Genomic DNA, 72,089 nt, shown 5'->3' on the forward strand with positions numbered 1-72,089 from the left:
TATCAAAAAGTACCGAGATCAAGGGCAAAGGGTACGAGTTTTTGATGGTGATTTCGCTCAATGCCCTAAAGTCAATGCAAGGACGTAATGACCCATCCTTCTGGACGAAGAAGAAACCAGCCCCAACCGGGGATTTAGAAGGACGGATGAATCCTTTAGCCAAGGCATCCGCAATATACTCCTCCATGGCCATATTCTCAGAAATAGAAAGAGAATAGAGATGACCCTTGGGTAACTTGGCTGCTGGTAACAGCTGTATGGTGCAATCATACGGACGATGAGGTGGTAGAGAATTGGCCTTTGATTTAGAAAAAACATCTGCAAAAAGATGGTATTGAGCTGGAAGTCCTGGAAGAGACTCTGAGACAGCAGAGATAGCCGTCCGGATGGGTGTAGATGAACAGCAATTTAGACACGCTGGACTCCATTTGACAATATCCCCCGTAATCCAATCAATGATGGGATTATGGGTAACTAACCATGGAAACCCCAAAATGACAGGAGCAAAAGGACACTGGAGTAGCATAAAAGAAATCATCTCCGAATGCAAAATTCCAACTGAGTGACGAAGAGGTGGTGTCTTGAATTTGATAAGACCATTAGCCACCAGACCACCATCTAACCCACAAATGGGAACCTCTTGAGGTAAAGGAACTGCAGCTAAACCTAAGGAATGAAAAAATGATAAGTCCATGAAGTTCCCAGCAGCACTGCTGTCCACAAACGCCGATACGGAATGGACGGATTGCGACATTTGTACCACCGCAGGAACTAGCAACTAATTTTTTGAGGAAACAGATGCCAGGCCTAAATGTAACTCCTCCTTTACATTCAGACCTGATCTTTTACTGGCCTATGTGGGCAAGATTTCAGCGGATGACCTCTAGCTCCACAATATAGGCAGAGGCCTTGAGATCGTCGTCTTTGTCTCTCCCTGGGCGATAGCCGGAAAGCTCCCAGTTGCATGGGTTCCTCAGAGTCCTTCGCCGGCAGCCAGGAAGGTGACTGAGGCGACTGTACAGAAGACTGCGTTCTCAGAGACGACGGTCAATACGGATGGCTGAAGAGATTAAGGCCCTCATTCAGAGCCGTACGCTCTGAGCAGAGCGCACGCTCTGAATGAGGGCCGTCCTCCATAATTATGGAGCATCCTCCTGGACGCTCGTATAGCTGTGGGTCACCACCCACAGCCTGTACGAGCGTGCAGGTTGATGGCCGCGATGGTCTTGACCATCGCGACCATCGCCACTGCGAGCCGGAGCCTGCGGTTAAGTTTTTCAACCGCAAGGCCCGGAGTGATTTTGGCTCTATCAGAGCCAAAATCACTCCCACTGACATCACTAGTGATGTCAGTGGGCAGGCTTCTGACGGTAGGCGTTCCCTTGGGAACGCCCCCGTCTGGGAGGCACGCCCCCGGCACGCCCACCAAAGGGGGCGTGCTGTCAATCAACATCGACAGCACGCCCCCTTTGATCAGACACAACGAGTGAAGGAAAGTCCTTCGCTCGTCGCGTCTGGCGCATGCGCACGACGGAGCTCCCTCCGTCGTGCGCATGCTCAGTGCAGACCATCGACCCACTTGCGAGCGGACAGCCGCTCGCGAGTGGGTCTGAATCAGGCCCTAAGTCATCAAGGGACTCAGGTGATGGATGTTGAACCAAAATGTCCTTGACGGCATCTGAAAGACCCAAGCAGAATTGGCTACGGGTCGTTCCATCCTGAATCCACCGCCCATCTCCCCGAAACTCTGAGGAATAATCCTCTGCGGGATTCTTTCCCTGCCAAAAGGCCTGCAGCTTGGATTCGGCCAAAGAACTACGGTCAGGATCTGCATACAATAATCCAAGAGCATTAAAAAAGGCATCTACTGAAAAAAGTGCAGAATGTGTTGAAACGAGACCAAATGCCCATGTCTGTGGATCTCCTTGTAAGAGCGAGATCACTAATCCTACCCGCTGAGTCTTGGATCCAGAAGATAAAGGTCGGAGACGAAAATAGAGTTTACAACTCTCACAGAAGTTCAGGAACTGAGTACGGTCTCCAGAAAGCCTATCGGGGAGATTCATTTTAGGTTCCATGGGAACGGCTCCAGGAGTGGATGCCCGAACATCCTCAAATCTTATAGAGAGCTCCTGAAATTTTTGTGTATGCACTTGGATCTGTGTGGCAAGGATTTGTGCAGGGTTTTCAGCCTGCTCCATAATGAAGGACACGGAACGCACAGACTTAAATACAAAGTTGGCCGGTTATAATGTTATAAGAGGTGGCTTAATGAATGGAAAGTGTCTCACCAGAAAGGCAGGAAAGCTTGGCTAGATGAGTTGCCTGCCAGGAGAGCAGGATAACTTGGCTAGATGAGTTGCCTGCCAGGAGGGCAGGATAACTTGGCTAGATGAGTTGCCTGCCAGGAAGGCAGGAAAACTTGGCTAGATTAGGTGCCTGTTAGAAGAGCAGGATAACTTGGCTAGATGAGTTGCCTGCCGGGAGGGCAGGATAACTTGGCTAGATGAATTGCCTGCCAGGAGGGCAGGATAACTTTGCTAGATGAGTTGCCTGCCATGAGGGCAGGATAACTTGGCTAGATGAGTTGCCTGCCGGGAGGGCAGGATAACTTGGCTAGATAAGTTGCCTGCCAGGAGGGCAGGATAACTTGGCTAGATGAGTCGCCTGCCAGGAGGGCAGGATAACTTGGATAGATGAGTTGCCTGCCAGGAGGGCAGGATAACACAGGCTGAAAATAGTACAGGTGTAAATGTACAGTTTGATTACACACAGTAGGGCTGAGAAAGCTGTAACTGCTGATTACACAGAGGAAGCATGGACCCAAAGGCTGCAGCCTGCAAACACTGAGCACAGCATGTGGATGGTGAAAACAGACAGCAAGCTAACGGCAATCAGAGCAGAGTTGAACAACAGTCTGAATAATTGAGCTACCTGCTGAAGCCTGGAAGGCAGCGTGGAGGGAGACAGAGAGTGGTAAACAGAATCAGCGGCTGAAGTGTAGACAATCACGGAGGATAGCTGGAGCAACCAGACCGAGCTGTAGGGGGAAACTCTATAACCGGCGAGGGGGAATGAATCTGGAAGCTACAAATAGGAGGGGCAGCCAATGAGCAGCATATGGAAGTATGAGTCACTCTCTGCAGCATCCCCGGTGCTTGGTAATCAGCGGAACCGGATTCTGAATATTGTGAGTCAGTGTAGGTCCCAAGCCGGGGGGAAACAAGCCGCTGCTACGGCTTGTGACAGTGACATGTGAATAATGGATACTACTGTGCGGCATAATGTGGCACTACTGTGTGGCATCATTTGAATTGAAGGTACTATTGTGTGGTCCCTTCCCAGCAAGACCACACCGTTTTTTTAAATGTTTTTTTGTTGGTACGCACTATCCCTACTGCATTTGTCGAGGGTGGCACCAATGCTCAAGAAAATGTGAAGAACTACGCAATGTTGTATACCCGGGACTGGTGGAAGGTTTATGGGCACTCTAGGCAACATTTCACCAACCACCCTTGCTCTTTCCAATTCATAATATGCCACGCATTAGTGTCCCCAGTTTATAATATGCCACATAGCAGTGTCCCAAATTCATAATATACTTTATAGCATATGCCAAAGAGCGCCAAAATCATAATGTACCTCATAATACTGCTGCAAATTCTTAAGATGTCACACAAATTATATCATTATATGCAGCTCAGCCGTAAATTCTGCCATTTTTTTGTGGACTCTGCAGCGCCCTCCAGTGGCCGGCACCCTTAGGCGGCTGCCTAATGGTAGCACTGGCCCTGTGTATACCCTTATGTTCTAGTGCATAGGTCTTCAAACTTGGCCCTCCAGCTGCTGTGGAACTACACATCCCAGCATGCACTACCACCTTCTTGATATAACAGCATGCTAAAACTATGGCAGTGCATGCTGGGATGTGTAGTTCCACAGCAGCTGGAGGGCCAAGTTTGAAGACCCCTGTTCTAGTGTATATAACCACTTAAATTTCTCACTCAAACACACATTATTGTATAAATAAAATCAATCTCTATTTATTCTGATTAATCTAAAACACGCTTACATAGATATATAAAAAATGGTGTCATATACAACACTTAAATATACAATTAAAGAATCACTGTGATATAAGCGTATAATCAATTTTCTCTGTATAAGTTCAATAGCATGTGGAAATATACGTTATTTGTGTCCTTAATAATGTATCTCCAAAGGCCCCCATACATCAGCAATCTGAAAACCACAATTGAACAATTTGAAGATTTATTGCCCGATTTTAGGATTTCCCAATCTAGTAATCTGCGCCCATACATTACAGATCTTTTTTAGATCAACATAGACAGTCGCCCCGTTTGTAGCGAGCCCTGGAGCAAGTGAATTGCAATGCCCCACCATCGACCCGCTTGCGAGCGCATAGCGCTTGTGAGTGGGTCTGAATCAGGCCCAGAGTCCGAATCTCAGTGCAGCCCTACCTCCAGCTGTCAGGATGATCGCCGCCCCGTCTATTGGTGTGCATGCGGTTTAGTTTAGCTGGGCGGCCTGCTCCCTGTTTAGGTGGCTGTAGCAGTATGATGTGTCGCTGATGTCTGCCAGGTATTAGCAGGCTGTCATTTCCTTAGGGCACCTCTCGCCAGCACAGGCGAATGGTAGAGTCCAGCGGACCAGGTATATTAGCCGCTGTTAAGCCAAAAAATTCTCCCAGGCAGCGAGTGATTGGAGCCGTCATCTATTTCTGGAGGACACAGGATACCATCCACCACAGTAATGTCGGCGGGCAGTGACTTGTTTTGGTTAAAGCTGTAACCTTTTTCAAGATGGCGCCAATGCTCTTCATGTACGTGTCCTTCAGGAACGCCTCCGTTTGTGTAGCCACCCCCCCAACATCGACAACCGCCCCTTTTGCAGTGAGTCCCGGAGCGAGAGAATCTCTCTCTCGCTCCGGGGCTCGCAAATGCGCACACAGTAGCCGGCTCCGGCGTGCGCATGCAGAGTGGGGGACCATCGACCCGCTTGCGAGCGCTCGTGAGCTGGTCTGAATCAGGCCCTATAGTTCTTAGCCATCAATGAACGAGGGGGAGACAATGTGCTGTTTTTTTTCCGGATGGGACGGAGCTATGCCCCGCCCCTGTATTTGTTTGGCCTGCTGTTCTCCCCCGCAGCAGTGGCCATGGAGGGGTGCATTGATGGTAACCATCGATTGACACCCCATCGATGGCCAGCCCTAGCCCATAATGAGTAGAATAGTTAAGGTGCCCATCCACTTAAAGATCTGAAAACAACTGCATGATTACGACATTGTAATCGTGCAGTCGTTTGTCAGTCTGTGATGAGCCTGCACTGAACGAGCAGGGTCATCAATCATCTGCAAACATGCTGAACCTGAAGATATCGTCAGGTTGTCCAGCATGTTTGCAAGACGATAGACATCTAAACGACCAATGGGCACGCGCATCGCTGGTTGTTTTAGACATTTTTGCAGATGATTTATGAACAATTACGATATCGTTATCGTTCAATCGCTCACATAAATTGTCTAGTGGACGGGCACCTTTACACTACACTCACTTGAAGGCTCTCTGGTCTTGCAGACATCACAGGGTTCGCAAAATATGCGCTATAGCGCATTTTTACGCGATATATGGAGCTGCATGCCCGATTTTAAAAACTCAGTGTGTCCTGCAGGACGCACTGTTTGGGGCTATGCTGGGTGCAGCAGCCTATCACCACCGGCGGCATCTTTTCAACCAATAGCCGCCGGCGTCCCCTCTCCTAATTTCTGGCTACAGCAACTATCAGACACCGGCTGGCCCACCACACTCCGACCTCGGACAGTCTGGCCACGCCCACCGCCCGGGAGCAGCAGCAGTACTGCAGCGTCTTCTTCCCGCATTCCTGCTGTTCCCAGGTCAGACTCGGAGTGATGTCTGCATGTGGTCAGCAGAGCGGCTGCACAAAAGTGCAATAGTGGGCGCTGCGCGTCAGCGGCCGCCGGAAGACGCACCCAGAGCCGCCAGGTGTGTTTGAGGGGCCAAGTGTATTTGGGGGGCCTGCACCTGGGGAGGGGGAGTTGCCTGGCGGCTGTCTATACACACCGGCCCGGCAGCATGGAGTGACTTCTGTGACAGGCAGCCTAGCAGACCATCAGATTGGCTGCCTGTCACTACAGTGCACCGGCCGTGCGGAGCTCAGTGTTGGGAGCAGGGAATGTCCAGAGACTGCTCACCACACCGATGTACAAAGTGCTGCAAAGCCGACTGAAAACTCCCCACAGCCAGTACACTGTAATGACAGGCAGCCGATCCGATGTTACTGCTGCCAGGCCCTGGGGAGTATGAAATGCTGCCCCCAACACACTCACGTGGGGGGGGAGGGTTAGGCTTAGGGCTCCCGGGGGGGACTTATGGTTAGGCACCCCCTCGGGAGGTTAGGGTTAGGCTAGTGTTAGGGAGGGTTAGGCACCCCTGGAGGGAGGCTAGGGTTAGGCAACCACCCAGGGGGACTTAAGTTTAGGCAGCGGGGAAGGGAGGGTTAGGTTTAGGCACTTAGAGGGAGGATTAGGGATAGGCACTTGGGGGGGAGGTTAGGGTTAGGCACCCCTAAGGGAGGGTTAGGGTTAGGGGGGTGGGTTCGGTTAGTTAGCACTTACCAGGGGACGATCGGGATTTCCAGCGCTGTCGGCCTGACGCTGCCGGGATTCGAACTGCCGGCCATGCGGCCAACGGTATTACATATCGATTCCATCAGGGCGATCGCCCCCCCGTACACACAGCCCCGATTTCCAAAAGCCCCAACTTATTTACAATGACACACACACTGGGCTTAGCCAGGCAGCGCAGCACAAGCGCGATGTGCATATGACAGACTCTGCAGAGAGAATTTTTCACGTGCACACTGCGCTGGTGCTGGGCGGCAGGCTTTCTGGGTTACCGGCTGGTAGTAGGGTAGATAGCATCTTCCGGCTGTCGCTGTCCGCAGTACCTATGTCCTCTGCTCCGCCCCCTTCCTGACGTTGAGGGACACACTGCCTGAGATATATTATATATCAATATAATGATATACTGTCAAGGTTTGAATAAAGAAAATGGACCCAGGCGCTTTATGAGTTAAATTACACACTCTGGTTCAACACAGCTGAATGGGATAGTCAGTCCCAATGTAAGGAAGAAAACCAATATATATATAAAAGCAGCAAGTGAATCGGGGTGAATACAATTGACAATTCAATGTAGGCTAGCTTCATATCAGAAAAAGGTTATTTATTTATTAAAGATAAAATAACATTTCATTTCATTAAAAGACACTTATGTCATAAAAGTGTACAATGTCATTTAAATGATACTCTAACTGCAGCGTATTGACCTGCACACTAGATATCTAAAGTACTAATGTGTAGAATATAATTTGGTTGGGGTAATCTGTACATGTGGGGCTGGAGGAGCCTGCTTGTGAAGCATATTATTATTGTGGTGGGGTCCGGGAAGGTCTGGTGCACTTTTGGGTGGGCGGAGCCGGCTGGTAGAGCACATTACTAATGTAGTGGTCCGGTGCACATGTGGGCTGGGGCAGCCTCCTATTAAAGCATATTATTAATGTGGGGGGGATGGTCTGATGCACATGTGGGCTGCAGGATACTGCTTGTGGAGCATATTATTATTGTGGGGGTGTTCGGGGGGTCTTGTTCACTTTTGGGTGGGGGAGCCAGCTTGTGGAGCATATTATTACTGTGGGGAGTCCGGTGGAGTTTGGTGCACATGTGGGTCAGCATTATTCTTAAATCGCCCCCCCTAAAAGTAAAGTGTAGATCCGCCACTGCCCCAATGTGTATCTCTGTCCAGTACCCCAGCCCCCAATGTGTGTGCCGATCAGCCCCCAATGTTTGCGCCTGCATCAGCCCCAATGTGTGCCTCTGTTCAGTGCCCCAGTCCCCAATGTGTGTCTCTGTCCAGTGCCCAAGTCCCCATGTGTGCCTCTGCCCCAGCCCCCAATGTGTGTCTCTGTCCAGTGCCCCAGCCCCCAATGTGTGCCTCTGTCCAGTGCCCCAGCCCCCAATGCGTGCCTCTGTCCAGTGCCCCAGCCCCCAATGTGTGTCTCTGTCCAGTGCCCCAGTCCCCAATGTGTGCCTCTGCCCCAGCCCCCAATGTGTGTCTCTGTCCAGTGCCCAAGTCCCCATGTGTGCCTCTGCCCCAGCCCCCATGAGTGCTTCTACATCATCCCCCATTGTGTGCCTCTGTCCAGTGCACCAGCCCCCAATGTGTGCCTCTGTCCAGTGCCCCAGCCCCCAATGTGTGTCTCTGTCCAGTGCCCCAGCCCCCAATGTGTGCCTCTGTCCAGTGCCCCAGCCCCCAATGTGTGTCTCTGTCCAGTGCCCCAGCCCCCAATGTGTGCCTCTGTCCAGTGCCCCAGCCCCCAATGTGTGCCTCTGTCCAGTGCCCCAGCCCCCAATGTGTGCCTCTGTCCAGTGCCCCAGCCCCCAATGTGTGTCTCTGTCCAGTGCCCCAGTCCCATGTGTGCCTCTGCTCCAGTCCCCATGTGTGCCTCTGCCCCAGTCCCCATGTGTACCTCTGCCCCAGCCCCCATGTGTGCCTCTGTCCCAGCCCCCATGTGTGTCTCTGCCCACCCTCCCCATATGACCCAGAGACGGTGATGCGGTGACATGACGTCACGTACCTGCATTCCGCCTCCAGCTACAGTGATGCAGTGACACAGCACTGCAGGTGGCAGTGCAATGAAGTTGAATCAATGTGTTTGTATTTTTTCCTGTGGGGGCCATGTGTGCCTCTGCCCACCCTCCCCATATGACCCAGAGACGGTGATGCGGTGACATGATGTCACATACCTGCATTCCGCCTCCAGCTACAGTGATGCAGTGACACAGCACTGCAGGCGGCAGTGCGATGAAGTTGAATCAATGTGTTTGTATTTTTTCCTGTGGGGGCCATGTGTGCCTCTGCCCACCCTCCCCATATGATCCAGAGATGGTGATGCGGTGACATGACGTAAAAGTAAAGTGTAGATCCGCCACTGCCCCAATGTGTATCTCTGTCCAGTACCCCAGCCCCCAATGTGTGCGCCTGCATCAGCCCCCAATGTGTGACTCTGTTCAGTGCCCCAGTCCCCAATGTGTGTCTCTGTCCAGTGCCCAAGTCCCCATGTGTGCCTCTGCCCCAGCCCCCAATGTGTGTCTCTGTCCAGTGCCCCAGCCCCCAATGTGTGCCTCTGTCCAGTGCCCCAGCCCCCAATGCGTGCCTCTGTCCAGTGCCCCAGCCCCCATTGTGTCTCTGTCCAGTGCCCCAGTCCCCAATGTGTGCCTCTGCCCCAGCCCCCAATGTGTGTCTCTGTCCAGTGCCCAAGTCCCCATGTGTGCCTCTGCCCCAGCCCCCATGTGTGCTTCTACATCATCCCCCATTGTGTGCCTCTGTCCAGTGCACCAGCCCCCAATGCGTGCCTCTGTCCAGTGCCCCAGCCCCCAATGCGTGTCTCTGTCCAGTGCCCCAGCCCCTAATGTGTGTCTCTGTCCAGTGCCCCAGTCCCATGTGTGCCCCTGTCCAGTGCCCCAGCCCCCAATGTGTGCCTCTGTCCAGTGCCCCAGCCCCCAATGTGTGCCTCTGTCCAGTGCCCCAGCCCCCAATGTGTGCCTCTGTCCAGTGCCCCAGCCCCCAATGTGTGCCTCTGTCCAGTGCCCCAGCCCCCAATGTGTGCCTCTGTCCAGTGCCCCAGCCCCCAATGTGTGTCTCTGTCCAGTGCCCCAGTCCCATGTGTGCCTCTGCTCCAGTCCCCATGTGTGCCTCTGCCCCAGTCCCCATGTGTACCTCTGCCCCAGCCCCCATGTGTGCCTCTGTCCCAGCCCCCATGTGTGCCTCTGTCCCAGCCTCCCCATATGACCCAGAGACGGTGATGCGGTGACATGTCACGTACCTGCATTCCGCCTCCAGCTACAGTGATGCAGTGACACAGCACTGCAGGCGGCAGTGCAATGAAGTTGAATCAATGTGTTTGTATTTTTTCCTGTGGGGGCCATGTGTGCCTCTGCCCACCCTCCCCATATGATCCAGAGACGGTGATGCGGTGACATGACGTAAAAGTAAAGTGTAGATCCGCCACTGCCCCAATGTGTATCTCTGTCCAATACCCCAGCCCCCAATGTGTGCGCCTGCATCAGCCCCCAATGTTTGCGCCTGCATCAGCCCTAATGTGTGACTCTGTTCAGTGCCCCAGTCCCCAATGTGTGTCTCTGTCCAGTGCCCAAGTCCCCATGTGTGCCTCTGCCCCAGCCCCCAATGTGTGTCTCTGTCCAGTGCCCCAGCCCCCAATGTGTGCCTCTGTCCAGTGCCCCAGCCCCCAATGCGCGCCTCTGTCCAGTGCCCCAGCCCCCAATGTGTGTCTCTGTCCAGTGCCCCAGTCCCATGTGTACCCCTGTCCAGTGCCCCAGCCCCCAATGTGTGCCTCTGCAGGCGGCAGTGCAATGAAGTTGAATCAATGTGTTTGTATTTTTTCCTGTGGGGGCCATGTGTGCCTCTGCCCATCCTCCCCATATGATCCAGAGACGGTGATGCGGTGACATGACATCACGTACCTGCATTCCGCCTCCAGCTACAGTGATGCAGTGACACAGCACTGCAGGCGGCAGTGCAATGAAGTTGAATCAATGTGTTTGTATTTTTTCCTGTGGGGGCCAATGTGTTTGTATTTTTTTTATCCTATTGGGGCCAATGTGTTGGTGGGGTTTTTTTGGTATCCTATCGGGTCCAATGGTTTTATCTTTTTATCCCATCTGGACCAATGTGTGTGTTTTTCTTCATGTGGGGCAAATGTGTGTGTTTTTTTCCCACCAGGGCCAATGTCATCTGCTACATGCTTCATGGAATTTAGCTGGGACCAAGAAAATGTCAGATAGGACCCCGATTTTTTAAAGTGAGGGGTCCCTGGGACCCACATTTTTTTTGACTCACCGCGATCACTGCATCATACATAGGGCCTGATTCAGAGCCGGACGCTCTGACAAGAGCGCTCGCTCTGAATCAGGGCCGTCCTAGCTGAAATTGGAGCGGCCTCCTGGCTGCTCGCATAGCTGTGGGTGACCACCCACAGCTTATGCGAGCATCCAAAAAGATGGTCGCGATGGTCAAGACCATCGCGACCATCGGGCTTGCGATGAGACCCTTGTGGTAGGGTCTCGTCTGCCGCAAGCCCTGGAGTGCTTTTGGCTCTATCAGAGCCAAAAACACTCCCACTGACATCACTAGTGATGTCAGTGGGGCCGGACCCAGACGGTAGGCGTTCCCATGGGAACGCCTCCGTCTGGGCAGCCACGCCCCCGGCACGCCCACCAAAGGGAGCGTGCTGTCACTCACCATAGACAGCACGCCCACTTTGGTGCGAGACCCATAGCGACGGCTTGGCCGTCGTTATTCTGGTCTTGCGCATGCGCACGATGGATCTCCCTCCATCGTGTGCATGCGCACTTGGGCACCATCGACCCGCTTGCGAGCGCTCTGCGCTCGCGAGTGGATCTGAATTAGGCCCATAGTTACAAGAAATAATAAGTTCAGAAGTGTTACTTAAGAAGAGACAAGAAAGGCATCTGAACAGAGTAGAACTGACTCTGGAGCATAAAATCTACTACTTCCCATATACAGTACTGTAATGGAAAATAGTGGGGGAGCAGGTTATTCATATGTACAGCTCCAGAGGATTGCAAATACTGAACTAGACATTTCTTATTGCTTTAGCTATTTAGCAAATTAACTACCTGGATAGAGTTATTTCAGTAATTCGTTAATTGGAGGAAATACAATGTTAACTAGTGAAACTTTTGACTTGAATGCTGGAGCCATAGGTTTTTCAGCAGCCAAACTAAAGACACTTGGGGGCATATTAAATTAGCCGTGGGAGTTCACCCTGCGGCTAATTGTCGTGTTGATCCGATTCAATTAGGGGGGATTCCGTGCGCGGGAGTCCCCATGGTCGGACTATACCACGCACTTCATGGAGGTGCAAGGTAAAATTTGCGTAAAAACGGCCAGTTCGGCCCCGTGTCATTAAATCGGGACTTGTGCGTGTAAACACACTGATTCTGCGAAAACTGCGGAATCAGTGTGTTTACACGCGCGAGTCCCGATTTAACGGAGCGGGGAAAAAGCTATTTAATTGACTAGCTATTCCCCGCGCCACGGGACTTTGGGCCGGCATTTAGTCGCAGGTGAACTCCCGAGGCTAATTGAATATGCCCCTTGTTCTGCTAATTAAAAGAGATACTTCTTATGCGAGGAAAAGAATGAACAATAACTCATTGCACTTTTACATCGGTGGTATAACCACTTTAATACTTATATACTGTGGGGGGGGGGGTGTATATCCATTATAACTTCAGCGAAGTTATTCATCTAAAATATAGAGTTACAACATTTATTGAGACTATAATTTCCATTGGAAATCATATAATTGCAGAGAGGGGAAAGCACCTAGGGAAGTGACATTGTTAATCTATAAACTGGAAAATAATATTCAAGTAAATGCAATTAATGAACCCTTCTGGAGGATGACTCTTCTGAAGCTAGGTACACACTACACGATGTGCGTACCCAGCGACCCCCCCAGCAACGAACCCGGTGGGGGTGCCGGCATCGGTAAGTGCGTACACACTTGCTGATGCCGGCAACAATGGCGGAGGGGTGGGGGGGAACGGGGGATGTTGGATTCGGCAGCATAGCAACGCTAACGACATCCCTAGATTGAGCAGCAAAAACAGACGACTGTGGATGTCTTTAGCGACCCATGGGAGCGCGCATCGCTAGCGATCTAGTGATAAAATTAATTTGTCGTAACTATATGTCTCTTCTGCAAAATCGATTAAAATGTCGTCTAGTGTGTACGCACCATAAGTGTCTGAGGTCCTTATTTATCAATGAGTTTTATCACACAAAACGAGTGATAAAACTCGCTGTCTATGATAAATGGGGCTCAGCCAATCGGCTCCCGTGTCTTTTTTCAAACGGATGACAGGGGAGCTGATTGGCTGGAGCACCATTATCATACACAGCGAGTTCTATCACTCGTTTTGAGTGATAAAACTCGTTGATAAATAAGGCCCTGAGACCACTTAATTTGATAGCAGTACGTATAAGACATCTGGACTTTATAATAATATAATATTTAAAAGTGAGGATTGCACTTTGATGTGAAGCACTGTTATTGTATATGTTGTGGAGGGTGAATAAGAACTAACATGGTAATATCCATATAGTTTTCATCACTAAGAGAATTACACTTGTCTCATTCATCCCATTTGTACATAAACATAGCAAATGTTATGGTCATTGGTGTAGTCTTGGAATAATGCACTGTTATTTAGCATTTGCCATCACTTTAATATATGTAACTTTAGAAGGGTATCCAGCTACTGTGTTCTAGTTATGCATACTTTGTTGTATTGCTATGTACTGGAGCTTATGCATGTGTGCCACATATGCCCCTATGTTGTATGGCGAGTTTAAATGAAAACTACAATGAATAATATGGAGTCGGGACTGTAACACATTGGGCAGGGGCGCTGAGAGGGCGGGGGACCGGGTACTAATTACCCAGGCATGGACTTATTGGAGGGGTGGGAGAGGGCCTGGATCTGACGCCACCCCCCCTCCCTTACCTGTCAGCAGCCCAGCACACGCTGTTGTGTGCTCGGCTGCAGTGGGAGACCGCTCGCTGCCGCTGAGCAGCAGTCTCCTCTCCTTTGCCTGTGGGGGGAGCGATCACACTGATCGCAGCCATCCAGGATTTGCGCTGGGCTGAGGGACTCAGAGCGTCCCCCTCCCCAGCGCGCATGACAGTGGGAAGAAGTCCCCTGGCAGGTGAGGTGGTAGTGGAGGAGGGTCATGTTCCCTGCACTGCCACCGCCATACTTCCATATTGTACAGGCCAAAGTATTTTGGTTTTCCCACAATCCACTCTGCTCTGTTCTTAGACAAAGCACAAATCGGAGCAGTAGAACAGGGAGGAGCAGGCAGCAAGCGCTATGCTCATTGACTTAGTAATAGCAAGGAAATTTGAGCATGGGGTGGTCCTCAAAATTGGGAACCCTTCCCACCTGAGTGTTCATCTGATGGGGCCTCCTACTTGTGCCCTATTTTACCCATATATGCCATGATCAAGGGGAATGCGGATTCCTAATGTCAGATTTATCACTTGGTTGATAACTCATTATCAGATCTAGGCAATATGTAACCTACTGTATGTGCTATTAACCAGATAATGTGTATGCTGCAGATAGTGAGGCCCAAGGTCTAGCCCCTGAAAGACAGATAAGGCAAGATATACATCTTGGCTCTGCAAATAAGTCATTACATGGTGAACTGCAGACTATAGATCATTTACATTTTGCTTGTGCTGCCAAAACACATTTTTGCCTCACTAGATTATTATTATTATTATTATTACCAGTTATTTATATAGCGCACACATATTCCGCAGCGCTTTACAGAGAATATCTTACCATTCACATCTGTCCCTGCCCCAGTGAAGCTTACAATCTATATTCCCTATCTCATGCGCACACATACACACACTAGGGTTAATTTGTGTTGGGAGCCAATTAACCTACCAGTATATTTTTGGAGTGTGGGAGGAAACCGGAGCACCCGGAGGAAACCCACGCAAGCACAGGGAGAATATACAAACTCCACACAGTTAGGGCCATAGTGGGAATCGAACCCATGACCTTAGTGCTGTGAGGCAGTAACGCTAACCATTACACCATCTGTGCTGCCCATAAGGAGTTTGTTCAGTATATAACCGCCTGCAATAGCTCCTGAAAATATTCTGTATATATTACAAGCATAAAAGGAATACATATTATTTGGGCACCAGGTCATTCTGACAACAGTTTATTAGGACACTGGGGTCAATTTACTAAGCCGTGGATGGAAATAAAGTACCAGCCAACCAGGAACACAGCCTGTGTCATGGTTAGGAGCTGATTTGCTGGCAGGGCCGACTTCAGGGTTAATAGCGCCCTGTGATGGCTGACTGCACTGCACCCCTTGTCACACGAAACCGAAATTGGTGGCGTGGCCTAATTAACATAGCCCACGCCTCTTATGCGACGTTATTTGGTGAAATTGGCTGGCCTGCCGCACTTACCGAGCGGCGGTTGGTCTCCTCAGCACGGCCGCCCTCATCGGTCGACGTCTCCTCTCCAGGCCTCCGCGTCCACCTAATGCTCACCGCAGGGTGCAGACTGCAGACACGCTGAGCGCGGCCCCCACGCGCTAGTCCCGTGGCCGGCCGCCCGCTACTACTGAAGCAGCAGCCAGTGCCCACTGCCCATCCACGTGACGTCGTCCACCACCGCTGGAGTCAGAGGCTTCGTGGGCAGGGATGGCGTGTGACGTCACACCCGGCCCGTCCAGCCCAATCTTGGAAGAGGGACTGGCTGGTGGTGTTTTATTATAGGGAGGCCGCAGCACCATGTCCAAAGTGAAAGTGCAGCTGCGGGGTGGATGGGCAGCCCGGGATGACAACACACAGCCAGACAGTGGGCCGTCCAGGGAAAATGGCGGCAGAAAATCGGCACCCACTGTTGGTGGCGCCCTTGTGCGGCCGCTCAGGTGGAACATGCCTAGAGCTGGCTATGTTGGCTGGTACTTTATCTCCGTTCACTTTATCTCCATCTAAGGCTTAGTACATACACCCATGTATCATATAGGCTGTGTTTGACTTTGGAACTTAGGACCAGAGATGTACAGTACACTAATGCCGTCTATGATGCGTTTCTGTCCGCAGCTGCTGTGCAAAAATGTCGCAGACGCCCAGGAATGTACTGACACCCACCTGCAGCTTTGCAAATTCAAGCACCTACGTACAAAGATGCAGCAGCGGTCGCAGATCCTTTGATTATCGGTCTCACAAGTAACCCTATGGTCACGCAGAATGGCTGCGGGAATTCAGACGCTGGAGACATCATTCTCGCGTACAGGATCGCAGATACAGTGTGTGACACGTCCCCGGAATGGCCACAACATACCTGCATTCTTTACCTCCAACTCCCCATTGCCTCCCACAAACGCTCACTGACTGTCATTCACATTACGGGTAAATAGTCACTGTGAGCGCCTATGGTAATGTACCTTGACGCATGTGCAGATTGCCGATTATCGCTGATCTGCGAAAGTATCAGCATAGGATACAGCTCGGAGTCAGGCCTTTAGATGTCCTGGTGCTGACAATAAATGTAGCTCAATAATCTGGTGGCCAACTGGTGGATTCATATTTCCTGACCACCAAATAGGCTGTGTCCCAATTAACAGGAGCCCAAATAACCTGCTGCCCAAATTGTGGACCCAAATGGCCAGGTGCGCAAATCAGGTGATGCAATTTAAATGGCAACAGTTTATTTTAATTTCTTAATAATATTTGGAAACTGAGATTCGTTTTTCACCCATTTGTATATGTATCTGTCTTCGGGAGAATGCAATAAGCCACTGGGTTTTTTTTCTGAGTGTTGAAAATAGAACATACATATTTAATGTTTTAGATATTTGTCTATGGGATAAGAAAGTTGCATCTCTCCATTTTTAATTTTCCTTAAGAAAGATTTGGGCACAAGACTTGCCAAGTTATAAGTAATGCATTTGATGACAAGCACACCTGTATAAAGATACACGTAGAATTAATTCTTATTTTATAAATACAATAAATTATTTTTGATTGTCTTAATGGTGGTTGTTGATACATCTTATAATTACAGTATAATGCCATTGGTCTAAGAGACTAATACAGTCGTTGCAATTCTACAATCTTACCCCAATGGGTCCCAAAATCTTGAATATAAATAAGCTACTAAATTATTTGTCCAATGTAAGGCATCTGTCAAATTTGTTCAATATTGTGAAGGCTTTCCCAATCCGTAAATCAGGAGATATGTTTGATTTTGCCTGCATAAAAGTTAATAAATGCAGGAAAAAGTACAAAGCCTGATATATGGGATGGGTACGGGATGCCGGCACTCGGGATCTTGGCGGTCAGAATCTCGACCCCAGCATCCCGATATAGTGCAAATCGTCCGCAAAACACACAAAAAGACCCCAAATAGAAAACTCAAATTAGAACACCTTTTTTCTATTCGAGTTTCACATCTGAACCTACACAGATGCATGCATGGATCAAGGAGATTCATGATACATGCATCTGTGTGTAAATAAACAAACACAGAAGCACGGACGGGATCAGTCAGATCTGTCTGTGCTTCTGTGTTAAAAAAAATTAAAACCAGTGTAAAATTAAACAAAAAAACGGCGTGGCCCCCTCTCCAAAAGAACAACCAGCACCGGGCTTTGGAGACCCAGTACTGGCTGTGCCAAATACAGGGGACTGGCACTAAAAAAACTTCTTTACGTTCACCACCTTTACAGACAACAATACTATAAATCAGAGGTTCCCAAACGCAGTCCTCAAGGCTCCCCAGCAGTTCAGGTTTTAGAGATATCCATGGTTGAGCATAGGTGACTTAATTAGTGCCTCAGTCAATTTGATTTAACCACCTGTGCTCAACCATGGATACCTCTAAAACCTGAACTGTTGGAGAGCCTTGAGAACTACGTTTGGGAACCTCTGCTATAAATCAACTGATTTATTTCTAAAAGTCATAGTATAGCTCAGTGGTTCTCAAACGTGGCCCTCAAGGCACCCTAATAGTCCATGTTTTAAGTATATCCATGATTAAGCACAGTTGACTTAATTAGTACCTCAGTCACTTTTATTATACCATCTGTGCACAAACATGGATATCCTCAAAACCTGGACTGTTAGGGTGGCTTGAGGACCCAGTTTGGGAAACCATGGTATAAGGGAAGGTGAAGTTGAAATATAGATTGAATTATATAAATTGTTTTGTTCAACTATCTTTCAAATTGTTCCGGACACATAAATCCTTGTAGTGTTCGAGCACCATTTTAGCTTGTTCAGTTTGAGTTAAACAATTGTAACATAGCATCAAGTAATGTAATACAGTGTTGTTTGGGGATGTAGTTAACATACATACAACCGGCATCCTGGCTGATGAAATCTGGCGTTGGAATGCCGCTACCCGGCCAGAACACCGGCGCCGGAATAACGACAGTAGTCAACATCCCAATCACGACAGCCAGGATGCAGATGTCGTAAGTATAGCGGGTCTTGTTAGGTCTTAGCCGCGGGGGGAAGGTTAGATTTAGGCATCGGGGGGGGGGGTTAGGGCTAGGCTAGGGGAGGCTAGTTACCCCCAGGGGCGGGTTAGGTACCACTGGGGGGAGGGAGGGTTAGGTTTAGGCACCAAGGTGAGAGGGAACGGTTTAGGCACTAACGGGGTGGGTTAGGGTGGGGAGGGTTACCGTTAGGATGTAGCAGTGGCGTAACTCACACACAAAAAAACCCACTTGCCTGAATCCCCGTTCCTGCTGCCCCTGCTCATCGGTCCTCCCGATCCGTTCTGCACTATGGGAGAGACGTCATGACATTTCTCCCATCACCCACCGCGGGAGCCGGAAAGGCGGAGCTCATGAATGAGCTCCAGCCAGGCTCTAGTAGTGGGCGCAGCAGCCAATGAGAGTCTGTCTGACTCTCATTGGCTGCCAAAACAAATACCACCGCCAGGTAGTACCACCCACTGGCGGTTTGTTACTGTGTAACCCTCCCCCCCCCTACGTTACGCCACTGGAATGTAGGTTCAGAGGGTTAGGGGGAGAAGGGTTGGCGGTTAACATACTTTCCCTTGTTGGGATAATGAGCATTGGGATTCTGCTATATTGACAACAGGCATCCCGTGTGCCAGGATTTCATAACGATTCCATTGTTGGAATACCTACCTTTGCAAAGCAGCCGGATTTGTGTTTCCAGGGCTGGGTCAATTCGACTGATGGTAATTGGAGGAATCTACAGATCTTGCTGAGTTCCAGTAAAATAAATGGTTATACCTTTGTGCACATGTAAATTATTTGGAAATGGTCATTGATGTATTAATATGTTAAACTGATACTGTTTATATATTGAGATATTGAAATTCCTAAAAAATTGTTTGAAGTAATAGACCTTGTAATAAATAGGAACTTCTTTGACAACAATCGGCATAACTGATTGGGGGCGGGATACAGCAATGCGAGAAATGCGGTCAAACCCAGAAAATGCGGGTCTGAGCACATGTCTCATATGCACCAAGCCTCGGAATGGAATGCATCCCGCCACTCTTTGCATGCACGTTGGCGTTGATTACGTCGGTATGCATAAAGGAAAGCGAAATCTAAGGACCGTTTGAGAATGAGGGACTTCTTGACTACGACCCAGAAGTTCCTCTAGTGTCAATTTTCGCATGCGCAGAATGACACACGCACTGCAAGGGGTGCTGGGAGGGATCCAATTCCCTGTCACAGCACTTTGCGGAGAGAAATCCATAGGCTTCTATAGGGACCCCATCAGTAAATGGCGCTACCCACCGCATCCAAGCCCCTGAGAGCATCGCAGTCGGAGGTTTGGTGCATATCTGGATATATACATATATATATACCTATATATATACACAATGTTTTTATGAGAACCCCCCCCCCGTTTGCCCTTGATAAGGGGGCCACTTTTGTGATTTAAAATAATAGCTTCTAAAGCTGGCCACACACATGGCGATCTGCACACGATCAGCTGATGTGTGCGATTTGTGTACATTTTCCCTTGAAGCTCTCCCCGGCAGCTCTGCACACAGGCCCTGATTCAGAGCCGGACGCTCTGACAGAGCGCTCGCTCTGAATCAGGGCGTCTTTTTTTTTTTTTATGGAGCGGCCTCCTGGCCACTTGCATTGCTGTGGGTTGCCACCCACAGCTAATGCGAGCGGCCAGGATGATGGTCGCGATGGTCAAGACCATCGCGACCATCGGGCTTGCCACGAGACCCTTGTGGTAGGGTATCGTGGCCGAAAGCCCCAGAGAGCTTTCGGCTCAAACAGAGCCGAGAGCTCTCCCACTGACATCACTTGTGATGTCAGTGGGGCCGCTCCCATGGGAACACCTCCGTCTGAGCAGCCACGCCCCCAGCCCGCCTACCAAAGGGGACGAGCTGTCACGCACTCGACAGCTCGCCCCCTTTTTTGCGAGACCCGGAGCGACGTAGTGCCCGCCGCTATCCGGGTCTCGCGCATGCGCACGACGGAGCCGGCTCCGTCGTGCGCATGCACTCTGGGCCACCATCGACCCGGTTGCGAGCACTCAGCACTTGCGACCGGGTCTGAATCAGTTTGGTGTCCAATCTTCATACGATCTCTCCTGCAGTCAGACTTTCACAGTGCATTGTGTCCTAGATAGTCAGATCTGAAGATGCGATGTGTGACCAGCGGGGATGCGCATCACATCGTGATCGTGAGTGGGGACTCACGATTTACTCAGAATGTGGCCATATTTTACACGATCTGTCGTTCTAATGCGTTGGGATCGGCCAGATCGGGTAAGATATCGCTATGTGTGTGGCCAGCTTTATATTGTGGTAATACTTTATTTTTGCGAGAATAATTTTAAAACTGATGTTTTCTGAAGATTTCCCACAGAAATAGTTAATAAATAAGCCCCTGTATCCTTTTGTTTCTCAAGGACTGAAACTGTAAATTTAACCAGGCATCTCTGTCTGGCAAAGTTATGCTGCCACTTATAGTTCCACAGCAGTCAAAGAGGCAAAAATTGCCCACCTTTTTGTTTACCGCTGTATATGGTATATGATATAAAAGCAGCTAATAATGTATTATGCTAGATCTCCCCGCTGCTCTGCATTACAGTTACTGCACACACATGTATTACCTCCTCCTTAGGGCTAAAGTAAACACTTCTTCATACATAGGCATCGTAGACTATGGATTGTACAGGAATCCTCTACGTGTCCTTTAACCCACTTACTAGACACTGGCAGGGTCTGTGGATGACATCACAGGTGGGAGTGACAGTGTACTGTGCAATGCATGCCATGAGCTGGTTACTGTAGCACCCTCAGCTCAGTATTTTATGATTACTACACACTGACTCCACTCATCCACTACCGCAGGATTTCCTGCAATTCTACAACATGGCCAGACTGCTGAAAAGCCTTAGCATCCTAGTGATGAGGCAGAGGAGGCTCCCTCCTCTCACTCACTCAGGGAGCAGTGCATGGAGTAATGCAGGAAGGGTGCATACAGTTGCTGGTAAGATGCATGACATTTACTGCAAGTTGCTATATGGGGTGGGGGAGGGGGAAACTTCACTGCATGAGATGTTATGTAATGATGATGCGTTTAACTTGAAATCCCAAAGCCTTTAGTGCAATCATCTGACTGGCATGCCTTTAACTGCAGTCCTTCCTTTTATGTCATCCCCTAGTATTATTCCATTATGTTCTTTAATTGTGTTACATGGTATGCATATGTAACCCCCAAAGTCGACATCACAACTGTCGACATTGTCGCTGTCGATCTTTTGACTAAACCGCCTTATAGGACAGAGCTGCAGACATTGTTATTACTGTAGCATCCAATCTTTATAGATTGCTGTGTCTGTTGTGCAATGTGCACATCCCACTGTATGTATGGGCTGGAAATTTCCACTGAATGCACCATCTGTGGCTCCTTCCAGGGAATTACATTCAGGAGGTAATTAACCCAAATGCCCTGTGTTTTTAATCAACAAACTTCATGGTTGAGGAGATATCACTTGTACATGTACCACTGGAGATCAGTACAATGAGATCTACCTAATAATGTCATTTATTGATTATGGATTTTATTGATTTGCGGAGCCTGCATAATTAAGTTGGCTATAACTGTCAGTATTACTCAAGTAAATGATCCGGGTGGTATCTGCTTCTTCATCCATGTGATCCGTTAGACGCTAGAGGTACTTTTCAGCAGCACAGAGTGTCAAGCATACACAGTGTACAGGTAGGGAATATTAGGAATAGTGAAATGCTTCCGAATATCTTAGTTCAGGATCATTTTCAAACTCGTTGTTGCTGCTTAGAATGAATATAATAGGTGTCGTCATCATTGTCATCTGTGCACCCCTGGACTGACAACAGCTTCTGACCAGAGAATTCATCTAACGAGACGGGGCCTAACTGCAGCACAATTCCTTCACCCTGCAACATTGGACAGGTGCCATGACAAATCACGCAGAAAATAAATCATAAATGAAACAAATCATACAAAATAATAAGACATATATAAAAACAGACTGTACATTTCCTCTGTTTCCCAAGTCCCATGTCTAAAACTGGGTACACACTGTGTACCCAGAAATGCGAGGGACGAGCCCCCGCCGACGGGCCGGCATATTGGTTGCCAGGTATACATTAGACGATCCGTTTCTTGTCGGCCCCTGCCACATCCCACTGCATGGGGTCTTCAGCCGCATCGTCAGGTTGGTCTGCATGTAGGCCGACCTGACGATGTGGCTGACGACCCCACGGGAACGCGCATTGCCCGACATACAGCGTACACACTTATGGGGGGCATCCACTAGACGATTTTATCCCTGTCCAACCTTTTAACGATTTTCCCTTGAAGTTTCCCTTGAAATATGATCTTCCACTCTGAACAATTTGCAAAGGATTTGCAAAGGATTTGCAAAAGATTTGCAAACGATTTGCAAAAGATCTAACAATAAACTATGTTGTTTTAATCTGTGATTGAGAGCTTTCAACTATAGTGGGCAGACAGTGGTTCATCGTTTGATCGTTCAGCATGAACGATGTGTAAACGATGTGTAAACGATTTGTAAGCAATCAAGTGAAATTGACCTGCATGTTCAGTCGATGGAGGAGACGATCAAACGACCAGCGGGAGCGCGCATCGTACATCGTTAGAAACAATTACTGCACGATTTGCAAACGATGTTCAAACGATGTTCGAACGATGTTCGAACGATTTTATCATTATCGTTCAATCGTTCAACTTTATCGTCTAGTGGATACCCCCCTTTAGCAATTTTGACGATTTGTTGTTCCGATCGGTCTGAATTGGGCAAATTGTTAAAAATATATGTAAGTGTGTACCCGTTACTCTGCCCTTTTCCTCCCTCCCCCACATTCCGTCCTTTCACAAACCTATTTTATGTGTCTCCTTTGCAGCCCATCCATGTGTCTCCAGTCTTCATTTGCAGCCACCCCTCCTCTATAGTTCCTTATGCGGGCCCCCTCCCTATAGTATACTTACTATAGCATACTTGCCACTCATAGCTATCCGCTCCCCCCCTCCCATAGTTTACAAAGCAGCCCCCTTTACTTACCGTTACTAAAGATCTCCCTCCAGCGCCACGGCCGTTCCTTGAGCTCCTCATGCCAGCGTCAACACAGGCAGCCAAGCCCAGCACACTCCCGTGTGATCACATCTAAAGCGCCCGCCTCCGGCTCCAATCAGCAAACCCTCTCCGGCGATGCACTGAAAAAAAACTGATAGTAGCTTCCCTCCGGCCGTGGCACGCTGGTGACTGCGCCGCGGCACCCCAGGGTGCCATGGCGCACAGTTTGGGAACCACTGGCTTAGTACATTTGGGACCATTGGGAAATGCAGTAAAAACTTACGAAAATGGCATTTTAGAGGCAGATTTTTCAGTTTAGTACAAGCCTCCCCCTGGGAGCTAGTAGAACTCTCACACCCTCATCATTTTCCTCTTTGATTACTGTAATTTGCTCCTCTCTGGCCTTCCTACCTCCCGCTGTGCCCATCTCAGTCTATCCTCAACTCTGCTACCAGCCTCCCTAGTCACTCTACCCCTCTCTGCCAATCACTACACTGGCTCCCTTTATCATTCAGCATTATATTCAAACTCCTCTCACCTATAAACCTCACCGCTCCTTCCTAGATCTCCAGCCTTATCTCCTCACACACTACCTCCCGCCCTCTGCTCTCTACCACCCGTCCCTCCACACCTCCATGATCACTACTTTTCCATGCAGCATTTCTCCCGGGCCTCTCCTTTACTCTGCCATGCCCTCCGTCGCTCCATTAGACTTTCATCCAGCCTCCCAGTATTTCAAGTATGCTCTTAAAAAAACATTTTGTTTCATTCTAGCTAATCACCCCACCTCCTAACTCTACAGTCTGCTCTCCTCTACTGTACTTTCTTCTCCCTAATGTGTCCGTCCATAAACCCTATAGATTGTAAGCTCTTATGAGCAGGGCCCTCTCCCCTTTGTCTTCTCTACATAAGTATGCTAACTGTAAATATCTATATGCATTTACTGCATACTTGCCTACCCTCCTGATTTGGTCGGGAGCTTCCCGAAAATCTGGTGCCACTCCCGACTTCCCGGGAAGGCAGGCAATCCTCCCGGGTGCCGCCCACCCCACCTATCCCCCCCGCAATTACCCTTGAAACCCCCGCAGTGGGGGGGGGGGGCGGTGACGCGATTCACGCTGAATCGCGTCATTTTGGCCCCACTCCCTGCCTCACAATGCCTGTAATATTGGCAATGTGTAGCGGGGGCAGGGCCAGAGTGACGCGATCACGTGGCCCTGCCCCCGTCCCGCTCACAAATACTGGTAGTCTGCCCGGTCCCACCTCCTCGTGCTGGCCACGCCCCCCTGTCATGCCGATCTGGCTGCTCCCTCCCGGAAGGAGCAGCCAGAAAGTCGGCAAGCCTGATTTACTGTATATATTGTCTGTATTAGTTTTTACTTTTGTATCCAGTTGTCAGTATTATCCCCTTGTACGGGGCTACAGAACCTTTGTGGTGCCTTATAAATAAAATATACTAATAATTTAAGTACATTTGAGGTTGTTATAGAAAGAGCTAGATATGTACTGTAGCTTTACTAGATCTACATCACTTAGCGTGATCCTATAAGAGTATCCTAGTGTGGCATCACCGGCTTCTACATTCTAATAGTATTCTCTTGAGGATGGGTTCTGTTATCAATGTTGACAAGGCGTTGCTCTATCCTTCAATGAAGGAGCTTCTGAAGCTATGCAGTATCCCCTGCGGGACAAGTCTCACTGCGCATGTGCAGCCATTGGTCACACCCACACATATAGCCTGAACTTGCCACATTGGAGCCGGGATCTCACTGGGGCTCCAAGAGAAGCCCTGGATTCATAAATAGCTATTTAAAAACATTCCATATTGCCAAAATATGAAATGTTAAATGTGATGGGAACATTGTGAATATTAATAAATATGCCACTTAGACATCAGAAAACCTGTCTGCATACGAATTCCAGGCTGTAATCCACAGCAGTTCTTGACACAGTGGAGCTTAAATACATGCAAATTAGAGTTCATTTATGTCAGAAACCAATTAACCTACCAGTATGTTTCTGGATTGTGTGAGGAATCATGAGACCCCATCGGAAGCCCATGCAAACACGAGGAGAACATCCCTACTCTATGCAGATATGGCCTTGGTGGGTATTGACCCCAAGACCTCAGTGCTGTGCGGCAGTGGTGCTAACCACAATGCCGTGTGTTCAGTTCTATCATTTGCATTACTGGGGAAAAATATACCAATCTTTCTCTGTCTGTCTATATTCCTGTCCTACATTGTGTGCATTTCTGATTGAGAGATGCAACCAATGTCGATGTCGAACGCAGTGAAACTATTTTTTTGCTACTGTGAATGTGCCAAAGCCGCACTCTGCAGGGATTGGTCAGCATTGGTGGTCGCAGAGCGAATGTAAAGTGAATGACAGGTAATCAGCATTTGGGGGAGGTTACAGGGGCTGGATAGAAAAACGCAGGTGTGTCTGACCTTTTTCCTTTTTCTGGGCATGCCCTAATGAGCCACTGCAATTTCGTACGCAGCTGAAGAGGCCCCAGCGCCTTAGCTGAGACACTCATTCTGAAACAGCTTAGGCTTGCTTCAATGTGCGATCCTGATGTTTATGCTTTTCTACGTAAGCGGCTGATGTGATAGAGGTAGGCGTCTCTGTGCACAAGATGGCGGTTGATTGATTACCATATTTTTGCAAGTCTGCTGCACATGGGATCGCAGCACTAACGGGCATTGCCTACAATCAGGCCCAATGTCACTACATACCATTTTACACCTCCAGCTGATGGGCTGCTAATCTACCAGCAGATGGCCGCTACTTCCCCAGCAGACGGGCTGCTACAGTAGTGCTCAGGCGGCAGCCATTTTGTGGCTGAACCAGTATTCATGAGATCGTTATTGTTAAAAAAAAAAAAAAAACTAGTGCATAGCAAGGAGCTCCCTGACAATAAATAACTCAACTACTGATTACCAAATGCATCAACCAAAGATAAGATCATGATGATAAGATAAAATAACCGTTTGAAGAGGCAAAAAATCCAGATGTATAGAATTGAGGTCCAGACATGGATTACATTTAATATAGTGACTGCACAAAGGGCCTGATTCAGAGCCGCTCGTAAGCGGCCTCTCGTTCGCTCCGAGCGATGTTTGCCCAACTGCGCATGCGTACGGATCGTTATACGCATGCGCGAACCAGTCAGTGTCGAAATTCATGTGCTCGCAAAATAGCGAATGCCTGATAATTTGAGTGACAGAAAGAGGCGTATGTGGGTGGTAACAGGGGAAGGTGCTTGAAAACGGGGAGTGGAGATCAGAACGCAGGCGTGCTTAAAGGTCAAACGGGCGTTTTATGGGTGTGCATAATTAATACAGCAGCGTCATTGACCACGTCACTGGGTTGTTTTATAGCCAGAACTGCTTGCAAGATTGTGGTAGCAAAAACCAACCACAAGAATAGCGAGCAGTTCATACGCTGGTCGATGTACTCAATTAATCTAATAAATAGCGGACATGACGTAGGATGCGAGCGGCCAGGGGGCGTATTTTTTCAAAAAACGACCAAGTTTTGTTCGCTCGCTCGCTCAGACCTAGAGGCGTGAACAGACCGCAAAGAGCGAACGGTTGATTTGAATAGCCACCCCTATTTTCTGGACGAGCGAGCGCTAATTGCGTCCGGCTCTGAATCAGGCCCAAAGTCCATACTGTGACTGAAATCCCTTCCATGGGATCCCTTCATATAGATAAAGTGAACAGCATACCTGGATCAGTGCAGGTAATATAGCAAATAGCACGGCCTCGGATGCAATCAGTGTTTAGTGTGTAAGTTGCTTTCAAAAAATCAACGGTAGGTTCAGGTTATGTAGAGGCCAAATAGACTGTTGCCATGCAAGGTCCGCTCAGCAACTGCAAACATATATTTTTCTTATATATCACTTTGCCTTTGGTTTAAGAATGTCTATTGTTTTTATATTGAGCTTTGATATGTCTATTTTAATTCAGAGAATTAATTAGTAGTTATTTAATGTCAATGAATATGATTATGCTGAAGGAAATCTTAAAGTTCCCAAACGCGTCATCCTGGGGCTTTATATTTGCCACCATAGCGGGTCATCATTTGCTGCTAAGTGGCAATATTTTCTTTGGGCATCTACATGACTGTAAGGGGTAAATTTACTAATGTGAGAGTTTTTAGAAGTGGAGATGTTGCCCATAGCAACCAATCATACTCTACTTAACATTTAAATAGCACCTTCTAGAACAGTGCTGGCTAACCTTGACACTCCAGCTGTTGTGGAACTATATATCCCAGCATGCCCTGCCACAGTTTTAGCATGCCCTAATAGCAAAACTGTAGCAGTGCATGCTGGGTTATGTAGTTCCATAACAGCTGGAGTGTCAAGGTTAGCCAACACTGTTCTAGACGATAATAGCTGGAATCAGATTGGTTGCACTTGCTATGGGCAACAACTCCATTTCTAAAAACTCTCACTTTAGTAAATTTACCCCTAAGCCTCCATTTTTTCCTTTAGCATTTAGATTGTCAATTTGTAGAAGATTAGGAGATCTATCAAAACTTGGACATAAAGTGGAGAGAAGTAAAGTGTTATCCAGTCAGCTTCTAACTGTAAATTTACAGGCTATATGAAAAATGACAGGAGCTGATTGGTTGGTATTTTATCTCCCTCCACTTTTTATCTCTCCAAGCTTTGATACATCTCTCCCTATGTCACACTCTCTTCTCGTTCCCAGGCAGCTACAGACCCTTCCTGTGGAGTCACGTCTCATCTGTGCTATATACTCTCTTATTGTAGTTCTAGCTGGTTACATAAGTTTCGCATTTCATAATTTGTTATGACAAACATGTAATTTATGTATAAACTTTAACCGTAGTCTGTGTCTAACCTGATAGTGTTATTTGCGTCCTTGCTGTACATGATCTGACTCGCAGCTAAAGTGCTTCCAACAAGACCTGACCTGAAATGACTTTTGCTATTTCTTTCTTTGGAGCATAGTCCTGTACATTCCATGTTTTAACTGTACAGCTCCGGTAACCAATCAGTCACATTACATCCTACAAGTTAGTGAGTATTAAAGTGTACCAGTAGTCTTATTATTTATTATTACTGTTATTATTGCTGTTGTGTATTTATATCAATTTACTCAGGCATAGGGCACTTCTGGCAATGACTAGTTTTAGCTAGAGAGAACTAGCCGTATTCACTAAAGCTGGCCACACACAGATATTCAGCCAATAGCCAGTAAATTGTCTGATGTTGTAATATATGTGGCACTAAAATGTCCATGATGTATGAGTATGACCTACAGAAATAGAACCATTATTGGGCTTGGCGGTATGGCTTGGCCTGTGTGCGGCGATCTTCCTACCAGCCTACAGTGACATAAGTGATCCGGCACTTTGATCCCAGACATGAATGAAGAGACTTCGTCTGATCTGAAATTATGCTTGTAATAGGATTTTACCTGATTTCTTCCATGCGCCATTAAGTATTCTGCCATTGTTTCCTTTCTCTTCCTCATAATTACTTTCTCTCACCCAAGAATGCTTCTGTCAATTTAATTGAAATGTTATAATCTAAGTCTGCGCCCCGTATGTCACTGGAGTTGTGGCTAATTTCAGAAAATAACCTGCTCATGGGGATAACCTGAAACGATGTCCATACACTCCTATAGGTTAGTGTCGGGGGATTACAAGTACCCTGGCCTTAACCCCCCCTAAGCAAGACATTGCTGCTATGTCCTCTCTAGCACTGTCAGTGGCCCTTTCTGCAGGCAGTGGGATTTACAATGTTTGCTATAAATATACTAAGTACATAGTTGGCTACATGTTTAGTTCCCAGCCTGGATTGTTGCTGGACCAATGCCCAATACTGACTTGGAGGAACAGCAGCACATCAAACCAGTATTGTTTCAGGAGGCTGAAGTTAGCATCTTATTAGGCCAGCTTCTTATTCACTTCTTATTCCAGCTCCAGCTTCTTATTCACTTCTTATTCCAGCTCCAGCTTCTTATTCACTTCTTATTCCAGCTCCAGCTTCTTATTCACTTCTTATTCTAGCTCCAGCTTCTTATTCACTTCTTATTCTAGCTCCAGCTTCTTATTCACTTCTTATTCCAGCTCCAGCTTCTTATTCACTTCTTATTCCAGCTCCAGCTTCTTATTCACTTCTTATTCTAGCTCCAGCTTCTTAGTCACTTCTTATTCCAGCTCCAGCTTCTTATTCACTTCTTATTCCAGCTCCAGCTTCTTATTCACTTCTTATTCTAGCTCCAGCTTCTTATTCACTTCTTATTCCAGCTCCAGCTTCTTATTCACTTCTTATTCCAGCTCCAGCTTCTTATTCACTTCTTATTCTAGCTCCAGCTTCTTATTCACTTCTTATTCTAGCTCCAGCTTCTTATTCACTTCTTATTCACCCAGCTTCTTATTCACTTCTTATTCCAGCTCCAGCTTCTTATTCACTTCTTATTCCAGCTCCAGCTTCTGATTCACTTCTTATTCCAGCTCCAGCTTCTTATTCACTTCTTATTCCAGCTCCAGCCTCTTATTCACTTCTTATTCCAGCTCCAGCTTCTTATTCACTTCTTATTCCAGCTCCAGCTTCTTATTCACTTCTTATTCCAGCTCCAGCTTCTTATTCATTTTCCAGCTTCTTATTCAGAACATGTTATATTATAAAAAAATTATCATATAGAATTAATAAGCTTACATTGAATAAACAAAACATGGTATCTATTACACAAATTTCAATTGTATTTTGCTTGGCCCACAAAGCTTTTGGGCATGAAATAGGGTGGTAAATTGGGCACAGGGACCAGATTTTCTATATTTGAATAAGTAGCTGTAGTTGTGCAAGGGTTAACTAGCCTTGGGCAACAAATTTGACACTTGGAATCACAGAGGGGGGTCACTTACATATGACCCACTTGCAATTGGTCTTGCCCAACAAGGTTTTGGGCATTAAATTGGGTGGTAAAGTGGGCACAGGCACCAATTAATACATTTGAATAAGTAGCTGTAGTTGTGCAAGGGTTAACTATCAACTGGCATCGAGGATCATCGAGCTAAGAACACCTTAGTCACACGGAGAGTGAGTGGGACGAAGAGGACCGGTGACCCAGAGACGCAGCCGCACAGTGAGAGGACCACGCGGGTATTGTCGAGAACGGGACACGCGAATCTAGTGAACAGAGTTAAGACTCCGTTAGAGGAGGGGTCACCTGGCTGGGATTCCCCTGGAGGGTTAGTCTAGGCGAGGTTGTCTCCTCCCCATACTACAGCTGCAGTCTCAACAGGACGACGGGCAGATCCTTGGGGGAGGTGACCGGCTGTCCATCCAGTTGTTTTTGGGCAGCACAGTCTGGAGTCTCCCCTTCTTTTCCACATTCCATAACCCCAAGTCTCAAATATACCCGCAGGGGTACCCCGATGTCACCACCAGTGTGAAGTTTATGCATGCCAAAGTTTTTCCAACTTTTTGATCACCAAATTATCATCTGGACGCAGTTTTCTCAATTAGGATTACTGATTTAGGCCTGAATGAACTAAAGGAAAAATGCGGTAAAAACCCTGTTTTCGGGGGTTTTACCGTATTTCCATATGTACTAAGACCCGGCCGCACTTTTATCGGTGCAGAGGATAACTCCAGAAAAACCTGGGGTTACCCTATAGAAGCCTATGGGCTTCTTACCGCACCCGGCTCCCGACAATTCGCCGGCGCCCAGCGCTGGCCCCCCCTCACCTGCTGTCCATGGTCACCGGCCCGCGCGCCTCCTGGTTTCTCCGCCTCCTCCTAATATTCCGGGTGCAGGGAGGAGGAAGAGGAGCCCGGGGCGTCCTGCACAGGTCACCAGCAGGAAGCCCCGGGGCTCGGAGGAGGCGGGGTCCCACGGAGACCCCGTCACCCAGCTTCGGCTGCTTCACAAAGGGCAGTTCTTATCGCAAGAGTTGTCCTTTGCGATACTAATCGCATATGTTAGTACATATGTAATTAGTAAGGTTGCAGTGACTGGCGGAATGGTCACCGCAACGTTAGTACATCCCGGCCTAACTCCTTTTATCAGTCTGATGCACACCCCTTCAATTTGTTACCAATAACATTTATTATTTAATACGTTTTTGTACTTATGTAATCTTGTAAATTTTGTCTAAATCTACATTAATGCTTATGTGATACACTTACCACTTATTTTTACCTTGTCTCTTATTTTATACTACACACGTCATCCAAGTAAAAATCTAAGACTCTATGACAGTTTTGTGTGTATAAGTTATTGTTTGTCCCAAGACATACACAAATTTTATTCTGACTATAGAGTTAATGAAGTAGAACGTGTGACACATTACAGGGTACCAACACTTACATTAATTAATTTCAGGCGCAATTTGTAAACCTATTTAAAGCTTACAGATGTTGGATCGCTACAATCCCCAGCACATCACGGTTGCTGAATTTGATTATAACATCATTTTTGGGTTTTAAATACTTATTAGTCAAATACTAATTTATAAAGCCCAGGATAAAAAAAATGGTAAGAATTGCTTTTAAAATGCAGAAAATGAGGAATTTTAATATTTGATTTTTCATATTTTGGACTCTGAATAATAGGGACATTTCCAAGGACAAATCGTTAAATCCTATGATGGTCCCTGGAAATTAGGGACAGTTGGAACACATGTGACTGTAGACTGTGTGACTGCAGAGTATGTGGTCATAGCAATAGGTAACAGGTCTCACTGCATGGAATAAATGACATCAAAGCCTAGTGATGTGGTTCATCAAGCTAGTTTGGGACGTCAAAGTTGGTGTAGTGGTCAGCATTGCTGCCTCACAGCACTGAGGTCTTGGGTTCTGAGGTTCTAAAGGCCCTATATGTTTGGAATTTGTATGTTTCCCCTTTTCTTGTGTGGGTTTCCTCCGGTTGCTCCAGTTTCCTCCCCTACTCCAAAAATATACTGGTAGGTTAATTGGCTTCTGTCAATAATGAACTCCTCCTCCTGTGTATGTGTGTGCGTGTACATGTGGTAGGGGCAATGGATTGCAAGCTCCAGGGACTGATATAAATGGTACTCAGAAAAAAACCTTCCATTGGCCTCGGCCAATGTGCAGCAAGTGATTCCTTTGTGACGCACTCTTTAATAATAAATGAATTGATATAATTGATATCAGGAAATATACATAGTTACAACATAACTTTTAATTGGTTCCTTATTTAAAGAGATTGGGGATTATTTTGACTCTGAGTGTCACCTATCAATAAACACCCATAAATACCACAGTGTTCTCCCCAGAAAATGTTTCCAGCCGGGTGGCATCAAGAAGTAGCGGGTGGGGGCCTCCGCAATAATAAAATGTTTTAAATTCTGACTTTATAATGATTTAAACTTGAAATAAGAATTTATATATTAATTGTCTTCTTCTTAGAGGCCCACATACTGTCCCCACTTGCAGGATACACAGAATATATTTTTTATACAGCTCTACAGATAACTGGTCCCACTTGCAGGCTCTCTTTAATCAGTTCAGGTGACAGTTCCCGCCGGAACTTTTATACAGGAGGAGGGATCTTTGCCATCCAGCCTGACACCGCCCCTGCACTGTGATGGACAACTACCCCCGTTCCAATGCCACATCCCCTGCTCGGCACTCTCCCGTGACCCAATGCCGTGTCCCCTGCCCGGCACCTCCCCCTGCTCCAATGCCGCGTCCCCGCCCGCCACCTCCCCCTGCCCCAATGCACCGTGTCCCGTCACCTGGAACCTTCACTAACATGTCTTTCTACTTCAGGGTCCATAGGGTATCCACAGGATACCTTGGGGTATAGGTGATGACGTCAGGCATCGGGCACCATAGAGTTAAGTTTTCAGTCCTCCCAGGATACACTAGGGTCCCCCTCCTATACCACGCCACCGAGCCAAGGCATCTCAGTTTAGTTTGGTGCCCGGCCGGAGTCGGATGCACCTGTTGGAGTGGGGACTAAGAAGAGCCCCTGAAGTTTTCTTCAAGCAGCTGTGGCTGCACATCTGGAAGTACAGCATGGACAGTCAGTCCTGACGTCCATGCTGTCTTCCCTACACCCCCGCCGGTACCAGAATGCCGGTACTGATCCGGGGATGCTGGTAGGCATCTGGGGTCACAGCTAGCGGTGACCCCAGATGTTCTGGATCATGGCCGGAATCAAGGGTGACAGCAAGGTAAGCAGCGGGGTCCTGCGGTGGGTCCCCGCTGTTACATGGTCCAGAGTCCCCAGGCAGGGGGCTCCCTGGGGACTGGCTGCAGTGTAGAGCCAGGTTCTAACCTGCGCTTCCACTACCCCACTGGGACAGCAGGACCGCGGCAGAGCGGTAGCGCTGCGGCGTCCCAGGGGTTAAATACATGCCAGGGGAGCCTTCCCTGTCTCACAGCCGGCGCCTCCCCCGCTGCACACAGCCCTCTCTGCACACGCTGACTGGTCCTGTGTCAGCGCTCCTCCCCCAGGCCGGCCTCCTCTCTGCTCCTCGGTGGCCATCTTTTGAAGAAGCATGGTGAGCGCTGCTGGACGCTGAAGAACGGTGGCATCGTGGTCTGGGTCCTCCTGCATATCTCTCCTCCGTTGGATAAGGTCTGTGTATGCAGCGCTGTGTCCTACCAGGCTCTGAGTCTGTGTAGTTGAGGATCAGCGCTGATAGTGCAGGAATTGATTTCTTTGCATTGTATGTGACCTATGCTAGCGTCTGCTGCCTGTACTTTCATTTTCTATCTGTCAGCATTTAACTGTCCCTGTTCTTTCTGCTAAAGCCCTTGCGGTGCAGTGCTTGCAGGGTGGTCTCACACTATACTAACGAGTATCAGTGAGAGGGGTCACATACTTACCATTATGTCTGAAAGTGATTTTCCTCTCCAGCTTTTATGTACTACATGCAAGGTACCTATAGCGGAGGGGGACGGCAGTGCGGAGGGACTATGTCGACGGTGTTATTCGTTGACGCGACCGATTACGGTCACGGCTCCGGTACGCCAAAGCGCTTACAACCCTCGTGGGCCAGTTAGCTCCACAGCCTGCCCTCACTCAGATGGGTTTGTCCCAGCAGTCAGTGGTGTTGTCACCCATGCAGGGTTTCCCAAGACAATTGATGGTACCCCACAGTCTCCCTATTTCCCCTCCTCAGGTCTCTCATGAGCCTGCATGGGTTAATTCGTTAACAAGTTCTGTACAGCAGTTGTCAGAAGTGTTGCAAGGGGAGTCTGTGATGCGGCCTCACAAACGGCCGGTGGCGTCTCTGTCTGCTCCTTATGAGAATGACGACGGGACGTCCGATGATGGGGAGATTCTGGATCTTTCTGACCAGGAACCTTCCCGTCCTAAAGAGTCGGACGCTAAGTCTAAGATGTATATACCTGGCCTTATTCGTGCAGTCCGTACTGCTTTAGTTATTGAGGATGAGGAGCCTCCGGTATCAAAGTCTAAGTACGCCTTTTTCAAAGATGTTAAAGGAGATACCACAGTGTTTCCTCTTTCGGGGCAATTAGTTGACCACCTGGAGGAAGCGTGGAAACAGCCAGGCAAACGATATCAGCCTCAAAGGCGTTTAGCAGTGGCGTATCCGTTTGCGGACAATTATTTTGCCAAATGGGAATCCCCGCCTCAGGTGGATTCTCATGTGACACGCCTTGTCCATAGTGCCACATTACCCATGCCATCCATGTCCTCCCTTAAGGATGCTACGGACCGCAAGGTGGAGATCTGCCTGAAGTCCGCCTATTCCCTTGCGGTGGGGACAGCGCGGCCGGCTATGGCCATTTGCTGGGTTGCCCGAGCTATGGAGCGCTGGGCTGATGCGTTGGAGGCGTCCTTTGATTCCGACTGTTCGGCTGAGCAGACGGAGTTGATCGGCAATCTCCGGGATTCGGCCACTTATATCAACGAAGCGGCCTTGGATATTAGTACCCTGGCGTCTCGAATTTCTTCGGCAGCTGTGGCTGCTCGTCGCACCTTGTGGTTGCGATCCTGGAAGGCGGACGCTGATTCCAAAAAGGGTTTGGAGGCGTTGCCTTTTAACGGAGAAGTTCTCTTCAGTCCGGACCTGGACAAGATTGTAGCCACGCTGGCGGCAGCTAAATCGGCATGTCTCCCGTCGGCTGCTGATCCTTCTTGTTCAGGTACTCCGTCCTTTCGGTCTTATAGGTCCCAGGGTAGGCCTAAGACACAGTCCTTTCCCCGACCGGCTGGTCCCAAGAAATCGGCCAAGCCCCGGAAACAAGCCTGGAGTACCAGACGTCCGGCCCCTAAGCCAGATGACAAGCCTGCGGCCTGACGGTCCGGGCCTCCCTTTGGGGGATCCCAAAGTGGGAGGCCACCTGCTGCAGTTCGCCCGGTGTTGGTCGGTCACCACGGCAGACACTTGGGTTCTCGAGGTGGTCTCACACGGGTATGCCCTCTCCTTCCGGCACAGAGCCCCGGCTCGATTCTTCACCACGGGTCTACCATCAGACCGGAACAAAGCCACGGAGCTGCGGAAGGTTTTGCACACTATGCTCCAGGCTGGAGTTATAGTGCCTGTTCCATTCTCCCAGAGGGGCCAGGGTTTCTATTCCAATCTCTTTTTGGTGCAGAAACCCAATGGGTCGTTTCGTCCGATTCTCAACCTCAAAGCTCTCAACAAATGTTTGCGGGTACCGAAGTTTCGGATGGAGACCCTACGGTCCATCATTCTGGCGCTGGAACCTGGGGACTACATGGTGTCATTGGTCATACAGGACGCTTACCTGCATGTCCCTATTCTTTTGCGCCATCAGCAGTTCCTCAGGTTTGCAATCCGCAGCGACCACTTCCAGTTCAGGGCGTTCGCTTTTGGCCTGGCGACAGCACCACGTGTTTTCACCAAGGTGATGGCGGTCATGACGGCTTCCCTGCGGCTGCAGGGGGTCCGCATATTGCCGTACTTGGATGACCTTCTCTTAGTGGCAGGATCTCCGGAGCTCCTTCTCCGACACTTGGACCTGACCATTGCGCTACTACAACGGCACGGCTGGTTGATAAACTGGCAGAAGTCCACCCTGATCCCGTCTCAGCGGATTCTACACCTCGGAGCCTTATTGGACTCGGGACAGCAACAGATCTTTGTGACGGGGGAAAAGATCGCTGCCTTACAGTCGAGGGTGCGCAGTTGTCTGCAGAGCCGCCGGGTGTCTCTGCACTTGGCGATGAGGTTACTGGGCTCCATGGTGTCGGTATTCGATATGGTGGAATATGCCCAGTTTCACTCAAGACCTCTGCAGCACCTGATCCTGTCCAAATGGAATGGACTGCCTCAGTCTCTGAAATCCCAGTCGATAGTGCTCACTCCGGAGGTTCGCCTGTCCCTTGCCTGGTGGTTGCAGACGACCCATCTCAACAGGGGTCGTCCGTTCTGGGTGGCGAATTGGGTCCTGTTGACAATGGACGCCAGTCTTCGGGGCTGGGGAGCAGTTTCGGGTCCACACTTGTTCCAGGGCAGGTGGACTCCGGCGGAAGCGGAGCTTCCAATAAACATCTTGGAACTCCGAGCGGTTTTCAATGCTCTCCAGCAGGCACATCGGGTTCTCCAGGGTCGCCCAGTGCAGGTCCAGTCGGACAACGCTACCACCGTGGCCTACATAAACCGGCAAGGAGGAACCCGAAGTCGGGCGGCTCTCGTAGAGGTGTCTCGGATCCTGGTATGGGCGGAGCGCAATCTTCCGGCCATATCAGCGGTCTTCATCCCGGGAGTGCTAAACTGAGAGGCGGACTTTCTCAGTCGCCAGGACGTTCATCCGGGGGGGTGGTCCCTGCACCCGGACGTTTTTCAACTGCTGGTGGACAGGTGGGGTCTTCCAGAGATCGACCTCATGGCGTCGCGGCACAACAACAAGTTGCCAGTGTACGGGTCTCGCACAAGAGACGAAGAGGCGTCTCTGGTGGATGCTCTGTCCGTCCGGCAGACGTTCCGGTTTCCTTATCTCTTTCCTCCGGTTTCCCTTCTTCCACGGGTAATCCGGAAATTCAAACAGGAAGGAGGGACGCTCCTGTTGATAGCTCCCGCATGGCCCAGACGGCACTGGTTCTCAGACCTTCAGGGTCTGTCCGGGGACAGTTCTCTGCGGTTGCCGCTACGACCGGACCTTCTGTCACAGGGTCCTTGTCTTCACCCGGACCTGACTCGGCTGTCTTTGACGGCGTGGCTGTTGAGACGGCCATGTTAAGGTCCAGGGGGTTTTCCAGCTCTGTAGTGCGGATCATGCTAAGAGCTCGGAAACCGTCTTCTGCGAGTATATACCATCGCGTGTGGCATATGTTCTTCCAGTAGTGTCGACCGAGAGGTTATGCAACGCGGGAGTTCCGTCTGTCTCGGGTACTCGCCTTCCTACAGGCGGGACTGGACCAGGGGCTTCGCCTTACTTCTTGAAGGTGCAGGTTTTTGCCCTGTCTGTCTGGTTTCACTGTAGGATTGCTACAATCCCAGATGTACGCATCTTTATGCAGGGCATTCTGCGTATTCAGCCGCCTTTTGTTCCACCTGTGGCGCCTTGGGACTTGACTGTGGTCCTGAGGGCTCTCCAAGGACCGCCGTTTGAACCACTGGGCTCAGTGGATCTTATATGGCTAACAGCTAAGACTGTTTTCCTTCTGGCCATAGCTTCGGCCAGACGTGTTTCTGATTTAGGGGCTCTCTCTTGTAGACCCCCTTTCTTGATTTTTCATGGGAACAGGGCAGTGCTACGCACTCGTCCTGAATTTCTTCCCAAAGTTGCTTCCGAGTTTCATGTTAACGAGGAAATAGCTGTTCCGGCCTTCAACTCACCTGGCCTTTCAGTGGGTGAGGCCACTTTGGATGTTGTGCGGGCCTTAAGGACTTATGTTGACCGCACTTCTTCGTTTAGGAAGTCGGACGCCTTGTTTGTCCTCTATGGCTTCTGTAAAAAGGGTTGGCCTGCTTCAAAGCAAACTTTGGCAGCCTGGATCCGTATTGCTATTTCTGAAGCTTATCTTCATGTAGGCCTGCCGGTTCCTCCTTCTGTGAAGGCTCATTCCACTAAGTCTGTGGGTCCTTCGTGGGCAGCTCGACGTGGTGCCTCGGCAGTCCAGATCTGCAAGGCTGCTACGTGGTCCTCTGTCCATACCTTCGTGAGGTATTACAGGTTTGACACCTTCGCCTCTCAGGATGCTTCCTTCGGGCGGCAGATTCTCCTTTCAGCACAGGAGCGTCCCCACCCTTAAAGGATACTGCTTTGGGACATCCCCAAGGTATCCTGTGGATACCCTATGGATCCTGAAGTAGAAAATATGAGATATGGTAAGAACTTACCCTTGTTATCTCTATTTCTACGAAGTCCATAGGGTTCCACAGGGCTCCCGCCCTGTCGCACCTGTGCTGCAGATGGGCTTTACTCTGGTCACCGGTTTTTCCGTCTCCTTCTGATGAGAATGTGATTCTTGTGTGTGTCCAGATCTTTTTTCTCTCTCTTCCTTCTCCTCCTCCGGCCTATGGCTTGGTAACTAACTGAGATGCCTTGGCTCGGGGGCGGGGTATAGGAGGGGGACCCTAGTGCATCTTGGGAGGACTAAAAACTTAACTCTATGGTGCCCGATGCCTGATGTCATCACCTATACCCCAAGGTATCCTGTGGAACCCTATGGACTTCGTTGAAATAGAGATAACAAGGGTAAGTTCTTACCATATCTCATATTTTATTGCCGGCGGACACGGAGCCTCCAATGTGAAGAACGTGACGTCGGCGCAGGGCCGGCCCTAGCCCAAATTTTTTGGTAAGCGAGTATACTTTTTGGCTCCCCCCCTATGCAGTGCCCCTTTTACAGTGCCCCCAGTAGTGGTCCCCCCTGTGCAGTGCCCCTTGTGCTCCCAGTAGTAGTCCCCCTATGCAGTGCCCCCAGTAGTGGTACCCCCTATGCAGTGCCCCTTATATAGTGCTCCCAGTAGTGGTCCCCCCTGTGCAGTGCCCCTTTTTACAGTGCCCGCAGTAGTGGACCCCCCCGTGCAGTGCACCTTGTTCCCCCAGTAGTAGTCCCCCTATGCAGTGCCCCCAGTAGTGGTCCCCCCTATGCAGTGCCCCCAGTAGTAGTCCCCTATGCAGTGCCCCCAATAGTGGTACCCCCTATGCAGTGCCTTTTATATAGTGCTCCCAGTAGTGGACCCCCCTGTGCAGTGCCCCTTGTGCCCCCAGTAGTAGTCCCCCTATGCAGTGCCCCCAGTAGTGGTCCCCCCAATGCAGTGCCCCTTTTACAGTGCCCCCAGTAGTGGTCCCCCCTGTGCAGTGCCCCCAGTAGTAGTCCCCCTATGCAGTGCCCCCAGTAGTGGTCCCCCCTATGCAGTGCCCCTTATATAGTGCCCCCAGTAGTGGTCCCCCCTGTGCAGTGCCCCCAGTAGTAAGCCCCTTATATAGTGCCCCCAGCAGTACTCCCCTCTATGCAGTGCCCCCAATAGTAGTCCCCCCCATGTAGTGCTCCCAATAGTGGTACCCCTTATACAGTGCCCTTTAAACAGTGGCCCCAGTTGTAGTTCCAACCCTATGCAGTACCCCCAGTATTGTCCTTTATATAGTGCCCCCAGTAGTGGTCCCCCGATGCAGTGCCCCCAGTGGTAGTCCCCCCCCTTGTAGTACCCCCAGTCGTAGTCCCCCCCCCTTGTAGTGCCCCTAGTAGTAGTTCCCCCTTGTAGTAGTCCCTCAGTGGAGGTTCCCTCCCATATGCAGTGCCCCTAGTAGTAGCCACCCCCTTGTAGTGCCCCTAGTAGTAGTCCCCCTTGTAGTAGTCCCCCACCCCTTCTTGTGCCCCCAGTGGAGGTTCCTCCCCCCTATGCAGTGCCCCCAGTCATAGCCACCACCTTGTAGTGCCCCTGGTAGTAGTCCCCCCCCTTGTTGTGCCCCCAGTGGAGGTCCCCCCCATGCAGTGCCCCCAGTAGTAGCCACCCCCTTGTAGTCCCCCTTGTAGTAGTCCCCCACTCCTTGTTGTGCCCCCAGTGGAGGTTCCTCCCCCCTTTGCAGTGCCCCCAGTCATAGCCACCACCTTGTAGTGCCCCTGGTAGTAGTCTCCCCCCCCCTTGTTGTGCCTCCCCCCCATGCAGTGCCCCCAGTACTAGCCACCCCCCAGTAGTGCCCCTGGTAGTAGCCATCCCCTTGTAGTGCCCCTGGTAGTAGTCCCCCCTTGTAGTAGTCCCCCGCCTTGTTGTGCCCCCAGTGGAGGTTCCCCCCTATGCAGTGCCCCCAGTAGTAGCCACCCCCTTGTAGTGCCCCTAGTAGTAGTCCCCCAACCATTGTTGTGCCCCCAGTGGAGATTCCTCCCCCCTTTGCAGTGCCCCCAGTCATAGCCACCACCTTGTAGTGCCCCTGGTAGTAGTCTCCCCCCCCCTTGTTGTGCCCCCAGTGGAGGTTCCCCCCATGCAGTGCCCCCAGTAGTAGCCACCCCCTTGTAGTGCCCCTGGTAGTAGCCATCCCCTTGTAGTGCCCCTGGTAGTAGTCCCCCCTTGTAGTAGTCCCCCGCCTTGTTGTGCCCCCAGTGGAGGTTCCCCCCTATGCAGTGTCCCCAGTAGTAGCCACCCCCTTGTAGTGCCCCTGGTAGTAGCCATCCCCTTGTAGTGCCCCTGGTAGTAGCCATCCCCTTGTAGTGCCCCTGGTAGTAGTCCCCCCTTGTAGTAGTCCCCCCCCTTGTTGTGCCCCCAGTGGAGGTTCCCCCCCTATGCAGTACCCCCAGTAGTAGCCACCCCCTAGTGCCCCTGGTAGTAGCCATCCCCTTGTAGTGCCCCTGGTAGTAGCCACCCCCTTGTAGTGCCCCTGGTAGTAGTGCCCCCCAAGTAGGCACATGTAATAAAAAAAAACACTTACCTGAATCCCCGCTCCCGCCACCCGCTCCTCAGTCTGTCCTCCCGGGCCAGGCCGCTCTGCATTATGGGAGAGACGTCATGACGCCTCTCCCATTACCCACTGCCGGAGCCGGAAGATGGTGCGGCTCCTGCAGTGGGCGCAGCAGCTAATGAGAGTCTGACAGACTCTCATTGGCTGCTAATTAGAACAAACACACAGCTGCCGGTGCTGACGGCTGTGTGTTTGTCACTGTGTATGTAGTGCTGACCAAACTCCGTCCTGTCAGCACTACACTACACGCGCGGTGCAGCTGTGTCACAGAGACACAGTCTGCCCGCGGCCCGCATGGTCGCAGCTGAGGCGCCCTCCACTATGTGGCGCCCTACTCAGCTGCGTACCATGCGTATGGGTAGAACCGGCCCTGTATCCGTGGCAACAAGGATACATTGAGGGTGACCGGGAATGCGGGGGGAAGTGCCGGGTGGTAGGCTATATATATATATATATATATATATAGACCATGTTTTGTAAAGAATGCAAAACTTCCAATTCATGATCAGGCATAACAGACTGTCTCTCTGAATACAGTGTTTGCAAATAAGAAGTCATGACCTGCTCATGGAAGGGGGAAGAGCATTCTGTCCATTTTGAAAGAATATGTTTAGTTAACGTTACTATAATAGTTAATAGGGGGATAAAATGCTTTGTTGATGGACTTAGGGCAGAGGTTCCCAAACGCGGTCCTCAAGGCTCCCCAACGGTTCAGGTTTTTGAGATATCCATGGTTAAGCACAGGTGGCTTAATTAGTACCTCAGTCAATTTTATTTAACCACCTCTGCTCAGCCATGGATATCTCTAAAACCTGAACCGTTGGGGAGCCTTGAGAACCGCGTTTGGGAACCTCTGACTTAGGGCAACAGCCTGATTCCTCTGTAGCATGTGTCTGTCCTGTCCTTGTGCAATATATGCCCTATGAACGGTTCAGATGCCATCTCTTGCAGCTGTGCAGAGTGTAGATATCGGAGAGTGTGTTCTAAGTTACAAAGACAGTCTGAGCACTGAGTAGTAAGAGGGCAATCTGCCCACCACTCATTTCCAAATTTTACCAAGGTCTGAGTACAATAGGTCCCGATATATACGTTTTTTGTTTTATATGGAAGAGATTACACTAATGACAGTAATAACATTAAGGTACCAGCATTCTCTGGGGGGTTATAAACCGATAGAAGTGATTGGACATAGGGCCTGATTCAGAGCCGTTCGCTATTTGTGGTCGTTCGTTTAAAAACAAGGGGTGGCTATTCAAATGATCCGTACGCACATTGCAGTCTGTTCACACCTCTAAGTCTGAACGAGCGTGCAAAACATACGCTCGTTTATTTGTTAAAAACGCCCCCTGGCCGCTCGCACCATACGTCATGTCCGCTATTTATTAGATTAATCGAGTACATCGACCAGCGTATGAACTGCTCGCTATTCTTGTGGTTGGTGTTTGCTACCACAAATTTGCGAGCAGTTCTGGCTCTAAATAACCCAGTGACGTGGTCAATGACGCTGCTGTTTTAAATATACACACCCATAAAACGCCCGTTTTGACCTTTAAGCACGCCTGCGTTCGGATCTCCACTCCCCATTTTCAAGCTCCTTCCCCTGTTACCACCCACATACGCCTCATTCTGTCACTCAAAATAGCAGGCCCTCGCTATATTGCGTACCAACGATTTTCGGCCGCACTGACTGGTTCGCGCATGCGTACTAAAAACCGTACGCATGCGCAGATGTGCAAACAACGCTCGGAACGAGCGTACTGCCGCTAACGAGCGGCTCTGAATGAGGGCCATAGTTTTGAAGTTGTAAGAACATATAAAAGTAGCTGTGGCTTAAACCATAATTATTAACAAGGTACTGAAAGGATAACGTCTCTCCCCCAGGGGCTAAAATATCTCTAACTGCTATGATACCCCCACCCCTCCAAATGATAAATGGATGATATATAAGGACGACTGAATTAAGGTTTTTCACAAATCTTAACATGCTTAGAGGGGGTTGGGTACAGGATGCCGGCGTTCGGGATCCCCGAAGTCAAAATCTTGACGCTGGCCTCCCGACAGGTTTAGGATACCGATACCGAAACCTAACCCCCCCCTTCCCTGCAGCCTAAACATAACCCTTCCCCCCCCCAGTGCCTAACCCTAACCTCCCTCCTAGTGCATCCTCCTGGTACCGCTGCTACTTACCTTCGGGATGCCGGCGCTGGAATTCTGACAGGTGTCGGGGTTCCGGCACCTGTATTCTAAGCGACGGCATCTCCTTTGCCAGGATAATGACTATGTCCCGCTTACAGGATAAAGGGTTACTACAGTATGTAAAGATTTATTAATGGCCCACCATGGTATATAGGTGTCTGGAAACAATACTTTGGACATAAGATGGGAAGGAAGGAGTTGCTTGGAGACATCATGTATTGTTCAATAGGTAGATTAGTGTAGGTAGATCTTGCTAGAGGCCAGTCTGAGATGTAACGTTAATGTACTGTGCCGGAAAAATCGAAGATATCAAGAAACGCCAGGCCTCCATCTTTACGTTTTTTTTTACCAGCCCATATAATATTCATAACGAAATACTGATATTTTTCATTCATGAGCACACATTGTAAGTACTTAAATATGAACAACAGTCTAATAAATGAAGCAATATACAGCAGTATCTACGAAACTGTGTTGGAATATGCAGCAAATTTCTCTTGCCAAATCATGTTCTATCTTTTCAGTGTCATACGTGTACCTCTGGTACTGGGTCCTATCTCAGCCTATGCCCTCAGGTTACCACACCAAAAGGCCCTTATTATAAACTATCACTTTTTAAGTAATTGCAAATTCGTTTATGGGACCTGATTCAGAGACTCGATGATGGGCGATCAGCACATGCGAAGGTTCTGTACTGCGCATGTATCGAATGGCATCTGCGACGACAGTTGCAGTGTCCCCTACACCGCAACTGGTTGACATGCTGCGGCCGTTTTGGGGCGGGGAGGGGGTAGCAATGGGCAGCGTCCTAGAAAAAGTAAGTCTTAGGGAAATGGCTAACTTTAGTAAATGCTTATGGGAAATTCCTATCTCTGTGACTAATATAGGACAGAGCGGGTGTTGTACATTATCACAGCTGTCATCACATTTTTCTGATCAGCAGCTGCACCTAAGCACCTAACCGCTGCACATTTAATACAGTACTATAGCTCCACAGTATGATGTGACCAATAGTTTAATATGCTACCGTCCTGCGGCGCCCTGTGCCGTGGCACATGTCGCACCACCATAATTAGGGCCCTGACACCATCTACACATGGTGTAAGCGCTACAGTGACTGTGTTTGTTAAATACAGAAAGGAGGACATAACCCCTTTAGCGAGTAGTAAAGGGGTTATGTCTTGTTCTTAAATGGAGCCCTTTGTACTGTATGTAGGTGATTATCGCTGGCCATATCCCTGCTGTCTATAAATATGGGGAAGCCTATTTATCAAGTATTGCCTTGGTATTTGTAGATTTGCTGTTAACCAAATCTGGGGAAGACTAACAGAATTTTCAGCATAAAATGAATTGTTGGTGAAATACATTTTTTTTTTGTAATGACTTTCGCTGCTGCCCAGAATACCCCAGGGAGAATACTTTTACCAAATAAAAAGTTTCAATAAATTAATAATTTTGCTCCCTGTTATACACATTAACCTTTGATCTCCACACCTGCTACCCATATATGACTCTTGCGCATTGGATGGCTCTGCTCCCTCTGCTCTGACCTCTAATGACAAACTCCTCTAACTAGCTGAATACTTTTCTTGTTCTTCAAGCGGCACTTTCTTCTAATGCTTTCTGGGCCTGATTCAGAGGCGCTCGTAAGCGGCCGCTCGTTCGCTCCGAGCGATGATCGCACATCTGCGCATGCGTATGGGTTGTAATGCGCATGCGCCAACCAGTCAGTGCGGTCGGAAATCATGTGCTCGCAAAATAGCGAGTGCCTGCTAATTTGAGTGACAGGATGAGGCGTTTGTGGGTGGTAACAGGGGAAGGTGCTTGAAAACGGGGAGTGGAGATCCGAACGCAGGCGTGCCACACAGTCAAAACGGGCGTTTTAAGGGTGTGCATAATTAACAAAGCAGCGTCATCGACCACGTCACTTGGTTGTCTTTTAGCCTGAACTGCTCGCATGATTGCGGTAGGAAAATGCTACCACAAGAATAGCGAGCAGTTCATACGCCTTTCGATGTACTCGATTAATCAAATAAATAGCGGAGATGACGTATGATGCGAGCGGCCAAGGGGCGTCTTTACAAAATAGCGAGCGCATGTGTCGGACGCTCGTTCAGACATAGAGGCGTCAACAGACCGCAAATAGCGAGCGCTCAATTTAAATAGCCAACCCCTTTTTCTGAACGAGCGTCCGCAAATAGCGTCCGGCTCTGAATCAGGCCCTCTGGTCAATATTTACTTTATTTCTCTTGGTAGTCCTGTTTCCCACCTCTCTCCTCCCCCCCCCGCCTTCCCTTGTACCAATCCACTTATATGTTTTGGTTTATTGTCAATAACTTTATTTAAAAAAATAGCTCATTTGTAAGGCTTATTCTGTTCATGTTTTTCATATTTTTTTTGTGCGCTTTCTAAATTAAGAATTTTAAAAAATAAAGAAATAATTGCAAACTGATCTTGGTTTCTCTCTGGAATTTATTTGTCCTTGATTATGCTATTTTACCTTGATGCTAAGCATGGTGGCACAGTGGTTAGCACTGCACACATTCAGCACCTACCCAAATGTTTAATTCTAACTAGATTGCTATCTGTATTGAGTATTTATGTTCTCTGTTTTGATGGGTTTTCCTCTTACAGTCCAAAGACTACTGTTAAGTTGGCCATGGTGTTCGTGTGGCTGCAGTAGGGAATTAGATTGTATATTCCTTTGGGGGCATGAACGGAGTGTTGGAGTGTTTGTGTTGCTGTAGTGGGGAATTTATTGTAAGCTCATTTGGGATGTGGACTAATGTATCTGAATAAAGTTCTCTGTTTGTATAGCACCATGCAGTGCTGTACACATACTAGATAACAATAGTAACAGAATGAACAAATTATTTTCCTATGAATAGCTGAATGTCTCTATTCCCCAGTATCTGAGCTGGTATGAAAAACCAAACAAACAATTAAACAGGTATGGTGCTAGGTGTAATGCTGGCCATACACTAGTGCGACCAGCATAAGCTAAGATTCTACTTACGTTTTCCCTTGAACTCCCTGGCAGTCCCAGCCACACGATTGACACACGCTGTACATACGATCACGATATGATGCATCGTGCGTCCGACGTTCGAGCGGCGTCATTTGGAGAAAAATTAAGAAAGACTGATGCATGCACAGGGAGATCCGTGATGCATGCATCTGTCTTTAATAAAATAAACACAGATGCAGGGATGGTTCAGTGGGAACAATCCGTGCATCTGTGAAAAAAAATTAAATGTTTTTTTTAAAACTGTGTGCCCCCCCCAAGGAGCAACCAGCCCCGGATTTTACTTGTGGTTCTCCAAGTACCAGCATGCGGGGGAGGCTGGTTCTGGAAATTACAGGGGGACCCTATACATGGTTATGACTAGCCCGGTGCTGGTTGTGCTTACATACGGGGGACCCCTACATCGTTTGTCCCCCGTATGTTGCCCAACCAGCACTTGGTCACTAAAGCCCGGGGCTGGTTGCTCTTTGGGGGAGCACGCCGTTTTTTTTTATTTTTAAACACTTTTTAAAAAAAACATTTCTCACTGAACCATCCCTGCATCTATGTTTATTTAATTAAAGACAGATGCATGCATTACAGATCTCCCCGTGTGTGCATCAGTCATTTTTCTTAGCTGTAAACAACATTTGGGGGATGAATATACAATATATCTCAATACATTATGGGGTCTATTCACTAAGCCTTGGAGCAAGATAAAGTGGAGAGAGATAAAGTACCAACCAATCAGCTCCTGACATTTTTCAAACATAGCCTGTAACGTGACAGTTAGGAGCTCATTGGCTGGTACTTTATTTCTCGCTACTTTATCTCTCTCCAAGGCTTAGTGAATAGACCCCTATATATGGAAAATATTTTGTTCATACAACACTTTACCTTATTTATACACAATATAAAAGACTTAATGCAACTTTCCCATCTCTAACTAACGCTGTCAAGCTGCATCTCTACTCTGTTGTTGGTCGTAGTCAGAGACATCTGTGCACATGACGTAGAAATACTGCTATGTTTTCAGATGCACTTAATTCAAGATATGTCTGACTCACAATATATAAAACAACAACTTGTAAGACAGAATTTTGACACTTACAGTTGGGTTTCAAAATGTGTAGATCTCTTGATTTAGGCCCACAGTGTACATGTCAATATTCCAATGACAAATTATGTAACCATTTCTTTTTAAGGCAGAGGATCACTTACAAGATATGATGAAACTGTTGTCTCTACTGACTGGCAAGAAAAACTCACCCCGGAGCAGTACTACGTAACCAGGGAAAAGGGCACAGAGCTGGTAAGTGGCCTGAGATAAAGACAACTTCCTTGTATATAAACAATGAGCAGATCTCATCCATTGGTCCTCATGCTGGTTGGTAAATTGGATCTATGGTCAATTTTACTGTTTAAAATGTAACTGTTTAGAAATCTTAGTAGACTGTTCTTAAAAGACTAAGGGGCCTATTCATTAAACGTAAAAATTCAATGGAGATAATTAGATTTAGAACTCTCATGGAGTTCTAGCTAATTATAGGTGGAATTCATCATTCCACCTCTCCATAAGTATCTATTCCGAAAAGCTGTCATTTTTGCGATGACAGCTTTTCGGGAAATAGATGCTTTTCCCTGCCTACACTACCTTATCGCATCTGGAAACAGTGCTGCGCATGCGCTGTTACATCTGTAAAACCAGCGCATGCGCAGCACTGCCTACAGATGCGTTAAGTTTCGTACCCCCCCCCCCCGACCTCCCCCCACTCACCTTCCCCCCCCCCCGACTTACCTGTCCGCGCAGCAGCCTCCGGCTCCGTCCTGCTGGTCTGTCATGTGGTTTCCCAGCAGACCACATGACAGATTAGAAAAAAAAATTTTTTTTTTTTTCTTTTTCTAAACTTTCTTGTGCTCTGCTGGGGAGCACACATGTCCGACCAGCCTCCGGAGCCTGAGGACGCAGCAGAGCGCCGGAGGGACTCGTCGGGGGACCTGCACACGCTGATACAGGTAAGTGGATTCTGCTATTCGCCACCTCACAGTGGCGAAAAGTAACTGCATCAAATTCCGAAAATTGATAATTTTCAGAATTTGATGAATACCATAATTTCCACATCCCCATACTAATGTATGGGGAGTGTGGAAATTAACGCAGGGGAACTTAACAAGGAGATATCTGTGATATCTCCTGTGTTAAGTCTGTTCATGAATACCAAAATAACATTATTTAAGGAAAATGTCCTTAAAAACTTTATTTTAGTGTTGATGAATAGGCCCCATAGGGCCATATGTATCAAGCTTTGGGGGTATATTTACTAAAGTGCAGGTTTTTTTGAAGTGGAGATGTTGCCCATAGCAACTAGTCAGATTCTACTTAACAACATTTATTTAGCACCTTCTAAAAGATAATCTGCTTGTTTGCTATGGGCAAAATCTTTACTTCTATAAACTCGCACTTTAGTAAATATACCCCCTGGAGAGAGATAAAGTGGAGAGAGATAAAGCACCAACCAATTGTTATGATTCATGTGAATAATGGCACGAAACCCCTAGAACCACGCTACAGAAGTCTTTGCCTATAACAGCCGCAATTTTCCTCATAGTGAGAGATGCTCTCAATGTTACTAAGATGCCGCCAGGACTTCACCAATTAACATGTAACCTCAGGGTTAAAGCTGGAGTAACTGGATACAATATGTGAGTATACTGAAGCTGTATGGTTTGATACGTGGTTTTAATAATAGCAACTGAAGCTGTATTACAAAAGATAGCTTGGCAATGGTAACTGCAGGCAAATAGCACTTTTCCCAATAATGAGAACTGAAGCTGTATAGTTTAAACAAGTAGCTTGATATTGGTAATTGCAGACAGCACTTTTCAAAGATAAGTAAAGCAATACTAAACAACACAGTGATGCAAATGATAGGAGACCATAGACCAGACTGGACGTGCACAAATGAATCAGGATACCAGCAATACAGAGCTTCACCAGGCTTCAAGATCAGCAGGCATGAAGCTATGACTGACAAGGAAGTAGAAGCCTGTCAGCCTTTTACTACACACACAGACCAATCACAAAGCATCAACCAAGACAATTCCACTGCAAGTGAAATATGCTACAGGTGAGCGGCTAGGTGAGTGTCCCAGCTAATTGACACCAGCTGCATGTATTCCTGTGCAGCCTTTGTTCAGTTTCACACACGTCCCAGTCTCCTAACAATGACCAGGACCAGCATTCAAAGCAGCTGCTGACACGGGAGGCAATCGGGAAGCCGACTGCCTAAATACCTGCAGCCGGCTTCCCGACTGTCTTATCCCGGCAAGGGGGAAATGCCGGGCGTCTAGATGTAGACGCCCGCATTTCCCTGACGCCGGGAGACCGGCGCCCGGCATCACGATCGTAGTGATGCCTGGCGTCGCGAGCGGACAGCCGCGGGGGGGGAGGGTTAGGTTTAGGGCTCCCGGGGGGGACTTAGGGTTAGGCACCCCCCCGGGAGGGTTAGGGTTAGGCTAGGGGGAGGGAGGGTTAGGCACCCCCGGGGGGGACTTAGGGTTAGGCACCCCCCGGGGGACTTAGGTTTAGGCAGCGGGGAAGGGTGTGGTTAGGGTTAGGCACTTAGAGGGGGGATTAGGGTTAGGCACATGGGGGGGAAGTTAGGGTTAGGCACCCCTAAGGAGGGTTAGGGGGGTTAGGTTAGTAAATACTTACATATCCACGATCGGGATTTCCAGCGCTGTCGGGCTTCCGCTGCGTCGCACTCTGCTCCTGTCGGTTTGCCGCTGACGGGCGGCCGGCGGTATTTCATACCAATCCCGCTGACACTGGTGTTCAGATCTCCTAGCAACCAGCTGGATGCCTCACTGCCCACCACAGCTACTAACACCAAACACCTCCGAACAATAATTTTTCTAACACAGACCCAGATTTATCAACAAGTGATATTCTTGTTATCACTTGGCACTAATCTTAAATGGTGCTCCAACCAATCAGCTCCTAACTGTCATTTTTAAAACACATGACAGTTAGGAGCTGACTGATAACAAGAATGACACTCCTTGATAAATCTGGGCCTGTGGCCTGATTCAGACCCGCTCGCAAGCGCTTGAGCGCTCGCAAGTGGGTCGATGGTGGGCTCTGCGCACGACCATCACGACCATCATCCTGGCCGCTCGCAATAGTTGTAGGAGGCCGCACATAAAAAAAAAAAAACGCCATGATTCAGAGCGAGCACTCTTTCAGAGCGTCCGTTTCTGAATCAGGCCCTGTGTTTGAAAAATGACAGGAGCTGATTGGTTGGTCCTTTATCTCTCTCCACTTTATATCTCTTTAAGGCTAGATACATCTCCCCCATATTGTGCATTTGAGTCAGGTTGAATTAATAGCCAATCTGTTTCCTTAGCCTTTCAGTGGCATCTACCTGAACAACACAGAAGAAGGAATGTATCATTGTGTCTGCTGTAACACCCCGCTGTTCAGGTAAAATACAGTTATTTGGCTGATTGCCGCTCTCTCTCCCCAGTTACTTCTCAGATTACTGCAATATGAGCACACTGAGGAAGTAATAGAGAAATAAAGACCTGGCTGTAACCATAACCATTCTGTCAGAAACTATACCTCTGCGTTATTTGCTGAGAGGCAACAGTTAGACACGTTAAACCCATTTTTACGCCTTCCTGTATAATGTATCTAGTGGAGTTCTAAAGAAATATTTGTAGCAGCATAAAAGTAGAGGAAGCTGCGGTAACAACTGCTACTAGGCCCCAGGGACCTCCTCTATGGTACACGGACTCCGTACTGACTGTTTCCTTACCTCTTTGTTTGGCCAGTACTAATTGTGTAGGAGACTTAATAAATTGGAAGCTTCCAAGTAGGTAATGCAGATAAAGTTTAGGGTTGGGAAAAGGTTTGGGGTGGGGGCATCTCTGTTTTACAGCGGACATCAAAGATCTTAAAACTATGCCTCCGTGTGTACAGAAAGACTTTATGTACAGTACATGCTGCCCCAGTGCCTGCCACTTGCAGGAGATAGTCATTAGTAAATCAACCATATGAAGCACGGACATTGTGCTAGTTGTCTTTGTAGGCTAAGGGGCAAATTTACTAAAGGTCGATTTCAATCGAAGTTGTTTTGCTGGGGCTGAATCGCACATTTACTAACAGACAGTTTTTGATTTTGTTTTTTAAGTGTTAGTAAATATGTGATTTAGCCTCAGAAATAAAACATCGATTTAGATCGATTGAAATCGACCTTTATTAAATTCTCCCCTATATCCTAATTAATTATCCTATCTTTTCTCTAGTGTTTTGTGTAACATTTCTTGTACTGGGCATTTGTACAATTTGCTTCTGTCTTTTGAGTTGTATTGATAGGAGGGCCAGGAGCATTCACCTAAAAATGTCAAATTGGTGAAAAATGGTACCTATATGATTAAATCACGCAATTTTGAGTTGTGTTTGTAAACGAGTGTAAATGCTAAAACTACTAAAAAAAAAAGTCTATTTTATAATGATCGGCTCAGTTGTGGCACCTTTGTGAGCTGGCTGGATAAAAATGTTACCTAAACCAATGTTAGATAGAATTTTTTTTTCTATTGCCTTTATTTCAAATCTCTAGCTCAGAGCAGTGATACAAGATAGATAAAAATCTGCGCTTCAACCGCGGGTGCAGCTAAACATTACCAAGGTGACCTACACCAAACAAGTAAATCAAAAACAGGAAATTTTTTATATAGCGCAACCTTCAGGTCACAGATCAGTTTTATCACCATTTATATGTATTTTTCAATAGTCTTTATATTGTCCAGAATTCTAGAGTACTTGGAGTAAAGTTCCATCCACATCCACATTTAGGACCTTATTCAGAGGCGGCCGTACGGTCTACGACCGCACGGCCGCCTTGATGTTTGGACCGACAGCGCCGGTCGTAGCGGGTCTCTTTCCAAAGGGGGCGAGCTGTCGATGTTGATTGACAGCTCGCCCCGTTTGGAAGGCGGGCCGGGGGGGTGGCAGCCCAAACGGAGGCGTTCCCATGGGAACGCCTGCCGTTTGGGGGAGGCCCCACTGACATCACTAGTGATGTCAGTGGAGAGCTTCCGGCTCTGACAGAGCCAGAAGCTCTCCGGGGCTTACGACAAGTGAGACCCTACCCTAGGGTCTCGTCGTAAGCCCCGATGGTCGCGATGGTCTCTGACCATCGCGACCATCACCCGAGCGGTCGTTAGAGCTGTGGGTGTAAACCCACAGCCTAACGACCGAAACAGAGGCGGGCGGTCAGGATGCAAGCGGCCGCCCAGTTTCTGAGCGACCACTTGCATCCTCCGACCGCCTCTGAATGAGGGCCTTAATACGGTCCTTCTGGTCTCCTTAAACTAACATTGGATAAGTATCATTCCATTTATACACAGGGGAGAAAAAGAAAAAGGATCTGCAAAAGTGAAATACCGTTTATTTTTCTTAAAGTTGTGGATAAAGTATAAACAAATTTTAAAACATAAAATGTCACGAAATCACACCTTATATACAGATAGGGTATTGTACCAGATTGTGTGGGCGTACACAGCACACCTATGCTCGCGTAAAAGTGTCCAAACACCTCCCGGGATCAGGAGTCTGCAGTACTCTTTCAAGGTGTCCAAATGTTCCCCAGATGCGTGGCCACCAATCCAGTACCTCCTTCTGTCAATCTCCCAACGCGTTTCAACTCCATCTGTCAAGGTGTAATTAAATGGTGGCCAGGTCCCTCTTAAATACCTTAAGAACTATTCCCTGCCAAAAGGTGTATCAACATACTTCTCAGTTCTGCCTTCCAAAATATCAGGATCATCCAGTCCAGACCCAAAAATAATTCCAACCTTCACAGCGTGTACTGGAGCAGTGTTGTGTCTATCGGCTACTATGAGATGACACCGATAAAGTGAACGGTGATAAGGTACCAGCCAATCAGCTCCTAACTGCTATGTAACAGGCTGTGTTTGAAAAATGGCAGTTAGTTGATTGGCTGGTACCTTATCACCATTCACTTTATCTCCTAACAAAGCTTAGTAAATAGACCCCACAAAATGTTAGAACAGCCCCAGAGAGGACGGCAACATAATAAAAGATCGATTTCCTTCTAATAATAATTAATGGCATTAGCTGCAAATGGATTAAACAGAATTGCAGAGCAGTTATGGATAGGATGGCAGTTTAATAAACGCTGCAGGTGGCCAAAGCCCAACATATCTTTAATAATACAAGAAATTGGCATTAGATGCAAATGAAACAAACAGAAAAGGCAGACGAGATAGTATTTTTCTATTGAAACTCTTGAACCCCTACTATTGCCTTTCTATAACCCACTTACAAAGTGCTCCGACTATGAAGTCCTTGGCTGGGTTCCTTCTGGTATTTCCCCATTCATAATGAGCGTTCTGAAGCTGCCAACAAGATTAAATTAAGAGATTGTTAGAGAAAAAAAAACATTTAATAATCTATTATGTTATTATCCTGAACCCTGGGGTATTCGCAATTTCTGTATTTTATTTATTTTTACCGTTATCTGTAGTTCAGACAAGAAGTATAATTCTGGGACAGGTTGGCCCTCCTTTTGGGAAGCCCACGGCACTGTTGAAAACAATGAAAGCAACACAAATGTACTCAGGCGGCCGGATAACTCGCTGGGATGCGCCGGAACTGAAGTTATTTGCAAAGAGGTAAACATCACGGTTTTGTGTATAAAATGTTATAGGGGACTTATATAGCTGCCGTTGTATATAAGTAATGTCATCTTTGTGCATCTGAAGTACAATACCTTTATTATAAATGAGTATATATCTGGGACTGGTACATCTCTGCCATTTGGTTCCAGGAGGACAGGCCTTGTTTCTGCTGCTATAACTTTTGTCATCTTGGATGATTGTTCTTATAACGTGCAGAATATGCTGACACATAAAGGAGATTTCCAGCTTCCTTACAGCTTTCCAGTAATTCTTCTCACCCCGCCTAAGTCACTAAAACCTTATAGGTCACTGAAGTTAGAGATCTTCCCTCTGATGCGCCCCTGCTCGGTCAGTGCTCCAGTGCCTGGAGAGTAAAGAGTTAGGGGTTGTTGGGGCACTGCTGATAGGACAAGCTGTAGAACACCATAGCTGTCCAAGCAGCAGCTTCCCTATAATGGTCGCAAGCTCTGCACATTTCCAGCACCTCCATGGGCTTATCTTGGCTAGTAACTGGTAATATACTACTCCAGGCCCAGACAACCTATGGCTTTCAAGGTGATATGAAACTACAGGTCCCAGAATACCTTCATAGCTGTCAGTTATCTGACAAGGCATTCTGGGGCTTGTAGTTTCAGTACATGCCAAGATCCACATATTGTGCAGTCCTGCGCTAACCAAGGAAAACTAAACTCCCCCCAAATATTCAGAGATCCAATTTAGAAGCCAGGCTCTTTCTTTCTTTTTGTTATGCTTTCTTTATATTTGTTAAATGTTTTTAATATGAATAAATAATATGCATATTATGAAATGCTACTGAAATGTTCAGACAGCCACAAATTGCTGTCATGTTGCAGTCGACGGCTACAACATGATAGCAGTAAGAAAAACAACCCCAACTCACTCATCCCAAAATGCCCCAATATACTCACTCCTCAGACTTCTCAGTTACCACAAATGCTCCCTCTAACCCAGGCATGTGAAACACGCAGCCCGAATCAACATTTTATACTGCCCAAATATATATAATATGCGGCCCACACCCCTGCCCCCCTCCGATCGGGCAGTGTTTACTTTATTTAAAACTTGCAGCACTGGTCTTTGAAGCAATCAGAGACAGAAGTCTATGATCGTTTCAGAGGCCAGCGTTCCCAGTGATGCAGCGCGCGGGAGATGTCATGACGTCACCCGCGATGAGAGGAGCCTGCGTCTGCCGCTCTGGATCTAATTAGATCCTGTCAGCGTCTATGCAGGACGGTGGGAGTGATGACAGCGTGGACTGGAGCGGTACCCAACTGCCATCGTCAAGAAAGGTAAGTACTGCACAGGTGAGTGGGGCCTGTTCTATACTGGGAGGGGGCACAGCATAAGGGGCACTACTGGGGGCACAACATAAGGTGCACTATTAGGGGCATTACTGGGGGCACAGCATAAGGTGCACTATTAGGGGCATTACTGGGCGCACAACATAAGGTGCACTACTAGGGGCATTACTGGGGGAACAGCATAAGGTGCACTACTGGAGGCACTGCATATGGGGCACTCCTAGGGGCATTACTGGGGAACAACATAAGGGACACTACTAGGGACATTACTGGGGCACAGCATAAGGGGCACTACTGGGGCACAACATAAGGTGCACTACTAGGGGCATTACTGTGGGCACAGCATAAGGTGCACTACTGGGGGCACAACATAAGGTGCACTACTAGGGGCATTACTGGGGGCACAGCATAAGGGGCACTACTGGGGGCACAACATAAGGTGCACTACTAGGGGCATTACTGGGGGCACAGCATAAGGTGCACTACTGGAGGCACTGCATATGGGGCACTTCTAGGGGCATTACTGGGGAACAATATAAGGGGCACTACTAGGGACATTACTGGGGCACTGCATAAGGGGCACTACTGGGGGCTTTGCATAAGGGGCATTGCTGGGGGCACAACATAAGGGGCCTTACTGGGGACACTGCATAAGGGGCACTACTAGGGATATTACTGGGGGCACTGTATAAGGGGCACTACTGGGGCACTGCATACTGGGCACTACTGGGTGCACTGCATAAGGGACATTGCATAATGGGCACAACCTCTGGGGGCATTGCATAAAGCGCTCCAATACAGGGATGAATTGCATAAGGGACACTACTACAGGGGGCACTGCATTAGTTTCTATTAATAATAAACTTTTAAAAATTGCATATAAGACTTTTTTCTTGTTGCGGCCCACACACTTGGACCTTCATACATGCTTTAACCTAAAATGTGCACCACATGCCCTTAGATCGTACATATACTTCAAAACTTCATTCAGACTCCCACCTACCCTGTCATACCACTTAGAACTGCTCCACCTTTTACTGGTAGTGCCTGCAGTTACCCACCACTAATCTAATGGCCACTAATAATAGTCACTAATTACTAATCAGTGCTGTGTGTCCTTTCTATGGGCCTGAGTCATCACGGATCGCAATTGCAACCGCGTACGCAGATGGGCCGATGGTGCGTACTGCACATGCGTATGCACCGCAGTGCACATTGCGCAGGTCAGCATTGCGATCTCGTACGCAGATACAAAGCCATCGCGGAGTGATGGGACATCAGCGTTTTGGGGGTGGTGACGGGGGAGTGGTCGTAAAAACGTTGGCCTGCCTGTCCCTTTGAACGCTGTATCCTGGGCGTGCATAAATTAGCCACTGCGATGGCATACGCAGCCTGAGTACTCACTGCGTGTGACGAGACTTGCAGTTTCTGAGACAGGTCAGAGCTGCTGTCGTTCTGCGCGGGGGCCGATGTTACCGATGTATAGGCAGGACTGCGAGGTATTACGGATGTGAGAAAGCGGTGGTGGGAGGCTCTATGCTGGCTGAGTGATTGCAAACTTCAGCATATCTTCGCAGTACAAATGCGTGTGTAATCGCAGCTGGCATCACAATAGCGATCTGTGCTGTATCAGGCCCTATGTTGTGCAGAGGAAATGTGATGGAAAAGTCGGCTGCTCTGGTCATGTTGAGTGTTTTTCTCATGTTTTATGACCAGCTGATCATCACCTGTGGTCTTATGGTTTTACAGGTGAAGATCTGTGGGCCATACAGCAGGGAATAACGCTGAGTAGGGGGAGTAAAGCTAAACTGTAGGCCGTGAATGAAGTCCGGCAGCCTTAGGGCCATCTGTTACCCATCACTTCCCTAGTTGGATTGCTTCAAGAGCAAGCCTACACCTCTGTAAACCAGATGAGGCTTATGGGTTTGTGGGGATGCAGAAATATCAGACAAGCCCAATACCCTTACACCAGTGTTTCCCAACCTCGGTCCTCAAGGCACACTAACAGTCCAGGTTCTAGTGATATCCAGGCTTGAGCACAGATGGTTAAATCAAAATAACTGAGGTACTAATTAAGTCTCCTGTGCTCAAGTATGGCTATCCTCAAAACCTGGACAGTAAGTGTGCCTTGAGGACCGTGGTTGGGAATCTCTGCCTTACACAAACATACAGAATAATTTGGTGTTACCTGCAGAAGCTTGCAATCTAAGATAGATCCATAGAGTATATATATATTTATATATTTTTACAGATGTGTTTCTCCTTATTACTGATTTACTAATAATCGTGGTACTGCCGTGATTATTTAGGTTCCGTATTCGGGAGGGGGGGGGTTCATTTTTATAGACAATAACCCCGCTATGTACTAAGAGAACCCCGCAGGGACAGAGTTTGCGGATACTGCAGTTTCTACATTATATATTATGAAAAAAAAAGCTTGATAAATAGGCCACTAAATGTGTTATTGATGAACTTATTCTAACAAATTAATTAATTAATTTTGTTTTGTTTTTTATTTCTCTTTAGTGTGACGCTCACCTCGGTCATGTGTTTGATGATGGCCCCGCCCCTTCTGGTCAGAGATTTTGTATCAACAGCGTTGCACTTACATTCAAGCCAAGTTAAACAGGACGTTCCGGCAATATACTTAGATTTTTGTTGTATTAAATAATTGTTCTTCTCCCTGGATAACCCCTTCATGTGTATTTTGTATTGACTGTTTTGCCCATTTGTTTATGTACCTTTTTTATACATATATACAGCAACCGGACTGCAAATTATGGATGTAAATTTGTATTTTGTGGAAATAAGCATTTTAATTTATGTTTTATAGGCTTGGCTAATAATCCTAAGAATGCAGCTGATCAATGTACTAGTGACATCACTGGAGCAGGCGGCCACCATGATGTCCCTGCTTTCTAGTGATCTGATTGGCTGTGGTGTCATGATTTTTGCCTCAGGCTACTAAATGGATGCATGATTCAGAGGTGGACGCTAATCCCGTCGCGGCTGTACTGCCCTTAGGCAGCAGTACTGCGAAAATATGCAATTGCTGCAGCCGCTGGGATGTGTAGTTACACCCAGTGTGTCTCAAATCCGCCGCTTGCGTACTCAGACGCTCCATTGTTCGCAAATCTGTCTCAACATCATACATCTGAGCAAGCCTATGGTTGGAAGTAAGCCGCCAGTGCCATTATGACTGCGCACGAAGACGCAGTCGGAGGCAGAGACACGCCGCTGAAACATTCACGACACGCCTGCGTTTCACTCTCCACCTCCCGTTGCCTTCCACAAATGCTAACTGTCAATTACTCTGCGTACAAATCCTCTCAGCGACCACCGTTGGCGATCACACTTGGCGCCCGAGCATTGTGACTTAGGCACATGCGCTTTACAAGAAAATTGCTCAACTGCAAAACATCGTCATTGTGTCGACCGCTCAAATCAGGCCCTAAAACTCTGCTCCGGTAACTGAAAGGGATTATTATTTGTATAACTGTTCTACTGTAACTATCTAGTATAACACGTGTCCATGCTGGACATACATATCATCATTTCCTGGCAGCAATAGGCTGAAGCTGGATGAGGGGAGGGGGTATTTGGGTGTAAGAAATAAGGTTGGTTCATTTATAAGTTCCTCAATAGCTGTGGCCAAAAAAAATCTGTCCGGTGTTTCTAATTCACTGCAAATGTCTGATGTTCTTTATTGTGTAACAAATCATAATTTTCTTTATTGTGTAATAAATCATAATGTTCATTAATGTGTAACAAATCATAATGTTCTTTATTGTGTAACAAATCATAATGTTCATTAATGTGTAACAAATCATAATGTTCTTTATTGTGTAACAAATCATAATGTTCTTTATTGTGTAATAAATCATAATGTTCATTAATGTGTAACAAATCGTAATGTGGACAAATCATTTTCATTCCGTCTGCTCTCAGTGCTTCAGAATTATAACCCCCCAACCCACTGATCAGTAAAATGGAATTTTATTACACATTTGTACATTATTTCAAAGGTAAAGGATGACTACACAGGAAACTGGAATTGCCATAACTTAATTAGAAATGTAAAATATCAATTACCTGTGTTCCGCCACTTCCCCCGCGTCTAGTACTGTAGGTCAGAGCTGCTGCCATCGCTCCTGCTAGCAGCACGTTGTGGTTGGGCAATAAGCTGCCTATGTGATGGTATATCACACTGGTATTCTGGTTTGCTGTCATTCATTTCAGCACAATTATAGGATCTGGACGGTAGAACTTAGACCTATTGTGCTATTTATTTCAGCCTTACTTACTATGTATGTTACATGTTCTGCCTAGTGTAAGTTATATACATATGAGAAGTTACAGGGGTAAATTTACTAAGATACGTGTTGATCCGAGATTGCTATCTCGGGTGAAAATATCACTTTTTTTCTAATCAGGAATTTACTATCCTTAAACTCGGGTGAGTTTTTCATCTTTTGGGGGTGAAATCGGGTGAGTTAATGCTGCAAATTTGTCCGTTTTTATTACTAGAAATTAATTCACCATCAGCTCAAATCGGAAGTACTCTTCATTCATTTCAGCCTAAGCTACGTATTCAATTTGAGCTGAGCCGCAATACTTTTTCGCCTCCCGGGCTTTTCGCCTACATCGCGTGTTTTGCAGGCGGAAAAGTATCGCGCGCGTGCCCGCATATCGCCGTATTCAATTTGAAAGTAGGCAAAAACGGGACCCGGCGAAACTTAAACAAGAGGAAAGTACTGTCAGATTTGGGGATATCAGATTTACACCCCCCAAAAGATGCTCTGACATGGGGGTTTCCTTTGGTACTCCCCGATTTGGCTTGCTGAAGGTATTTGGTGTTTTTAAACGGGCTCAATAGCTGCTAAATAGCATTTTTGTATAAGTGGTGAAGAATAGTATTCAGGAGGTTTTTTTGCAGAAAATAACTTATCCAAGCAAATTTGGGGTACTTGAAAATGGGGGCCAGCATATTTTAAAGTTGCTAAAGATAAGTTTAAAAATTTTTTTAAAAATCCACCTGCCGCAAGCACCTGCAATGAAAAAAACACCTGGGGCATACTTGGGGACCCCCCCAAGAGTCAAGTTCACTAGTTTTTAACTTTGTCCCCCAACATTTTTTTTTCACCCCCAAATTCAAAGTGATTTTTTTGGGGTGTCCTTAAGTGTTTTTTTTTTTTTAAATTGACACAGTTTACCTTTGGGGGACTGTCTGAAGGCTGCACGGGGGTTCCCGCAACGTTGTACCCCAAAACCCCAATTCTGCACTTTTTTCCGCCTGCTATTCATAGGCGATACTTTTTCGCCTATTACATTGCATTGACTTTCCGCCTAAGCGGAAAGTCTTTCAAATTGAATACAGCGATACTTTTACGCCTGGCGAAATTACGTCATCGGCGAAAAGTTTTCGCCAAAAACACGCGAAAACAGCATTTCGCTTTAAATTGAATACGGGCCCATATCGGGAATTTACTATTATTCGTTTTGCTATGTTCGGCTGTTTTTACAGCCAAATCGGGGAGTTAGGATAAGGATGAATAAATGACGGGAGGGACAGTAACTAGGTCTCCTAGTTGCGGCCAAACCCAGGTTTGGCTAGACCTGCCCAGAGGCGCGGAGTCTAACTCATTTGGTGGTTTTCTTCAGTGACCCCTCCAATTGGACTTTGGATTTTGCCGCACCAAGTGATCGGGTCGCGGCCCTCTGGACAGGTACCTGGGAATGGCAGAAGACCAAAACAAATACTAAACTACAAGGACTGGAAATGAAGAACACTAACATTTTACTGAAAAGGAATGGCACTTGAAACCCTAGGAGAAAATAATCCAGAGATAAACTTGTATTGTGATTCGGGTAGAAAGTGCACAGTGGTGCACAGACTTGTACTGAGATCCGGGTAGCGAGTACACAGAGGTTGGCTTGAGATGCACTGAAGGTGCGGGCATAGTTTTGTACTGAGATCCGGGTAGCGAGTACACAGATGTAGACTTGAGACACACTGAAGGTGCGGACACGGACTTGTACTGGCATACTGGTAACGAACACACAAGGGTTAACTTGAGACGCACTGGAGGTGCTGACACGGACTTTCACAGAGACACTGGTAACGAATACACAGCTGACAGAGTTAACACAGACAGTTTAGCTTGGAGACTGAACAGCACATTAGAATTTCAGCATGAAGGGAGAAACTTGGAAATCTTGCAATCAGCTACACAGGTGAGAACTGTTAACACAGAAAGTCCAGCTAAGTATCTGAACAGCACACAGGAGAGAGTATAGCTGGAAGTCACTGGAACACTGGAGACAAGAAGTACTGAAGGTCTTGAAAGAACAGCAGTGTTATGTCATATAGCGAAGTTGAACAGCAGTTTCCTGTTCCTGGAGTCAGACTTAAATACCCCTGGGTAGCTAGTCATTAGATCAGAGGATCAGCTGAGTGACCACAGGGCTGCCATTGGAGGAGACTGATCAGGTGAGAAAAACCAACATGGCTGCGCCCCTGCCTGCTAACACAGGAGTCAGGATACACGCATGGAAGTCCTAGCGGACCCCAAGGGAAAATCCTCAGCCCTAACATGACAAGGGAGTAAGGTGGTACATCTGAGTTTGATATCAAAAGGTGGTGAAGACAAACTAGAACTTTTGTCAGAAAAAGTTATCAAAGACAGATCCAAAGAAGCAAATTCTTTAAACAGCGCTGTACTGAAGGCCATCACCTCTTGTAGGATTGGATCCTTAGACTCAATAAGTGGGTTAGCCCACTCCAAAGCTCTCCCTCTGAAGTTCATGATGAGAAACTTTGCAAGAAGTTATACCACAAGACGGGTCGGATCTCATTAGTGTGTCAAAATGCTTAAGCAATGCAGTGTATTGGGGTACTTCTCCATCAAAGACTATGGTCACCAATGCGTTAGATGAGTCCTGAGTTACAGAATTTCCTTTGGAAACAACATCATTCAGAGATCCTTTAAACTGAAGATTGGGTGACTCAACTAAACTTGATTGAAGCTCCTCACTCAAATCAACAGAAGAACCCAAATGAGATTCAGAAGAATTGGAGTTAGTATTTATTAATTCACGAAGGCCGTCTTCATCTATAATTTTAGTCCCTAAGTGCTTTGCTTTCTTTCGCTTGGACTCTCCACCATTACATCCAATGATTAGGTAATTAATTTTATTACTAATATTTTCAAAGACTTTGGGGGTCATTCAGACCCGCTCGCGAGCAAAGTTCGCTCGCAAGCGGGTCGATGTTTGGTGAATGCGCAGGACGGAGGGAGCTCCGTCGTGCACATGCGCGAGACCCGGCGAGCGACGAGAAATACATCGCTCAGGGTCTCGCACCAAAGGGGGCGTGCTGTCGATGGTGACTGACAGCACGCCCCCTTTGGTGGGCGTGTCGGGGGCGTGGCGGCCAGACGGAGGCGTTCCCATGGGAACGCCTACCGTCTGAGTCCGGCCACACTGACATCAGTAATGATGTCAGTGGGAGTGACTTTGGCTCTGATAGAGCCAAAATCACTCCTGGGCTTGCGGCAGCGAGACCCTACCGCAGGGTCTCGTCGCAAGCCCGATGGTCGTGATGGTCTTTGACCATCGCGACCATCATCATGGACGCTCGCTATAGCTGTGGGTGGTCACCCACAGCTATACGAGCGTCCAGGAGGACGCTCCATTTTCATGGAGGAGGGCCCTGATTCAGAGCGAGCGCTCTGGTCAGAGCGTCCGGCTCTGAATCAGGTGCTTTGCCTCTATATCCTTCTATTAATGTCTTTGCCTCATTTTTGGTTATGGACTCCAAACCTCCTGTAAACATGAATGTTAGACCTTCCAAACATTTATTTGCACCTAGGGGATTTTGTTTGGCGTTGACAGCTTTAACTGTAGAACTAGTTTTGTCTTCAAGAGAAAGATCAACTGGAAAGGACAAGTCACTTGAAACCTCTCTCTGGAGAGAGACACCTGAAGACTTCTCCTGAGATACCACACTCGAAAGCTCCTCCTGAGGTGTGAAACTTGAGATGAAAACCCCCTCCTCGGGCGTGAAACTTGTTACTCCCTCTTGGGGTGAGAGACCTGAGACCCTTTCATGGGGTACGGGACTTTAAATCCCCTCTTGGGATGAGAGATTTGAGACTCCATCCTGGGGTAAGAAACTTGAAAACCTCTGCTGGGGTATGGGACTAAAAACCCCTTCCTGGGGAAGTTGACTTGACATTTCCTCCTGGGGTACAGAACGTGAAACCCCTTCTTGGGATGCATCATCAGAGACTCCATCCTGGGGTGAGAGACCCAAGACCCCTTCTTGAGATATGATACTCGAAAACCCCTCCTGGGGTATGAAACTCCAATGGAAACTCTCTCTTGGGGTGTGAAACTTGAAATGAAGATCCCCTCCTAGGGCATGAAACGCGAAACGCAGGCCCCCTCCTGGGGCGTGAAACCGGAAATGAAGGCCCCCTCCTGGGGCATGAAACTCGAAACAGAGACCCCCCTTTGGGGTGTGAAACTTGAAACCCCCTCTTGGGGTACGGAACTTGAAACCCCCTCTTGGGGTACGGAACTTGAAACCCCCTCTTGGGGTACAGAACTTGAAACCCCCACTTGGGGTGAGAGACTTGGGACCCCCTCCTGGGGTAAGAAATTCAGGCCCCCTCCTGGGGTTTGAAACTTGAAACACTCTCTTGGGGTACGAGACTTGAAACCCCCTGCTGGGGTATGACACTAGAAGACCCCTCCTGGGGTGGGACACTTGAAACCCCTTCCTGGGGTGTGAAACTTGAAACCCCTTCCTGGGGTATGAGACTAGAAACCCCTTCTTGAGGTACGAGACTTGAAACGGAAATCCCCTTCTGGATGCTGAAACTTGAATCCTTGTCTTGGAGTATGGAACAAGGAATTAACCCTTGAAAAACAAAACTTAAATCTCCCTTCTGGGGTATAGAACTAGAAATCCTCTGTGGGGAAACAAATCTTAAATTCCCTTCCTGGGGTAAGAAACTAGAAACCCCCTCTTGGAGTACGAAGCTTGTAAACCTCCTTGTGGGGTGAAAAACTTGAGAACCCCTCCGGGGTATGAGACTTGAGACCCCTTCCTGGGGTGTGAAACTTGAAACCCCCTCTTGGGGCGCAAAACTTAAGACGGAAGAGGTGAAGTCTGGCAATTCCAAAGGCCCTTCTTTAACTTGAACCGCACTAAAAACTAATATAGGAGTATTGGGAATTCCACTAGAAACTTCAGTGTACTTACTGGTACCGAAAACTCAGGTAGGACACTGGTTTTATGCAAGATAAGTTGTTCCTTTGAAGGAGACAGCTCGATTGACTCCTCTGGTGTAGTGACGTCAGAATCCCCTTCAGCATACAGTAAAATAGTTGTCCCTCCAGAACCTGAATCACAAATGTTCTTATTCTTAGCACAGGGTGTGGGACAGACTTTGTCCGGTTTGGGACCGGAACCACTAGAAACTTGTGCCTCTTTGACCTTCATAGAGAGAGGTACTTCTCCTAAATTTCCCAGACGTGGATAATAACATCTTGTAACTGGACCCCAATTGAAAACTTGAATTTTCTTATCCTTGGTGAACCTCCCCTCCTCGCCTGGAACTAGAGATACTGGAACCACCGATGGCTGATGGGATGAACCAGAAGTGCAGACATTGGAGATCACATTTCCCTCTCCATTTCTTGGTGGACGAAGAACACAGGGGCTGATTCAGAGCCGCTCGCAAGTGGCTCGATGTTACCCCACTGCACATGCGCCGCCTCCGGCGTTCACATGCGTGAAACCCGACCAGCGACTACAGCTTAATTGCTATGGGTCGCGCTACAAGACAGGACGGCTGTCGATGGTGAGTAAAAGCTCTCCACCGTTTTCTAGGTGGGGAGGGGGGTTGGCTGCACAAACGTAGGCGTTCCCTTAGGAACGCCTGGCTTTTGTGGGCGGCACTACTGACATCACCAGTGATGTCAGTAGTGGACTTCCTGCTCTATTAGAGCAGGAAGTCCACTCGGGCTTGCGGGAGCCGAGACTCTACCACAGGGTCTCGTCGCAAGCACGATGGTCGCGCTAATCGTGACGGACTCCAGGCCGCTCGCACAGCTTTGCGAGCAGCCTGGAGAAAAAAAAAAAAAACAGAGCGAGCGGCTCTGAATCAGGCACACAGGGCCTGAATCAGAGGCGCACGCTATTTGCGAGCGCTCGCTCTGAATCAGGGTGGATTAAAAAAAAAAAAATCAACCTCCAGGCCGCTTACATAGCTGTGGGTGACCACCCACAGCTTTTGCGAGAGGCCTGGAGATGGTCGCGATTATCGCAACCATCAGGCTTGCGACGAGACCCTTATGGTAGGGTCTCGGTTCCCGCAAACCCGAGTGAACTTCCTGCTCTAATAGAGCAGGAAGTTCACTACTGACATCACGAATAATGTCAGTAGGGACGCCCACAAATGGCAGGCGTTCCTTCGGGAACGCCTCCGTTTGTCCAGCCACCCCCCCTCCCCACCTACAAAACGGGGTGAGCTGTCGATCAACATCGACAGCCGCCCCGTTGTGTAGCGAGCCTGGGGCGAGTGAAGTTCTCACTTGCTCCGGGGCTCGCGCACGCCTTGCGTGTGCACTGGCCGACCATCGACCAGCTTGTGAGCGCTATGCGCTTGCGAGCAGGTCTGAATCAGGCCCAGCAGTCTTTATTAAAGTGATCATCATAACCACAATATAAGCAAAGGTGCGATTCCAGGCGCCGCTGATGTTCAAACTCAGTGAGTTTAGGGCGCAGGAAACTCCGATCCTTAACTTTATCTTGTTTGGGAAAGATGTTAATAGAATCTGAGGTGACACTAGAAAGTTTGGGAATAACTTGAAAAATCTTGGGGAGGAGACATTGTAGTTTTTCTAATAACTGGGAAAAGTTAGTGAGAAGGACTAAGGACCTTATTCAGAGTCGGTCGCGAGCACCGATGCGCTCATAACCGGCTCGATGGTTAGGCCTGCGCATGAGCAGCGGCCGCACTGCACGTGCACAAGACCCGGAGTGACAGAGGAACTCTGTCGCTCCGGAGCTCGCTACCAAAGGGACGGCTGTCGATGTTGATCGACAGCTGCCCCCGTGTGGTAGGCGGGCCGGGGGAGTGGTTTCCAAAACTGAGGCGTTCCTTTACGAACGCCTACCGTTTTGTGGGCGGCCGCACTAACATCATCAGTGATGTCAGTGGGGAGCTCCCTGCTCCATCAGAGCAGAAAGTTCCCTGGGGCTTACGAGTGCCCAGACCCAACCTTATGGTCTGGTCGTAAGCCCTGATGGTCACGATGGTGATCACCATCGCGACCATCAACCTGGTCGGTCGTTAACGATCGACAAGGAGGCGGCCGTTCAGGATGCAAGCGGCCGCCCTGATTCAGGGCGACCGCTTGCATCTAATGAGGGCCTAAGTCACTGGTATTGGTTACTTGTGCAGTCAGTGGACACTTGAAAGATGGAATGGAAAAGTCAGAAAAATTCTCTGCTGTAGATGAAAATGAAATTTTTTTTTTATTTGACCGGAGAGTTTTTGCAGCTGTTGTCTCATGAGTTGCAGACTTGTCTCATGAGCTGACACTTGAGAAAGTAAACCAAAGAAATTTGTTTTATCCTGTAACCCGGCGGCTTGCATGTTTGGCTGTTAATATTGTCACGACCGGGCACTTGGGATACCTCTATTGAGGTAGAGAACCGGGGGCTTAGGATAAGGATGAATAAATGACAGGAGGGACAGTAACTAGGCCTCCTAGTTGCGGCCAAACCCAGGTTTGGCTAGACCTGCCCAGAGACGCAGAGTCTAACTCACTTGGTGGTTTTCTCCAGTGACCCCTCCAATTGGAATTTGGTTTTCGCTGCACCAAGTGATCAGGTCACGGCCCTCTGGACAGGTACCTGGGAATGGCAGAAGACCAAAACAAATACTAAACTACAAGGACTGGAAATGAAGAACACTAAAATTTTACTGAAAAGGAATAACACTTGAAACACTAGGAGAATATAATCCAGAGATAAACTTGTATTGTGATTCGGGTAGATAGTGCACAGTGGTTAGCTTGAGATGCACTGAAGGTGCGGGCACAGTTTTGTACTGAGATCCGGGTAGCGAGTACACAGATGTAGACTTAGGACACGCTGAAGGTGCGGACACGGACTTGTACTGGGATGCTGGTAACGAACACACAAGGGTTAACTTGAGACGCACTGGAGGTGCTGACACGGACTTTCACAGAGACACTGGTAACGAATACACTATCTGAAAGAGTTAACACAGACAGTTTAGCTTGGAGACTGAACAGCACATTAGAATTTCAGCATGAAGGGAGAAACTTGGAAATCTTGCAATCAGCTACACAGGTGAGAACTGTTAACACAGAAAGTTCAGCTAGGGATCTGAACAGCACACAGGAGAGAGTATAGCTGGAAGTCACTGGAACACTGCAGACAAGAAGTACTGAAGGTCTTGAAAGTACAGCAGTGTTATGTCATATAGCGAAGTTGAACAGCAGTTTCCTGTTCCTGGAGTCAGACTTAAATACCCCTGGGTAGCTAGTCATTGGATCAGAGGATCAGCTGAGTGACCACAGGCCTGCCATTGGAGGAGACTGATCAGGTGAGAAGTACCAACATGGCTGCGCCCATGCCTGCTAACACAGGAGTCAGGATGCACGCATGGAAGTCCTAGCGGATCCCGGGGAAAATCCTCAACCCTAACCTGCAACGCTAAATAATAGCATCGCCGTATGTACTTATAATGTGTGAGATTCGCTAAAATGGCGCTGGGCGGCCAATCGCAAAATGGCGTCTTGCGGCCATTTGCAAAATGGCGTTGTGCAAATTTCATTTTAAACAGATTCTGTCTCAGCCAATTATCCAGCTTCGACAAATTGATCGGCCAATGTATCTGCTGCCCGTCGGCCAGTGTGTACCCGCGATATGTCGGTGAATGTCGGTGTTCACCGACCTATCGCATTGGCTGTGCTGCACAGCCAATGGACAGATATGTCTGCAGACATATCTGTCCATCGGCAAGTGTGTACGGGCAGTCTGCAGAACGCCCGTATACACACAGCAGCATCCGCAGGGAGGGGGGCGGGATACACCCCCTGCCCACCGGGACACGCCCTCTGTTCGCCAGGACCAGTGTGTATGAACGACCATCATCTGCAGATATATCTCTCAGGTGTGTACCCACCTTAAGGCCTAAAAGCGCAACAAAAACAGTGCTGATAATTAAACACTGATTATAGATTTATTACATGCATGTTAAACATCAAACTGCTTCACAAATACTGACACTAATCAATAAAAGAGGTAGCCACCAATGTCATTCATATATAGGTTGGTCACAAGAATATTTATGATCAGTGAAGTATTACTCTCAAAACGTATAGTTGAGACTCAGTGTTGAACTTTGCATTCTGTAAGGTCTTTGCAAACAATGATGTCAGTGAAGCAGAAATGTGGCTATCATTCCTTGACGCGTTTCAGATCCATAAGTTGCTTTTTCATCAGAAGGTGATTACTAACCATATGAATGAATTGTTTTCCAGTAAGGAAAATGTTGTTCCAGGTGGGAGCTAATGAGGAAAATTACTCCTTCAAGTTAAACAGTGCTTAATGCAAAAAAAAAAATAATAATAAAATTGAGTGTTTTCGCGTATTCTGAAGACTTGCTCCCCAACCATTTTGCTAAAAGATCAAGTTCTTCACTTGCAGTGATGTTCAGTCGTTGATTGAGTTCTTAAAGATGGATCTCCACGATCTGTAGTTCTCTGGACGGTCATCAAAGATTGTAAGTCCAGTGTTAACTAGCTCACGGCAAACCATGAATTTAACAAAGTCCGTCATCGCTGATTTAACAGCCTGTGTATGATGTTCCTGAACACTCCTTGCATTTCATACTTTAAGCACATCAGTTTCAGGGCCCGATTCAGACCCACTCGCTAAGAAGCGTTTGCACGCAGACTGCCGATGTTTGCATTGTGCGCATGCGTACGCATCGCAGTGCTCGTGCGCGAACCAGTCTGAGCTGTTTGTGGGTGGTGACAGGGGTTGGTCGATGAAAACTGGGGAGTGGAGGTGCGAACACAGGCGTGCCCGAGCGTCTTAACGCCGTTTCAGAGGCATGCATAATTAAGACGCAGCATCATAGTACACGTCACTTGGCTGGATTTTACACTGAAGTGATCGCAGTGCTTGCGGTAGGGTATGGTCAACCACAAGCGCTGCGTTCGCTTCCAACGGTACTCAATGTTCATGATGGTTGCATACACTTCCTGGAGATAACGTCCGCAAGTGGGCATCTTAAGACAGGCTGTTGGGCGTCTGCATACACAATGTGATCGCATGCCAAGACATAGTGGGCGTGCTTTTGCCTTGCCGTGCGATCGCCAGCCTTGCCGAATTTGCATACGCATCTAACGAGCGGGTCTGAATCAGGCCCTCAATTCTATCCCATGCTTTTTCTAGTCTTTCTTGGTATTCATCTCTTTCACTGATGTATTTATCCCTGGCTTTTTGAGATAGCTTAACTGTACGTATAGGTGTAGTGCCATCTTGGGGCTGTGATGGGATTTCATCATCTGCATTTTTAGCAGTTTCTGCATTAGAGTTATAGGGGTCTATTTAGTAAGAAGTGTTAGGAGACAAAGTGAAATGAGATAAGGTCAGCCAATCAGCTCCTAACTGCCATGTCACAGGCTGTGTTTGAAAATTGATATTTGGGAGCTGATTGGCTGGTACCTTATCTCTTTTCACTTTGTCTCCTAACACTGCTTAGTAAATAGACCCCATAGTCTGCCATGATGTGGTGTATGACTGATGATTATCAGGATATGCTCTGCACTGCATACACTTACTTGAGTTCTGTGTGGTGAAACTTACTGCGACAACACACCTTAGAGGATCCAAGATCAACTGCACGTGACGTTGAGTCCGGAGCGAACTTGTGGGAAATTCCAGCTGTATGGACATAGTCACTGGATCGTGGATCTGTAATGGGTGAGATTACACCAGCCTGACTGTAAGTCTGTAAAGCTTGAGCCCACAGAAAGGTGATCTTCTTACTATTCTGACCCTTATTACACGTAAGCAGTGTGTAACTATTCAGATAGCTAAAGCAAGTTTATCTCTTAATCCGCAGACAATGAGATTTCTAGAACTTTCTACCTTTTATTATTGCAGACTGGAATGATTGTCTATATAATATTGCTGTAGTTCTGCAGAGTAGGTCACTGTACATGTGGTAGCAAATAAAATAAGATAGAATACACAATGGCCCTCATTCAGAGCCGCTCGCAAAAAGTGAGCGCTCGCTCAGAATGAGGACGGACACTTTTTTTTTAGCCGGCCTCCTGGCCGCTCGCTAAGCTGTGGGTGACCACTCACAGCTTTAGCGAGCGGCCAGGTGATGGTCGCGATGGTCTTGACCATCGCGACCATCGGGCTTGCGACAAGACCCTTGTGGTAGGGTCTTGTCTGCCGCAAGCCCCAGTGAGCTTTCGGCTCTAATAGAGCCGAAAGCTCACTACTGACATCACTCGTGATGTCAGTAGGGCCGCCCCCAAACGCCTCCGTTTAGCCAGCCCCCCAGCCCGCCTACAAAACGGGGCGAGCTGTCGATCAACATCGACAGCCGCCCCGTTTGTAGCGAGCCCCGGAGCAAGAGAATTTCTCTCTCGCTCCGGGGCTTGCGCACGCTTTGCGTGCACAGTGCCCCACCATCGACCCGCATAGCACTTGCGAGCGGGTCTGAATTAGGGCCCATGTGCATGAGTGTGGTAAGAAGGTATAAGCCTATAGGGTAGTGGAGACTTAAACACAGCCTCTCAGTAACTCATACAGACTAACTGCACAGTAGGGATGGACATCGGACATCGATGATTAGCAACCATCTATGGGCCTGATTCAGAGCCGCTCGTAAGCGGCCGCTCGTTCGTTCTGACCGATGTTCGCACATCTGCGCATGCGTACGGATTGTAATACGCATGCGCGAACCAGTCAGTGCGGCCGAAAATCGTTTGTTCGCTATATAGCGAATGCCTGCTATTTTGAGTGACAGAAGGAGGCGTATGTGGGTGGTAACAGGGGAAGGTGCTTGAAAACGGGGTGTGGAATTAGATCGCTGGCGTGCTTAAAGGTCAAAACGGGCGTTTTAAGGGAGTGCATAATTAATACAGCAGCGTCATTGACCACGTCACTTGGTTTTTTTTACAGCGAACTGATCGCAAAATAGCGGTTGAAAAAACAGCCACAAGAATAGCAAGCAGTTCATACGCTGTTCGATGTGCACGATTAATAAATAGCGGACATGACGTAGGATGCGAGCGGCCAGGGGGCGTCTTTTTCAAAATTACAATCGCAAGTTTTGCTCGCTCGTTCAGACTTAGAGGCGTGAACAGACCGCAATTAGCGAACGGTTCATTTGAATAGACATCCCTTGTTTTAGAACGAATGACCGCAAATAGCGAGCGGCTCTGAATCAGGCCCTATGTTGTTTTTTTTTATTGTAGTATTTTTACCATTAGATGGTGGCTTTCCGATGTTTGACACCATCAAATGGTAATCATTCGATGGTGTTTCAATGGTGTCTTGTTTTCTTTAGATCCTATTAGCTATGCCTTCCCTGGCTCCTTCCTGGCTGTTGTATGCTGTGTCTGCATCAGAGAATCTTCATGCTGGGTTTGT

The 72,089-nt window shown here is 47.9% G+C and overlaps 1 protein-coding gene across 1 annotated transcript; it reads left to right on the forward strand.

Moving 5' to 3' along the window:
• The first annotated feature begins 20,939 nt into the window (after positions 1 to 20,939).
• On the forward strand, positions 20,940 to 59,135 carry LOC148480561 (methionine-R-sulfoxide reductase B2, mitochondrial-like). The gene is made up of 5 exons (XM_088454218.1): positions 20,940 to 21,191; positions 47,546 to 47,652; positions 50,747 to 50,823; positions 53,891 to 54,038; positions 57,893 to 59,135. Exons 1-5 carry the CDS (start codon positions 21,074 to 21,076, stop codon positions 57,989 to 57,991), a joined length of 549 nt encoding a protein of 182 aa, XP_088310344.1. The 5' UTR covers positions 20,940 to 21,073; the 3' UTR covers positions 57,992 to 59,135.
• The last annotated feature ends 12,954 nt before the right edge of the window (positions 59,136 to 72,089 follow it).

The sequence above is a fragment of the Taudactylus pleione genome, unplaced genomic scaffold, assembly GCF_031769625.1.
Source record: "Taudactylus pleione unplaced genomic scaffold, aTauple2 ptg000610l, whole genome shotgun sequence".
Lineage (NCBI taxonomy): Eukaryota > Metazoa > Chordata > Amphibia > Anura > Myobatrachidae > Taudactylus > Taudactylus pleione.

What these genes read in the sequence shown, in the direction of transcription:
- LOC148480561 (XM_088454218.1), top strand. Translation starts at nt 21,074, where the DNA reads ATGGCCAGACTGCTGAAAAGCCTTAGCATCCTAGTGATGAGGCAGAGG. An exon ending in AAGGGTGCATACAGTTGCTG is followed by an intron (nt 21,192 to 47,545) that starts GTAAGATGCATG and finishes TTTCTTTTTAAG; the next exon opens with GCAGAGGATCACTTACAAGA. An exon ending in CTGAAGTTATTTGCAAAGAG is followed by an intron (nt 54,039 to 57,892) that starts GTAAACATCACG and finishes ATTTCTCTTTAG; the next exon opens with TGTGACGCTCACCTCGGTCA.